Source organism: Lepidochelys olivacea, assembly GCF_965140295.1.
Source record: "Lepidochelys olivacea isolate rLepOli2 genome assembly, chromosome: 14".
In the NCBI taxonomy this organism is placed as follows: domain Eukaryota; kingdom Metazoa; phylum Chordata; order Testudines; family Cheloniidae; genus Lepidochelys; species Lepidochelys olivacea.
This window is the reverse complement of record NC_140424.1, coordinates 36,618,873-36,690,961: the sequence shown is the minus strand read 5'-3', so window position 1 is coordinate 36,690,961 and position 72,089 is coordinate 36,618,873. Positions and strand designations below refer to the sequence as shown.

Below are 72,089 nucleotides of genomic sequence, written 5' to 3'. Positions count from 1 at the left end.
GAGAGTTTAATTTAAAGAAGAGATGAACAAGGTGGGACATGCGGGATGTTAAGGACTAATGAATGGAACAGAGAAACTCCATTAGGTGCACCTCCAAATCAAGAGTCACCCAATCAACTTAACAGGCAACACCTTTAACACTCAGATACAAAACCATTTTCTTTTTACACAATGTGTATTTGTCTCCTGGAACTCACTGTCATAAGAGATCTTTTTTGTAATTCAGGAAATTGAATAATGTGGTGAGCTATAGCTATGGATAGATTTGGATAGGGGGCTAACCTGGGATGTTAGACACCTGGGTTCAATTCTCTGTTCTCCTGCAGGCTCCCTGGGGGGGCCTTTGGGGGAATTGCTTAGGGCCAGATTTTTAAAGGTGTTGAGGCACCAAACGATGTAGATGGGCACCAGGTGGAATACTGAAAAGCATCTAAGCAGGTTAGGCATCTAACTCCCTTTGGCTTCAACGAGAGTTAGGCACTGAGTCTGATTAAGGACTTTGTAAAATCTCACTGGGCACTGATTTGCATTTTTAGGCACTAAGTACTTTATCAAACTTGGCCCTCTGGGCCTCAGCTCTCCATCTGTACAATGGCCACAAAAACCTTTTCCAATCTCACTGTGGTGTTGTGAGGATAAATATATTAAGGACTGTGAGGTGCTCAAATACAACGGTTTTGCTCAGTCTGTAACCAACACACTTCCATTGTTCTCGGTGTATGGGAATTTTCACTGAGTGAAGGCTGATTAAGGACTGTAGACCATGCAGTGTACTACTAGGAAAACACTTGAAATACAAAGGCTCTATCTCTTTGTCTGTCTCTCTCTCTCTTTCTTTTGGTTTCTGAGCATTTCCCATTCTATCCTGTTCCAGACAGGGTGTTTCAGTGTTTCTTTGATTGCCTGCCTTTGAGTCCTCTCTATGAAATTTTGCTCTTGCTTTTCAGCCCACTGTTGTTTTCCAAGCCCCTTTTTATGCTGTGGATGAGATATAGTGACTGGGTGAGTAATGTGTCCCATGTAGTAAGCAAAATCAGCTGCTCCATAATTCCATAAGTAAAATCAATCCTTGTGCTCAGGTGGCTCATGGCCAGCCTGTGGCTTGATACACCTTCTCTAATTGCCTCGGGACTGTGGACACACTCCGCCGACTGCATGCACTTAGAGCATTTGTGTGGGGACACACACAGTTGCCTGTATAAAAAGGCCTTCTACAAAACCAACTTTGAGAAATTCCACCTAATTTCATAGTGTAGACAAGGCCTTGGTTAACTGATAACTTGGACACATTTTAGCTGACTTGGTGTTTCAGTGATTGTTTGAGTGAAATTGGTTACAGTGATACACTAGATCAGTAGTGTATTACTAATTTGTCTCTTTATTTCTCTAACATTGGAATGCAGAGGGTTTTTTTATATTGCCTTTTCGGATGTGTTACATTTCTTATGTTAAATAGAGCTTCTGGAAAATTTCTTCTCAAAACTGTTTTTTTTTTTTTTTTTGGTTTGGTTTTTTATGGAAAATTAGGTTTTCAAATTAAATGAGAATTTTTCATGAAAAGTGTCTGCTTTCCCTGGAAAATGGCATGTTTTCATTAAAAAAAAAAAATTGGCCAAAACCCAAAAACTTTTCAGCCAAAATCTGAAAAATATTGGGTCAAAAATCAAAAGCTTTCAGCTTCTGTTGGAAAATTTTCAGTTTTCAGCCACAACATTTTGATTGTCAATTTTTTTCAGAAAAAGTCAAACATTTCTGTGAAGGAAAAAAAATCCATCAGCTCTAATGTTAAATAGGAGTGTTTCACACATCTCCCTCTATCTGTCTGATGTCTCTCTGTGCCTGTCTGTCTCTCTCTCTTTGCCTGTATCTTTCCCTCTCTCTCTATGGCATCGGTGGTGTATTGAAAACTGCATTAAAATTATATGCTCTCACTTTAAACTCTCAAGGGTTCTCCTGGTCCTGCTTGCAGACCAGGGGCTCTGTAGGGAAGCATGAGATCAGTGTCTTTCAGCAGTCAGTCTGGAAAGAGCCAGCCTAGAGCAATGCTGGGTGAGTTGGGTCTCTCTGCCCTAGGGAGCAGCCTGCTTTTTCTCTCTCAGGTTTTGGTTCTTGTGCATTAGGGTTTTGGATTTTATGCAATAAAGTCATGTTCCATTGCAACCTTCCAGAGACAGTATTTGATGTTTTAATCTAACTTCCCTGTTTGTATGCTGTGAGCATAACAGTACCCAGGGCAATTCCCATAGCTTTTATCTCCCATCTCCCAGCCCTTTAGACAGGGCTTGCATGCCTTTCTGTCTCCCTGACAACTCGCCTCTTTCACATGGACGCTCACTCCTTTCCGCAGTTGTTTTCAAAATGTCCTTCTGTATTTTCCCATAAAGTGGAAGTTCTGTGCATGTTCCTGACCCTGTAGCTGCTAGTTGTCTTCAGCAGAGCCTTTCCTCCACTGATCGGAGTGTCAGCTGATTGCTCTCAGCAGCTGTCGGGAGGCATTGAGCACTGCATCATCTCTTTGCAGTGTTCTTCCAGATTACATGGTAGATCAACCACACCTACTCCTCTGTCTATCCCACTTCAGGAATTTGGACCCCCAATTCCCATTAAAATAATAATAACATATATTCAGTGCAGCAAGTCAGTTATTTAAAAATAAAATACATAGCATGTAGAATGTACATGTCCTCAGAATTTACAGCTCCTAGTTCTGACCTCACCTGGGCAGCTGTAAAATGGGAGGATCTCTGGCAGAAGTTAATATTGCAAAAAACAGTTTGTGAGATCAGAATTAGACCTCGTGGATTTATTCATGTGAGGAAAGGCTGCAAGATCGATATTGTTAAAGCAATTCCTTTACTATCTCTTAGCTCTGCTGACCTTTTTAGTGTGGTCTAAAACTTCCCAGTGGCTAGCATCCTTTGAGGAACAGCAGATCCTTTGAGGCTCTGCATAGCTTGAATTAAGGTCCTGATTCAGCAAAGCCCTCAGGCCCAGATTGTTGAAGCTATTTGGGGTTGCTGAGCTCAGTGTGGCAACAATGCCTGACTGATTGAGAAGCCTAAATTCCATTTTCAAAAGGGATATAGGCATGGAGGAGTCTAAATCCCATTGGCTGTCAATAGAAGGTAAACTCCTCGGTGCCTAAATCGGGGAAAAAGTGAGTTAGGCTTGGACATTGCGATGCTGAGTGCTGCAGCACCTAAATAGCTTTAAAAATCTGGCCTTAAGGCACCTATGTTGCCTAAATACTGTTGAAAATCCCATGAGGCATCTATCTGCAACTTTGGGTGCCTAAATGCCTCTGGATATTTGTCCTTCTGCCCTTTCTTAAGGTGATGGGATGTTTGTGCCTTTGAAAGTCCCACCTCTGAGTTTTAGTATTTTTATTTGTTCCTAGATGCACCTCATAGAGAAAGCAGAAGAGGACAATCGAACGGTCATCACAGAATTCATCCTCCTGGGATTTGGGAATTAGGATTTGGGAATCTCCTTCTGTTCCTGGTTTTCCTAGTGATCTACATTGTGACTACGTCTGGGAACATCCTAATCATTGCGCTAGTTGTGGCTGATCAGCACCTTCACACCCCCATGCACTTCTTCCTGGGGAACTTGTCCTGCCTGGAGACCTGCTACACCTCCGCCATCCTGCCTAGGATGCTGGCCAGTCTCCTGACTGGAGACAGAACCATTTCTGTCAGTGGCTGTTTTGCACAGTTGTATTGCTTTGATTTTTTGGCAGCTACAGAATGCTATCTCCTAGCAGCAATGTCTTATGATCAATATTTAGCAATATGCAAACCCCTGCATTATGCAGCCCTGATGAACAGCAGGTTGTGCCTCCAGCTAGCAGGGGGTCTTGGATAAGCGGATTCCTAACTTGTGTAATAATGATGTGTTTTATGTCACAATTAACATTCTGTGGCCCCAGTGAAATTGACCATTTCTTTTGTGATTTTTCTCCAATGCTAAAACTTTCCTGCAGTGACACGAGCATGATCACACTGGTTAGTTTCATACTCACCTCCCTAGACTCACCTTGCCCATTTCTATTAACTGTGACATCCTATGTTTGTATCATTGCTACTATCCTGAGAATCCCTTCCACCACCGGGAGGCAAAAGGCCTTTTCCACCTGCTCCTCTCACCTCATTGTGGTTACAGTTTTCTATGGGACCCTAATAACTGTGTATCTGCTACCAAAAACCAACAAACAGATAGCCCTGAACAAAGTGTTCTCTGTCTTCTACACAGTCCTGATTCCCCTGGTCAACCCCCTCATCTACAGCCTGCGAAACAAAGAGATGAAGGAGGCCCTGAGGAAAAGTCATCAGTTAATATATGTTGCTCAAATGAATTCAGATGGAGTCACTGATCTGTGAAGGAATCTATCTGGCTCAATGAGCAAGAAAAGTTTTCATCTAGTAGGGCCTATCATAAATATAAAGGGAAGGAAATCTGATGAGGTTCAATAAGGATAAGTGCAGGGTCCTGCACTTAGGATGGAAGAATCCAATGCACCGCTACAGACTAGGGACCGAATGGCTAGGCAGCAGTTCTGCGGAAAAGGACCTAGGGGTGACAGTGGACGAGAAGCTGGATATGAGTCAGCAGTGTGCCCTTGTTGCCAAGAAGGCCAATGGCATTTTGGGATGTATAAGTAGGGGCATAGCAAGCAGATCGAGGGACGTGATCGTTCCCCTCTATTCGACATTGGTGAGGCCTCATCTGGAGTACTGTGTCCAGTTTTGGGCCCCACACTACAAGAAGGATGTGGATAATTTGGAGAGAGTCCAGCGAAGGGCAACAAAAATTATTAGGGGTCTAGAACACATGACTTATGAGGAGAGGCTGAGGGAACTGGGATTGTTTAGCCTGCAGAAGAGAAGAATGAGGGGGGATTTGATAGCTGCTTTCAACTACCTGAAAGGGGGTTCCAAAGAGGATGGCTCTAGACTGTTCTCAGTGGTAGAAGAGGACAGAACGAGGAGTAATGGTCTCAAGTTGCAGTGAGGAAGGTTTAGATTGGATATTAGGAAAAGCTTTTTCACTAAGAGGGTGGTGAAACACTGGAATGCATTACCTAGGGAGGTGGTAGAATCTCCTTCCTTAGAGGTTTTTAAGGTCAGGCTTGACAAAGCCCTGGCTGGGATGATTTAACTGGGAATTGGTCCTGCTTCGAGCAGGGGGTTGGACTAGATGACCTTCTGGGGTCCCTTCCAACCCTGATATTCTATGATTCTATGATTCTAAGGGTAAACACCTTTAAAATCCCTCCTGGCCAGAGGAAAAATCCTTCACCTGTAAAGGATTAAGAAGCTAAAGGTAACCTCGCCGGCACCTGACCAAAATGACCAATGAGGAGACAAGATACTTTAAAAAGCTGGAGGGAGGGAGAGACAAAGAGTCTGTCTGTGTGATGCTTTTGCCAGGGACAGAACAGGAATGGAGTCTTAGAATTTAATAAGTAATCTAGCTAGATATGCGTTAGATTATGATTTCTTTAAATGGCTGAGAAATTAAGCTGTGCTGAATAGAATGAATATTTCTGTCTGTGTGTCTTTTTGTAATTTAAGGTTTTGCCTAGAGGGATTCTCTATGTTTTGAATCTAATTACCCTGTAAGGTATTTACCATCCTGATTTTACAGAGGTGATTCTTTTTTACTGTTTCTTCTATTAAAATCCTTCTTTTCAGAAATTGAATGTTTTTTCATTGTTCTTAAGATCCAAGAGTTTGGGTCTGTGGTCACCTATGCAAATTGGTGAGGATTTTTACCAAACCTTCCCCAGGAAGTGGGGTGCAAGGGTTGGGAGGATTTTTGGGGGGAAAGACGTTTCCAAACAATGCTTTCCTAATAAAATAAACCCGGATAAATGTTTGGTGGTGGCAGTAGAAGTCCAAGGGCAAAGGGTAAAATAGTTTGTACCTTGGGGAAGTTTTAACCTTAGCTGGTAAAGTAAGCTTAGGAGGTTTTCATGCAGGTCCCCACATCTGTACCCTAGAGTTCAGAGTGGGGAAGGAATCTTGACAGGGCCCTAGCTCATGCCAGTGGGAACTGCTTTGGGGAATGTGAGGACATACTACATTTTGGGATGACGACATTCCCATTCATGGCTAAAGCTGATACTTGCTACTGCCTTAATTGGAAACCTTACTGTCTTGCACTCTACACTCCACATGGTGACATTTGGGATTTCAGATACGTGTTTCATCTATTTCTCTGCTCTCTCTGAGTTGGGAAAATGCCATGTTTTACTTGGCATTGGCCTCAGATCTCTGTGGGTGGAATTAGCTGGTTCAAATATTTTCTGTCTCCTTGATGTCCTGGATTCCCAAAAGCTCCATAAGTTTATATCTGGGAAGATTGTACTGGACTTCCCACTCTTGTACTATATGCCATCTTGCAATGGGTAGAAGGGGCGTAAGGATGTGCCTATACTGCAATGTAAGCCTAGGGTCTGCGGGACTTGAACCCATTGGCTCGGTGGGTGTAAACCTGGGCTTGAGCGTCCACACTGCATATTAAGCTAAGGTTTAGAATTTCTGGACCCGGGCCTCACGCCAGTGCTCAGGCATCTGTGCTGCACTACGCAAACCTAAGTCAAACCAGCCTGTGCCAGGTTTCCTAGCACCCTCCCCAGCGGTAGCCGTTCTAGCCCTTTGTGATGCCCTGTGGGAAAACTTGACTGTCCATCCCGTGGCACTTTACCGGAAGCTGTTGCATCCTGCCAAGGCATCTGGCCGAGTTGTCTTTTGAGTCTACACGTGCCCGACGGCTGGAGCCAGCAACAGGGAGGAGTCAGCGTTTGAAGCACTTGTCTTGCTTGTGCTTTCACTTCTGTTTCAGGTAACGGGCAGAGAGTCCATGAAGTGCTGGTGGACGTTTCGGGGGCATTTTCTGACCTGCTGAAGAAGGCACCTGTCGGAGGAGGGGGGCGGGGCGTGAAACAGACCTGTCAGACTCAAACTGGCTGATGGTGCTCACGGCTCTCGGGAGAGCTGCTGATGCCCTCTGTGTAGACCAGCGCTTCTGGAGCAGGGCCACAAGCACAGACCAGTGGGACCCCATAGTCAAGCGGATCTGGGATGACTAGAATTTGCTCATGAAGAAAGCTAGATTTGTGGAGCCTTGTGAGCAGCTTGCCCGGACCCTTCAGCACCATGACATATACGCGAAGGAAGCCATTCCTGTTCAAAAGTGGATTTCTACACCCCAGAGTCCTACAGGTCTGTTGCTAACCAGTTTGGGGTTGGAAAGTTGACTGGAAGGTAAAGTGGTGGCCGAGGTTTCTGAGGTGATCAGGTGTGTGGTTTATCCAAAGGTGGGGGCATAAACAATATCCCTGAAGTAACTGCTGGCTTGGGGAGAATAGGGTTTCCCCACTGCACTGGGGCCACTGATGGGACTCATGAGCCCATTGCTTGCCCTCCTCAAGGAGCAGGAGTACATACACTGCAAAGGGTACTACTCCATGGGCATGCAGGCCCCTGGGGACCACAGAGGCCAATTTATGGACGCCAACTTGGGCTGCACGGGAAAAGTTCATGATGCCAGGGTTTTCTGCCAGCCAGGCGTCTACCTTCATGGATAGGCCAAAACACTATTCCAAATGACAATGTCATAAATGGAGTTACTGTTCCCACGGTTATTCTAGAGGATCCCATGTACCCCCTTTTGCCTGGGCTTATGAAACAGTATCCTGATCACAGAGGCCCTGGCAAAAGAAGGTTTAATTACATTCTCAGTAGGTGTAGAATGGTGGTTGAATGTGCGTTTGTCAGACTGAAATCCTCGAGCCTGAGTCTGAGTTTGGGCTTACTTTGCAGTGTAGACATTCCCTAAGACCCAGTGCATCAGACCCTAAACAGATTAATGGCTAACAAAGTAAAATAAATTATGTGAATGATTTTTGTTGACACAACCTCTTTGCTACAGCAGCAGCAACAAACAACAAAACCAATGTCAAGTAAAAAAAACCAGCAGTTAGGCATGGAGGAAATGCTAGTCATGACATATTTGACAAGTGCCAGCATCTTTCATCCTGAAGCACATGGGGTAAAATTTCCAAAAGTGCCTAGCTGACTTAGAAGCATAAATCACATTGACTTTCAATGAGACACAGATTCCCCCATCCTTAGGTCCTTCTGAAAGGAGAACGGAGGCTCTGAAGTCACTTTGGTGATTTTGAAAATTCTACCCATTGAGTAGTACTTGAATTCTTAGGACTCTGATTCAAATTAATACACAGGAACTAATTGAAGGCATGACAGTAGTTGAACCACTGAGGGTACGTCTACACGGCAGCTGAAGGTGAGCCTCCCAGCCTAGGCAGGCAGACTCGTACTAGTAGGGCTTGTGCTAGCATGCCAAAAAATAGCTGGGTGAACATTGTAGGGTGGGGCCAAGCCTGGGTGACTAGCCTGAGCCTCCGCTGAGGTGGGGGATGTTGTAATGAGCTGGAAAAACCTTGTTATGGTTGAGTTAAAAAAACGTATTCTAACTGATGTGTGAACACACCCTTCTAGTCACATACCGGTCAGAATGAGTTAAGCAGAAGCCCCTTCCCCCGGCTAAGATAAAGAGGTGTGTGAACCTGCCCAGGAATTTGGACTGAGTGGGCAGAAGGGCTTTGCTGAGAGAGAGAGAGAGAGAGAGTGTGTAAGATACTGGAAAAAGTGAGTGTTTGGATCTAATGAGGTGACGAACGAGACTTGGGGCAGTAAGCAAAGAAGCTGCTCTTTTTGTTCTTGGTTCCTCATGCATTCAGAGAAGTTGGACGTTGTACATTCCTTGTCAATAAATGAGATCAAAGAAAATACCAGACTCCATCAATTTCTACTTCCAACGGGGACATCCCCATGGCTCCAAACTTTGCCTAGCCACTCTGGTCAAAAAGGGGTAATGATACGCAGTCTTTACCTGACATGGGGATACACATTGTGTGTGGGGCGGTTTCAACCCTAATGTCCTCAGCCTCTACTCAGGGTTGTCTTATTTTTGCTGCAGAATAGCTGAGAGTCTCTGTCTGGTCCCTAGAGAAAAACAACCTGCTGCTTAGAGTAATAGGAATTATCATCATTACATATGATAACTCTGGCTATTCTTGTTAGCCATACAAATGTCCAGTCCCGCTTTCATGACTACAGTCTAATCAAATGTCGTGGGAAAAGGTATTTATTGGTTCAGAATTTGCCATCTTTTAATTTTATTGTATGTCCCTGTGACGTTTCCCGTTGGTGCCTGGGGTTGTGCCGCCCCCACTGCCACCTGCCCTTAGCGTGGGGAAACCAAGTCTGTGCCTGCCGGGGGTCAGCTCCCCAAATCCACTGGTCATGGGTGACACAAGCACTAGGCCTCTGCAGGCCCCACTGTTACTGTACAGGTTAGCGACAGGCTCACTCCAACACCTGAGCCAGGTCCACCTCAGATCATGGCTCTGCTTGACACACAGCACAAAGATATGGTTACAGTCAAAAGAAATCTAATGTTATTTACCGAACCACAGGCAGTCAAGTAGCAGCAAGTAAAAGTACTGGGAACAAATAGTTACATATAAAACAAAATCATACCCTGCGTTCTGGAGCCCAGACTTGATTAACAGGAGACTCTCACATCTTGCAGAATATTGCTCACCCCAAAATGCTTGCAGAGCATTACAGCTAGCCTTGGCCATGACGCATGTTTCCTGAAGCAAATACACTGTCAGTTGCCTCCCAATCAAAGGATTTAGTGTTTTTCTTTGCCTAGTATAGATACATAACTCCTTAAATATTATCCGTACATACATTTTGCAGTGATTATGATGACCAGTGGGCAGCTGGCTGTTCGTAATCTCACATGTCACCCTTTGGTATTATGCAGATATCCAACCCAATGGATCCCTGTAAAAACCCTATCCCCCTGACCCTTTGCTCTCTGCCACTTGGCACCAAAGGTGTTCCTAGGTTACAGTCCCCTTGTTCTTGTGTTATGAGATAGGGAGAACAGAAGGGCTTAATCTACCACCTCTAGACCATTAATTATTTTATACACTTAAGTCTCCTCTGACCCATTGCTCCTCTGACCCAGATGTTAGTGATTTGAGATTCACCACTTCTTGTGCTACATCCCCCCTCTTCTGAAGCTGGCCTGCGCCGACACCTACCTGAACAAGGTGGAGATATTTGTGGTGGTCGTGTTGGTGGTCATGGCCCCTGGCCTGCTGATCCTTGTGTCTTATGCCCACATCATCCTCAAGATGTCTTCTGCTGAGGGAAGGCGCAAAGCCTTCTCCACCTGCTCCTCACACCTCATGGTGGTGACTATTCTATGGATCAGTGAGTGTTATCAATTTCTGACCCAAGTCAAGTTATGGAGGGGGCAGAGACAGGCCATTCGGCCTGGTGTACATTGTCCTCATGCCTGTGCTGAACCCCGTTATCTACAGCCTGAGGAACAAAGAGATGCAGCTGGCCTTGAGGAGAATGTTGGGGAGAAAAAAAGTGTGCTACCGTCCAGTATCCTTGCTGATGGTACCTTGCGCTCTAGAGCGCTGAGTTCTTCTCACAACTCCCACAATTTTGGCAAGTCATTTTGGGTGAATAGAGTTTCTAGGTGCTACCATAATAAAACTGACACAACCACTTGACCCTGACTGTGCCTGCCGGGGGTCAACGCCCCATCTCCACCGACCAAGGGCAACATATGCACTCCCCCTAGGCCTATGCAGGCCCCATTGTCACTCTGCAGGTTAGTGATAGATACTCTCCAACCCCCGAGCATCTCCCTGGAGCATCCAGCCCCTTGTCCACTGGACGCTTGCAGTAGTCACAGATTGACTGTTCCCAAAGGATCAGTGCATCCCAGGTTATCAGCTCCACCTCAGAGCACCGCTCCGCTTAACACACAGCACTTAGATACGTTTATAGTTTAAACAAGTAGATGTTAATTGAACAAAGCACAGAGATCCAAATAGCAGAAAATAGAAGTAATGGAAACAAAGGGTTATATACATAACATACATTCTAGAGCCTAGACTTAATTCCCAAGATACTCTTGTGTCTTGTAGAGTATTTCTCACCCTGGATCCTTGCAGCACTTTACAGTCAGGCTCCCTGGGACCCTGCTTTCATGAAACAAATGTGTGGTTAGTTTTTCTCCCAGGTGAAGGACTCAGTGAGTTTCTTTGCACTCCCTGATACACCAGACCAATCCTTTGATCCTATTCACAAACAGGACACCCCCTCCACTCTTTGTTTCACCCTGCAGATTTACTTTGTAGATTTTGCACTCTCTCAATTTGCATCTGGCTCAGTATGCAAATAGGCCTACACTGAGTGGCATACAATACACAATGCATGCCTGTCCAGTCAGGGAGATAAGGGTCTACTCAGGGAACCCAGAACCATAAGCCACTGTGTCACCCCTCCGCTTTAGCAAGAGTGAGCTTTGCTGGAGGTTAGACTGTGTGTTGCTCCCTCCCACATCCATCTGCCTGCTTCATAGTAAACTCCTCAAGATTCTGCCAATCTTAACCTTGCCTTGCAGGTAGCCATCACTGACCTCCAGTTCCTGAGTTCCCCAAAGACATATCCCTGCAGTGTCTAGTCCCTGTCACTGCACACTCAGAAATTATTGAGTTCACTGATTCCAAAGAGGCAGCGCACACACCAGACTGTTAGTTTAGCTGAAGACTCACACTTCACTTCAATATCACAGCACTGATTTGGTTTATAGTAAAACTAAGGATAAGTTTATTAACAAAGAACAGAAATGTAAATGATACTAAGCAAGAGAAAAAGATACAGGTCTGGTTACAAACAAACCAAACCAAACCATGCTTTCTAGTGACTAAAACTTAAATCTTAGTAAGTTACAATCTTTGCCTAAGCAGTTTTCTCACTTACATCAAGTTACCAGCATCTTTAGCCCTCCAGGCCAGGGATCCAACTTCCACAGAATCAGAGGGTGCTGTTATCTTTGTCCCCAAATTGAGGGATAACTAGAATGGCTTTTTGCTCCTGCTTATATTTTCCAAAGTCCATTGTCTGTCTCACGAGTTAGAAAGATTTCCTTGAGGTGCAGATTCAGACCCCCAGTGTGCTCACTACATTGTTTCCTCCATCACTTATTAGCTTCATTGCTTTGTTTACCTTACATGGAAATGTCCTTTTATTGTCCTCTCCCTGTAATTAAGCCGATCAGACAGGTAAATGCATATTCCTTTGTCTAGGGCAGACTTGGATTATGTACGGCCTCCAAATGCCATTTTAAGAACATATTTCCCGCACATATACATAACTTGCTATACACAACCCGTACACACAAAACACAATGATTTTCGGGACCAGCGTCACCATTTTGCATACGATACCTAACGTGACACCGCTTAGATACACATGACAACAACAGTGTGTTGGGTGTAGTGAGTGTGTCAGGCCTGTTGCGAGTTACAGTCTAGAGGGCCCTTTGCTGACTCAGGGGCTCTTAAGGTCACAGTTACCCCCTGCCTGGTAGGAACCCCTCTGACCCACATGACCTGCCTTAAGGCCAAGACCTTAAAGACTTTGTTTTGAGTATGTGTAACCCTTTTGCCTGTCAGAGTTGGCAGCAACAAGGGCCTGGTTCAGTAGCTAGGGGTTCCATTCCAATAACACAATGCAAAACCGGCTCGAGCCCCCACCCAGTGACCTGGGACAAATATATACCACCCCCGCTGGGCGCCTCCAAGAGGCAATACTTCCCCTCTCGCAAGCACACAGTTTGAGTGTAACAAAAAGCCTTTTAATAACAGAGAGAAACAATGTGGCATTATGTTGGGGAAACACCACCAACAGGATTCGTAACACAACCCATGAGCAAAAAACCCACCCCAAGCAAATTGGGGCGTGTCCTTTCCCTTTAGTTCTTGAGTCCAGCAACCCAAAATCACCCAAAGTCCCAAAAGTCCAACGACCCGAAAGTCTCTGTCCCTGGTCAGGGCAGCCCCAGAGTTCAAAAGTTTATCTACAGAGTTTTACCTCCCAACCTGGGTGGAGATTGGATGGGGGCGGGGGTTAAGGGGTACCTTACGTGGTCCAAAGCTGATGGCCCCACCTCTCCATGGGGCTCCACTCCACCAGCCGCCCATGGGCTGCTCTAGGCCTCCAACAAATTGCTCTGCTCCACCAGCTGCTCCACTCTGCGCGCTGTCCCGCAAACTGCTCCACAATATATCTTCAGGCTCTCCCACTACTTAACACAACACTCAGTGATTTCAGCTCTTAGCAAGTTTAACTCTTTTGTGATTTCAGCTTGTAGTAGGGGAGCCTGAGTGCTGGTGCACCATTAGCCCAAAGTGAATTCAGCTCAGCAGCCTGTAACTAGACTCCTAATAGAATCAAAATTAGCTCAGATATTCCACAGTGGAGAGAGAAGGAAGTGCAATTAAGGCCCTCACAGGGGGTCCATGCCACCAGATATTAATACCTGTTCCCAACCTCTCCCAATTCACAGAGTTTTGGAACCCATGTCCCTTGCCTAGCGAGTGCTACTTAGTTGATGGCGAGTCCCTCCATCATAACAAAAGCTCAAGTACAGTTCCACTGTCCTTGATTCCCATAATCAGGGTAATAACAATTTATTCTTCCTGTCCCAATAATAGAGACACTGGGGATCCCACAGCAGCCAAAGTGACCATTTGGGCAGCTATGGCCTCATTCTAGGCGGGGTGGGTGTGCCTATGCAAATGAGATCAGCCCCTGAAGTTCTTTTCCACAACTTGCCACACCTCAACACCAGATGTCAGGGTGGAGCTCATCCTGACTGTGCTTACATATGGACACACGACTCCTTTAATATTATCCACACCCACATTTCACACCGATTAGGATGCCTAGTGGGCTGCTGGCTCTTGGTAGAGACCTCACATGCCACCATTGAGTGAAGAGTTATGCAGATATCCAACTAAGGGGCTTCCCGTAAAACCCTAGGCAACCCCTCTGCCGCTTGGCACCACGGGATTCCTGGGTCACACCTCCCCCACTCTCACTGAGGCAGTAGGGTTAGCCATTGGCTAATCCACATGAGTTGGCTCAGAACCCTCGTGCCTGGACAGTGCTTCTGTCACACATTTTCCTTGCCCTTCATGTGTGCAGTTTCCATACCATGAATGTCTATACTCCAGCATTGCAGTCAGAAGCTGGTACCTTCCGTTCAGTGAAGTCCTGCCAGTGGAGAATGGTCTGTTAGGACTCTGAACTTCCTGTGCCGTAGGTATAGCCTTATTTGCCCCACAACTGCATATTTCCTTTTGATGACTGAGTAATTTTGTTCAGTGATGGGTCAGTTGTTTACTTTAAAAAAAGCAATAGGACGCTTCTTATTGCCCTTGCCTGCTTGCATCAGTGCGGCTCCCAGGCCTGTACTTGATGAATCTGTGCAGAGTTCAAACATTTTATCCAAATTTGGACCGGCTAGAGCCAGTGTCACTGACAGAAGTCTTTTCACTTGAGCAAAGCCCTCCTGACAGTCTGTAGTCAAAACCACCTTGGCAGGCTGTGTCTTTTTGCAGAGGTCTGTCATTGCGTTCGCAATGTTGCTGAAACCTTCCACGGAGTCTTTGGTAATAATTTGGCAAGCCTCTAAAAGACTGAATTGGCTTTTTGGTTCAGGGTACAGGCCAGTTAACAATGGAGTCCACTTGTAAGGGTTTCTGGCAAATCTGGCTCCATCCTGCCAATGGTCTAGATAAGGGAGTCAGGCCCCCTCTGGGATTCACACAACTGCTGCTGAGCTGCCGTCAAATGCTGTCAGTGCCTAAACTCCCTGGGCTCTTGCTTTTTTGCAGTAAAAGTTCCCAAGCGCAAGTTCCCATGCGCTCTGCAGCCCAACACCAACCAGACAGACACCTGAGCCCCAGAGCGATGTATGAGCTGGGAGGAGATAACCAGTCCTCTGCCTCATTTGTCTGTGGGGCCCAATTTGGTAAACATAGTCAGAGCTCACCTACCAGATTGGGGCCTTTTAGGCGATCTTATGCAAAGCAAGGATGGCTGGAGTTGGGGCAAGAGGAGGACCTCCCTCATAACTTTTAACCCAGTGGTTAGGCTATGTAGTTGGGGTGTGGCATAACCCTGGTTCAAGTCCCCCTTCTGGCTCAGGGGGAGAAAGGATTTGAACAGAGATCTGCCAGCTCTCAGGTTTCATAGATTCCAAGGTCAGAAGGGACCATGGTGATCATCTAGTTTGACCTCCTGTATAACACAGGCCGGAGAACTTCCCCGAAAATAATTCCTAGAGCAGAACTTTTAGAAAAATATTGAATCTTGATTTATAAATTGTCAGTGAGGGAGAATTCACCATGACCCTTGGTAAATTGTTCCTATGGGTATAATCACCCTCACTGTTACAAATTTATGCCTTATTTCCAGTCTGAATTTGTCTAGCTTCAACTTCCAGCCATTGGACCATGTTGTACCTTTCTCTGCCAGATTGAAGAGCCCATTATTAAATATTGGTTCCCCATATAGGTACTCAGACTGTAATGAAGTCACCCCTTCACCTTCTCTTTGTTAAGATAAATCAATTGAGCTCCTTGAGTCTATCGCTATAAGGCACTTTTTCTAATCCTTTAATCATTCTTTTGGCTCTTCTCTGAACCTCTTCAATTTATCAACTACTTGTCCACAAAGCATAACATGTTCCACTGCTCCATGAAGCTACTGTCTGTTGTAAAGAAATATAAAAGACAAAAATAAAATCATAATAATTAAAAACATTTCCCAAAGTTCACCAACCACAGCAGCAATCCTGCTCCTAATTCCCCTGCCTTGACCTGTGATCTTGAAGTTCTGTCTAACACTTTGACTTCTTTTCTGTTTCCCATACAGAAAAAGTAAGCATATACTTTCCAGCTGAGCCTTTTAAAGCTGTCTAGGGGATTTGGACACACATTTCCCACTAGTTTTATTGTGAATTGGAAGACTGAATCCCTTTGACAGCTCTGAAAATCTCAGCCTCAATGACTTTTTATTTTATATTAAAGGCAAACAGCAACAGAAGGAATAAAAATAAAGTATCCACGACAGAGAGCACAGTGTATGTAACGCCTCAGTAATTTTGTTTTAGAAGTGAGCACAAAATGGTAGCTGCCCCCAGGAGACTGCTAGCAATTTAGACCCCAATTCCCCACAATACTTGAGCACATGCTTAACTTGCAGGGCAATCTAGGGTGGTGGAGGATGGGGATGGGGATTGGGATTGTAATGTCCCAAATTGTGCATGAAAAGATGGCGGAGAGGAGACGTTTATACTGGTTTTATTTCATGCCTAGGATTTCAATATTTCTTAGGATTTAGGCTGTAGTGCATGGTTCTGTGATTACGATTTTATCTGAAATAGAATCTAATCCACTTTCCAAAATATCAAATCCCTGAAGCCCTGGTCTGGATTCTCCAACTAGTCCTTACACTGCTGGCCAAAAGGAGGAGGAAGGTTTTAGAACAAGTCTAGAATTAAGCGGTGCCAATGTATTAACATTTAATTCTGTGTTCTCCTCATTATACGGCAGAGTTTGTTTGGTTCCACTGGATACAAGCCATGGCAGATGCAGAATAGGGAAATCAAATGTCCGTCAGAGAATTCATCCTCCTGGGATCCAGGAATACCCAAAAACTGAAGGTTCTTCTCTTCTTGCAGCTTCAAGTGATCCACATTGTGACCATGGCTGGGAACATCCTCGTTGTTGCGCTACTTGTGGGTGATCAGAACCTTCACACCCCCAGGTACTTCTTTCTGCTTGGAGATCTGCTTCACTTTGCCCATCTTGACCAGAATGCTGGCCAGTCTCCTGCCTGGGGACAGAGCCATTTCTGTTAGCAGCTGCATCATGCAATTTTATGTTTTTGATTCTCTGGCAGGTGCTGAATTCTATCTCCTAGCTACAATGTCTCATGATCGGTATTTAGTGATATGTAACCCCTTGCATTATGCAGCCCTTATGAATGGCAGATTCTGCCTCCAGCTAGCAGCTGGTCTTGGATGAGCAGATTTCTGATTACTTCCATATTAATGGGTATGATGTTACAATTGGTTTTCTGTAGACAAATTAAATTACTCTTGGTGATTGAATCCCCATGACAAACCTCTCCTGCAGTGACACCCACACACTGGTTCTTATAACTTTCACCCTAGCCTTTACATTCACCCTACCCCCATTTCTTCTGGCAGTGAGGTCCTACGTCTTCTGGGCATGTCCAATGCTCTGAATTCAGAGTCTCTTTCCATGAAACGCTGTGCAAGTTGCTTCAAGTTCACTGTTTTCCAGACACGGCTAGTGGCAAGCCCATTTGCTGGGCCATTCAAAAAAAGAAACACAAATGGGAGTGAACTCACAAGAAGGACTTTATCCTGATCCCTGCATAAGGGGCAGTGCAGACACTGCCCCAGGAGCAGACCAAGAGACGGATTTTGTCCCCGAGAGTCCCTGGCTCTTCCCTTGCCCCAGAGAAGAGGTAACATGAACCAGTTCTAGGCCCCACTGCAATTCACAATGCCCTCACTCAGCTGCCGCCGAACCCTGTAGGTGTCGCTTGGGGTTGGCACCTAAATTTGGGAAGTGACCGTTCCATGTGTACCGATGTTTGTCTCTGAGGGTCGCCCTGCTGCTCCATTCTAGGTGTCTGGATGCCTAAGCCTGAGCGCAATGCGTGAAGATGTACCACTTTGACTGTGGACTCAGTTATACTGGGATAAATGTGGAGAAGCCAATGACTGAAATTCTTGAAGCTGCCTAAGGAATTTGGAAGCCCAGTTATGAAAACTGATGGAAATTGAGGCATCCAAATTTTCTAGGGACTTCTGAAAAATCTCAGTCTTCTGTGTACAAAGGATCAGATAATAGAAATTTATTTTTTTGGAATATCATATATGAAACTTTGGAAATACAGAACAATCACCCACTATCAACCTTGCATTCCTCACTATGTCACAATGGGTTTTGACAAACAAATCATCTATCCAGCTGGTTAGAACATGTTTTTGTTTTTTCCCCCAGGGAAAATTTTGACATTTTGGACAAAAAAATAGATACCCCTCCCAAACCCATTATTTTGTTTTCAACATCCAAATTTTGAAAAATTTCTGCTGAAAACTGAACAATTTTTGGCCCCAAACTGCTGAAAACAAACATTTTCAGACAAAACTGCCACCCTCCAAAAGTTTGGGGGGTTTTGGCAGCAGGTTCAGTTTTCTGATGAAAAATCAATAATTTGCAAGGGAAGCATATACTTTCCATAAAAAAAAGATCATTTAATCACACTCCCAATTCTCTGAAAAAAAGTTGATGAAAACTTTTTGACCAGCCCTAATAATCTGGTTTGTCTGACTCAGCCATGTCTAGAATGTTCTTCATAGTCACATCTTTGCATTACGCTAAGGTGTAACAGAGATGGTTGGACAATATTAGTCAAATGAGGTTTGGATTAAAAACAGGGTGGGGTGGAAATCATGAACATTTTAGTGATTTCCCACCCTCATTTTCTGACCAGATCCATAGAATCATAGAATATTAGGGTTGGAAGAGACCTCAAGAGGTCATCTAGTCCAATCCCCTGCTCAAAGCAGGACCAACACCCACTAAGTCATCCCAGCCAGGGCTTTGTCAAGCCAAGCTTTAAAAACCCCTGAGGATGGAGATTCCACCACCTCCCTAAGTAACCCATTCCAGTGCTTCACCACCCTCCTAGTGAAAAAGTTTTTTCCAATATCCAACCTAAACTTTAGGAGTTTCAACCCTCTAATTTCTCTAGGTCTCCCGCTGTATCCTATCCCTACCCTCCAGTGTATCTACCACTCCTCCCAGTTTAGTGTCATCTGAAAATTTGCTGAGGGTGCAATCCACACCATCCTCCAGGCCATCTAGGCCATGACCATCTAGCCCATCACTACCAAGAGGAAAATTTCCATCTCTGCTAGAGCCACCAGGAAATAGAGCTGCAACATGCAGCCAGTGAAGGAAATCATGTTGCTCTCTGACAAGAGGTTTTCCAGCATCTTGGGCATTGTAGCAGTGGGGCAGCAGATGTCTAACAAGGAGAGGTTGCTGAGGGAGAAGTACATGGGGTTGTGCAGCTTAGCCTCAGTCCCTATGGCTATGAAGATGAGGCCATTGGCAGCGAGGGTTATCAAGTAGATCAACAGAAAGGCAACAAAAAGGGATAAGCGAATGGCTGGGCAATTGGAAAGTCCCGTAAGGATGAATTTAGTCACCATCATCTCATTGTCCATTTCTCTGCTTGAAGAGGAGCTCTCCTGCATGGGGTTAAATAAAAGCGATTTCATTATGTGAAATTCTATGCATGGGAATGATGGATGGTCTTAGTGTTAAGGCAAAGGAGTGGGAGACAGAAGATCTAGGTCCTCCTCCACAGGCATGTGCCTACCTGTTTTCCCCTAATAATAAACATTCTCAGATTGATACATTTTGGTTTTTTGTTTTTGTTTTTAACCAAATTGAAACATTTCATTTGGGGTAGCTTAGACGTTAAACTCTCTTCCCCTGAGCTGCTTCAGCAATCCATGGGCGTTGCAGTGTGGGTGCTTCATGGTCCTGTTTTCCTCTCTGAGCTGGACTCCCTGGCTTGATTACATCTCATCTGATGGACTGCAATAGAGGCATAAACAGGGGAATATCGACTAGGCGTAGAGAGATTGTTTTACCTCTATATTTAGAACTATCATGTGCATTCTAGAGCTCTTTGAAATAATGCTGTAAAACCAGAAATTTTGGTTTCAGGGCAGAACTTCCCGAAGGAACCTTTCAGAATGCAGGGACCTTGCCCAGGGCCCATTCTCCGAGAACTGCCAAGGACAACAACTCAAACTCAAAATCAGTGTGTGGGTGTAACTTCGGTTCAACGACCATCATGTGTCACCTTCAGCCATCGACTTCCTGGGACAGCAGTCTGCCCACAAACGTCTGGCTGTCAACAGACCCTTTGTCTTGCTGCCAATGCGTATTTCACTCTCTTGGGCCTTCTTTACTGATGCACTGACCTGGAGTTCCTAACTTAACCCTCAATAGCAGTGATGCTTCCTGGGGGTACCCAGGGCAGTGCAGCACCCCCGTCACCACCTGCCTTGAGTGTAAGGAAGTTTTGTCTGTGTCTACTGGGGGTCAGCTTCCCAACTCCGCCAGCCATGGTTAATATAAGCACTCCTTCTAGGCCTATGCAGGCCCTGCTGTCAATCTACTGGTTAGTGATAGGCACACTCCAACCCTTGAGCCCTCCAAGCGTCTCCATGGAGAGTCCAGCACCTGTTCCACTGGGCACTCAGCATTTCACAGGAAACACCCAGCACCCTGTAGGAGTGGACACTATATGCTTTCTCTGCTTTCTATAATTGAGAAATCAGACTTCAGAGTGCTGGTATTTGGAAATCTGCAAAACAAGGGTACCCCAAGCAATAAGGGACCAAAGCAGCCATTCACACAGGGGTCCCAAGAAACTCCATTGTACAGATGAGGAAACTGAGATCCAGAGAGCTGAAGTCAGCCAGAAACAAAACAGGGAATAGAAGTCCGGTGTCTCTGTGCCACTATCACAGTACTGACCTTTCTTCTTCACTGTCCCACCTCAGGGCTCCCGTTCTTACAGAGTTAATGGGCCCTGAGACGTGATTCACATCTTACATTACCATTGCACATTGAAGGAGTTAGATGTAAAGAAATATTGAGTATCTGGTGCAATCCACGATAAAGGGGCCTGGTAAAAAACACAGTGTGTGCTCACGTAATTCCAGACTATTGTAATGGAGACACAGAGAATGGCATCTCTCTGCCTTGGTGCCTCATTGATGAGGTGTTTTAGAGCAACCCACAACAGCAGTGATAAATATCAGACTAATCAAACCACAAAGACCTGCATCCCTAAGCCAAAACAGCAGAAGTATCTGTCCCAATATTGAATGCAAGCTATAGCAGCCGCTGACCTCACCTAAAAAGCCAGATGGCCAGTGAGAGAGGTGACTCAAACTCATTACAGCAAACCAGCTTATTTCCATTTCACGGGCACTGAACAAACTACGGTAAGACAGTCTGAACCCTTTTGACAGCACAGAATTTAGTGACAACTTTCCCCAGGATCTCTGTGACCTCTCTGTTCCTCAGGCTGTATATGAGGGGGTTGACCATGGGAGTCAGGACTGTGTAGAAAACGGAGAACACTTTGTTCAGGTCTCTCAGTGTATCAGTTTTTGGTAGCATGGAGACAATCATTATGGTCCCATAGAAAATTGACACCACGATAAGGTAAGAGAAGCAGGTGGAAAAGGCCTTTTGCCACCCAGTGGTGGAAGGCATTCGCAAGATGGTCGTGAGGATACAGATGTGTGTTGCCAGTGTTCATAGAAATGGCGAGAGAGTGCATATAGCAGCCAGCATGGTAGTGACAAGCTCCATCATACGTGTGTCACTGCAGGAGAGTTTTATTACTGGGATGAAGTCACAGAAGAAATGGTCAATTTCATTAGAGCCTGTCATAAATATAAAGGGAAGGGTAAACCCCATTAAAATCCCTCCTGACCAGAGGAAATATCCTCTTACCAGTAAAGGGTTAAGAAGCTAAAGGTAATCTCGCTGGCACCTGACCAAAATGACCAACGAGGAGACAAGATACTTTCAAAAGCTGGGAGGAGGGAGAAAAACAAAGGGTCTGTGTCTGTCTGTGTGATGCTTTCGCTGGAGACAGAACAGGAATGGAGTCTTAGAACTTAGTAAGTAATCTAGCTAGGTATGTGTTAGATTATGATTTGTTTAAATGGCTGAGAAAATAGCTGTGCTGAATAGAATGAATATTCCTGTCTGTGTGTCTTTTTTGTAACTTAAGGTTTTGCCTAGAGGGATTCTCTTTGTTTTGAATCTAATTACCCTGTAAGGTATCTACCATCCTGATTTTACAGAGGTGATTCCTTTTTTACTTCTATTAAAAGTCTTCTTGTAAGAAAACTGAATGTTTTTTCATTGTTCTAAGATCCAAGGGTTTGGGTCTGTGGTCACCTATGCAAATTGGTGAGGATTTTTACCAAACCTTCCCCAGGAAGTGGGGTGCAAGGGTTGGGAGGATTTTGGGGGGAAAGACATGTCCAAACTATGTTTTTTCAGGAACCCAGATAAAGTTTGGTGGTGGCAGTGGAAATCCAAGGGCAAAGGGTAAAATAATTTGTACCTTGGGGAAGTTTTCACCTAAGCTGGTAAAAGTAAGCTTAGGAGGTTTTCATGCAGGTCCTCACATCTGTACCCTAGAGTTCAGAGTGGGGAAGGAACCTTGACAGAGCCGCATAAAGTTAATGTCAGCAGCCAGAGAATGACTTACCCAAGTGCCAACTGCTAGCTGGAGGCAGGACCTGCCATTCATAAGGGCTTCATAATGCAGTGGTTTGCATATCGCTAAATACCAATCGTAGGACATCACTGCCAGAAGATAACTCTCTGCAACTGCCAGGAAACCAAAGAAATAATATTGCGTGAGGCAGCCGCTAACAGAAATGGTTCTGTCCCCAGTCAGGAGACTGGCCAGCATCTCAACCCTCGCAGGTCTCCAAGCAGGACAATTCGCCAGGAAGAAGTACATGGGGGCATGAAGTTGCTGATAAGCCACAACTAGTGCAATGATGAGGACGTTCCCAACCACGGTCTCAATGTAGATGATGAGAAGCAGGAGGAAGAGAAAAAAATGAGGAGTTCTTGTGGCACCTTAGAGACTAACACATTTATTTGGACATAAACTTTTGTGGGCTAAACCCCACTTCATCAGATGCATGGAGTGGAAAATACAGTAGGAAGAAATATATACAGAGTACATGACAAGATGGGGGTTGCGTTACAAATTCTAATGGGACAATTCAATTAAAGTGGGCTATTATCAGCAGGAGGAAAAATCACTTTTGTAGTGGTAATCAGGGTGGCCAATTTCAAACAGTTGACAAGAAGGTGTGAATAACAGTGGCGGGGGGGGACAATTTTTCTCCCTCCTTCTTGTAACAACCTTTTAAGTACTTGAAAACTGTTATACCCCTCTCAGTCTTCTCTTCTCCAGACTAAACAAACCCAATTTTTTCAATCTTCCTTCATACATCATGTTTTCTAGACCTTCCATCATTTTTGTTGCTCTACTCTGGACTTTCTCCAATTTGTCCAAATCTTTCCTGAAATGTGGCACCCAGAACTGGACATAATACTCCAGTTGAGGCCTAATCAGTGCAGAGTAGAATGGAAGAATTACTTCTCGTGTCTTGCTTACAAACACTTCTGCTAATACATCCCAGAATGATGTTTGATTTTTTTGCAAGTCTTACACTGTTGACTCATATTTAGCTTGTGATCCACTGTGACCCCCAGACCTCTTTTTGCAGTACTCCTTCCTAGGCAGTCATTTCCCATTGTGTATGTGTGCAACTGATTGTTCCTTCCTAAGTGGAGTACTTCTAACTGGAGTACTCCTTTTCTTTTTTCGAAAATGGGCAACTAAAAGGCCTGGGCTGGTGTCCTGCAGCACAGGTTAGAAGGTTTCCTTTTGCTTTTCTGTCCTTTGGATGAAATACACCCAGACATCAACACCTGCATTACAAAAATATTAGATTGCAATGTCAAAATAGAACTCCAATGGCAGAAATTGTGTAATTAACTCTTTAGTTTATCTCACCCTACAAGGGATGGATGCTCAGCATTCCATTTGCATCCATTTAGCCTGCACCCTCCCGCTGAGCCCAATCTCCATTTGTTCTCTTTATTTCAAGTAGCCACCAGTTCAAGTCTCCCACCAGCTGAGCTGTACCTCACCTGTGGTATCTAATATTGGTCCTAAAAATAACAGGTTTTTAAAAGGTCTATGCACCTCCATTTCTCCTAGGAGCATGACATGAACCCCATTGAAGAGAATGGAAATGTGACCTTTTAACTTTAGTGGTCTGATTTTAGGGGCAGAATCAAACTTATCTATTTCATTTTAACATAAGGAAACCGATCAGCTAGCATTGTCCAACCCTGCATTTCCTGAGAGCTTTCCTCAGGGCCTCCTTGACCTCTTTGTTTCTCAGGCTGTAGATCAGTGGATTGACCAGGGGAGTCAGGACAGTGTAGATGACAGAGAGAACTTTCTTGAAGTCTCTCAGGGTGTTGGTTGCTGGGAACATATAGGCAATCAGTAGAGTTCCATAATAAATGGTCACCACAATGAGGTGGGAGGAGCAGGTGGAAAAGGCCCTTTGCCTCCCGGTGGTGGAAGGGATTCTCAGGATGGTCACAATGATGCAGATGTAGGACATCAAGGTAAGTAGGAATGGGACCAGTGTGAAAATCAAGCAGAGTGTGAAAGCCAACATTTCCATCACCTGAGGGTCATTGCAGGAGAGTTTTACAAGGGGGATAAGATCACAAAAGAAATGGTCAATACCATTGGGGCCACAGAAAGTTAACTGTGACATTGACAATGTTGTTATACTATTAGCTAGGAAGCCACCTATCCAAGTGCCACCTGCAAGCTGGAGGCAAGACCTGCCTCTCATACAGGCTGCGTAGTGAAGTGGTTTGTGGATGGCTAAATACCGATCATAAGACATCACCGCTAAGAGAAGGCATTCTGTGGCAGCCATAGAACCAAAGAAATAATACTGTGAGAGACACCCACTAAATGAAATAGTCCTGTCCTCAGTCAGGAGACCGACCAGCATCCTCGGCAGGAGGGTGGAGGTGTAGCAGGTCTCCAAGCAGGACAAGTTCCCCAAGAAGAAGTACATGGGGGTGTGAAGGCTCTGATCAGCCACAACTAGCGCCACGATGAGGAGGTTAATGGCCATGGTTGCAATGTAGATCATGAGAAACACCAGGAAAAGGATCCGAAGTTCAGGGAGAGTGCTGAATCCTAGGAGGATGAATTCTGTGATGGACGTTTGATTTCCCTGTTCTGGATTCGCCATGGCACGTGTCTACGGGAAAGAAAATAACTCAGCGACATAAATGGACAACATTCACTTAATAAAATGTTAGCATTGTTTTCATTGTCTTCCTCTGCTGGCTACTGGAACAATAACAGAGTGGAGAATGAAGTCCAGGGGAGGGGAAATGCCATCTCTCTTGATCCCTGGGATAGATTTCATATCTGAGCAGACTGCAGGTTAAACAAAATGTGAATCTCTCTGAAAATCTGTGCAGTACCTTGACAGACGGCACCAAGCACTCAAATACTATTGTGATGGGGCTCAGATACAACAGTACAGACACACACAGAGGAGACAGATTAGAAAGATATTGGTTCAAATAGTCATACACACCACTTCCTGGTGTCTAAAAGCAGAACAAAATAGGCTGGAGTTCCACTGCTGAAATCGGTCAGGATTTTATGGGAAGTCACAAAAAAGAAACCAACCAAGCAAATAGGGCTGGGAATTGCAATGGGTGGGCAGCCAACTGCAAGTGAATTGTAAGGGAAATGGGTAGCCTAATTTTATTAGCGCCTTTTGAAAAATTTATCCTAAACAAACAGGACTACCTGTCCACCCCTATGATAACATTTCATAGTTCTGCAGTAGGATACTCTGCATCCAAAGACCCAGCCAGGTGACCATCTTATGCAGAAAGGAAAATCTGAAATCTCTGCAGTTAGCCCCTAGTGGTGGAAATGTTACTACTAACCACACACAGTTACCCAAACTTTATTTAAAAACAAAACAAAACAAACACAAAACAGCTAGAAACCACCAATTTAGCTAAAGATTTACACTATTTTGCATGAATGATTTCTGTTGGAAATTTAGGTTCTCCATTTCTCTAATAACATGAAAATGTTTCTTACAAATTTCAATTTCATGGGCAATTCCATGATTTCAAATGTTGGTTTTCATTCTAATTGACTTTAAAATATATATCTAGAAATAAAATACATTTTTAGATTACTTGTTTTTTATATTTGTATTGTATTTTATTTGTATATTTTAAAGTAAAATTTATTTTTTTAAAATTTTATTTCATTTTATAAAACATACAATAACTTTCTTTAGGAAACAAAGTTTCCTAGAAATAAAATATGGTCCCATGGGACCATTTCCATCTTGAGGAGTTGATATTTTTCCTGATAGAAAACTATTTCATCAGATTTTTTTTTATCAGCATTACCTTTTATTCTTTTTTTTCCCCTTTATATTTGGTTAAAAAGATATGAATTCTCCCTTTGTTTGTGGCTGTTGTATCTGCCATCACTGCCTCGTGCCATTACTAATTCAAAGAGACATGTGGATGAGGTAATATATCTTTTATTGGACCAATTTACTAATCCTTATTAACTGCTAAGTAAGGACCTGATTCTGCACAGTTATTTTTACAAACCGGGAATAATTCTGTCCAGTCTGAGCCTTCTCTTGTGGATGTCAAAGATAAAATTTCCCACTGACTTCAAGGATGGGACCCATTGATTTCAAAGGGATTTGGACAGCTAATGCCTTTAGCCTTCTTTGACACTCATAGTTTGGCTCGGCAGGATTTGATTTCCATTGACAGACGTTGGTAAACGTTGATATCAGCTGACACAGCAAAACCAAATAAAAAAATATCGGTAACAGGCATCATTAGTGCAGCCTCCCCTCTGCATCGCACCGGCAGGGATGGGAGTCACTGGCCCTGTGGCTGGGCAGGGACCCTCTGCCCCCAGCTCTCACTGCGGTGAGCGAGTGGGGCAGTGACAGCAGAGGTGCACAGAGCTCCCTGTATGGCTGCAGGGCTGGTGACACCCATCCCTGAAGGCACAAGGTGCAGGGCAGGCTGCGGTCTTGGCGAGCCAGAGTTGAGACCCTGAGCCTGGGCTGTGAGATGGAGGAGTTGTCCCTGGCTATGAGGGAGGCCACCCTGCTGCTGGATGGCTTCTGCCCATGGATGGAGCCATTCAACAGGGTGGCCTCTGCCACTGCCCGGGGCTCATCGTTCTCCCCCTCCTCACAGCCCTGGCCAAGGATCTCTGCTCCACTGGGCCAGAGCAGCCGCCTTCCCTCCCCTTTCACCTTGGTGTCTTGGACCCCTCGGCGGTGCATGAGCCACCAGCATCTCCGCTGTCACTGCTGGGAGTCCCCTGCAGCCCTGCCCTAACCGTGATCCCAACCCTGCCCCCCACTGTATTTCCTGCAACTGTAAAAAATTAATACTTAAAAGTTAGAAAAATCTTTTAAAAAATCCCAATATTAACCGTCTAAAGGGCACAAAAGGAATAAAAAGTCAAATTCTGCCCAGTCTTCTTATAGCCAATGTCGGCACCCTGAGCACTGAGCACAGCAGCAAACATCAGCTCTGCTTTACCCATCATCTCACTAATGCTCTCAATGCTGCAGGGAGGTGGGAGCTGTCATGAAGGGCACAATCCTGTATTTAGTAGGGAGGACAGTTTAAAGTGGAGTGAAGGACGCTCCAGTGTTTGAAGATCTCACTTTGGACTTGGCAGATGTTGGTTCAATTCCCTCCTTTGTCACAAACTCCTTTGGAGGATTTCCAAAGGCCGGTAGGTTCCTAAAAATGCACATTGGTGCTCGAGTAGGTGCGGTACCAAACTCCCATCGATTACAAATCCCACTAGGGGTGTCTGCTGTCTTTAGGTGCTGAAATACCTCTATAAATCTGTCCCTCTGGGCGTCCGGTCCCCATCTGTGAAGCAGGGACAATAGCACCTCACAGGGAGGTGGGAAATTAGCTACATTCAGTTCCATGAGGTGCCCAGATACCCTGGTGATGGGGGCCATACAAAGAGCTAAGACAGTAGTGACCTGAGAGGTCTTTCCTTCTTCCAAATTCTGTTGGGTTGGGAGTTTAAGAAAGATCATTGCCAAATTCCCCTTAGGTTCCAATGGAATTAGTTACCTAGCAAACTTACATGGCTTCAAGAAGCAGGGAGGAAAAGGTTGATTTACCTCCATCAGCAGCTGGAGTCTGTCACCTCCTCACTCAGAAGTTCAGACACTGTGATCCAGGTTATTCAGTCCCTCTTCTCTCCCCACTGCATTCATGTACTTCCATGTTCCCAGCCTAGATGGGCTACCATGGCTCTGTTATATCTGATAATGTGCCATGTGTTTCATACCCTCCACCAAATGGGGAGGATCTTTTCTGATTCACTAAATATCCTTCTGTGGGAAGGTGCAGTCTCTTGACGCACATCTGCTGTGGGGAACGTAACAGGCAAGGGAAAGTTAGTATTCGGACATTGTCTACAACTAAACCTTAGAGTCAAATTTCTAATCTCAAAGGGAAAGTTCTGGAGAGGGAAGAAACGTCTAATCCTAAAATCACTCTTTTTAGTGGGGGAATGTTATGTTGACAGTCAAGAAATAACATTAATTCTAGAAATAAGGTTTACAGCTGAGATTTTCAGAGCTGCCTAAGCCCTGGTCTACACTAGGACTTTAGGTCGAATTTAGCTGCATTAAATCGATGTAAACCTGCACCCGTCCACACAATGAAGCCCTTTATTTCGACTTAAAGGGCTCTTAAAATTGATTTCCGTACTCCACCCCTGACAAGTGGATTAGCGCTTAAATCGGCCTTGCCGGGTCGAATTTGGGGTACTGTGGTCACAATTTGATGGTATTGGCCTCTGGGAGCTATCCCAGAGTGCTCCATTGTGACTGCTCTGGACAGCACTCTCAACTCAGATGCACTGGCCAGGTAGACAGGAAAAGAATCACGAACTTCTGAATCTCATTTCCTGTTTGGCCAACGTGGCAAGCTGCAGGTGACCATGCAGAGCTCATCAGCAGAGGTGACCATGATGGAGTCCCAGACTCGCAAAAGAGCTCCAGCATGGACTGAATGGGAAGTCCGGGATCTGATCGCTGTATGGGGAGAGGAATCCGTGCTGTCAGAACTCCGTTCCAGTTTTTGAAATGCCAAAACCTTTGTCAAAATCTCCCAGGGCATGAAGGACAGAGGCCATAACAGGGACCCGAAGCAGTGCCGCGTGAAACTTAAGGAAACTTAAGGAGCTGAGGCAAGCCTACCAGAAAACCAGAGAGGCAAACGGCCGCTCCGGGTCAGAGCCCCAAACATGCCGCTTCTATGATGAGCTGCATGTCATTTTAGGGGGTTCAGCCACCACTACCCCAGCCGTGTTGTTTGACTCCTTCAATGGAGATGGAGGCAACATGGAAGCAGGTTTTGGGGATGAGGAAGATGATGATGATGGGGTTGTAGATAGCTCACAGCAAGCAAGCAGAGAAACCGGTTTTCCCGACAGCCAGGAACTGTTTCTCACCCTGGACCTGGCTGTCACCCCGAATCCATCCAAGGCTGCCTCCTGGACCCGGCAGGCAGAGAAGAGACCTCCAGTGAGTGTACCTTTTAAAATACTATACATGGTTTAAAAGCAAGCATGTGAAAGGATTAATTTGCCCTGGCATTCGCGGCTCTCCTGGATGTACTCCCAAAGCCTTTGCAAAAGGTTTCTGGGGAGGGCAGCCTTATTGCGTCCTCCATGGTATGACACTTTACCACTCCAGGCCAGTAACATGTACTCAGGAATCATTGTACAACAAAGCATTGCAGTGTATGTTTGCTGGCGTTCAAACAACATCCTTTCTTTATCTCTCTGTGTTATCTTCAGGAGAGTGAGATATCATTCATGGTCACCTGGTTGAAATAGGGTGCTTTTCTTCAGGGGTCACTCAGAGGTGCCCGTTCCTGCTGGGCTGTTTGCCTGTAGCTGAACAGAAATGTTCCCCGCTTTTAACCACAGAGAGCGGGGAGGGTTGAGGGGGTAGCCACGCGGTGTGGGGGAGGCAAAATGCAACCTTGTAACGAAAGCACATGTGCTATGTATGTAATGTTAACAGCAAGGTTTACCCTGAAAGAGTGTAGCCACTGTTTTATAAAATGTGTCTTTTTAAATACCGTTGTCCCTTTTTTTTTCTCCACCAGCTGCATGTGTTTCAATGATCACAGGATCTTCTCCTTCCCAGAGGCTAGAGAAGATTAGAAAGAAAAAAAATTGCACTCGTGATGAAATGTTCTCCGAGCTCATGCTGTCCTCCCACACTGACAGAGCACAGACGAATGCGTGGAGGCAAATAATGTCAGAGTGCAGGAAAGCACAAAATGACCGGGAGGAGAGGTGGGGGGCTGAAGAGTGTAAGTGGCGGGCTGAAGAGAGGGCTGAAGCTCAAATGTGGCGGCAGCATGATAAGAGGAGGCAGGATTCAATGCTGAGGCTGCTGGAGGATCAAACCAGTATGCTCCAGTGTATGGCTGAGCTGCAGCAAAGGCACCTGCAGCACAGTTTCCACTACAGCCACTGTGTAACCAACCGCCCTCCTTCCCAAGTTCCATAGCCTCCACACCCAGAAGCCCAAAAACGCGGTGGGGGGGCCTCTGGCCAACCAGCCACTCCACCACAGAGGATTGCCCAAAAACCAGAAGCATTCAATAAATTTTAAAGTTGTAAACTTTTAAAGTGCTGTGTGGCATTTTCCTTCCCTCCTCCACCATCCCTCCTGGGCTACCTTGGTAGTCATCCCCCTATTTGTGTGATGAATGAATAAAGAATGCATGAATGTGAAGCAACAATGACTTTATTGCCTCTGCAAGCAGTGATCGAAGGGAGGAGGGGACGCTGGTTAGCTTACAGGGAAGTAGAGTGAACCAAGGGGCGGGGGGTTTCATCCAGGAGAAACAAAGAGAACTTGCACACCGTAGCCTGGCCAGTCATGAAACTGGTTTTCAAAGCTTCTCTGATGCGTACTGCGCCCTCCTGTGCTCTTCTAACAGTCCTGGTGTCTGGCTGCGTGTAACCAGAAGCCAGGCGATTTGCCTCAGCCTCCCACCCCACCATAAATGTCTCTCCCTTACTCTCACAGATATTGTGGAGTGCACAGCAAGCAGTAATAACAGTGGGAATATTGGTTTCGCTGAGGTCTAAGCAAGTCAATAAACTGCGCCAGCGCACCTTTAAACATCCAAATGCACAGTCTACCACCATTCTGCACTTGCTCAGCCTGTAGTTGAATAGCTCCTGACTACCTGTCGGGCTCAACGGGTAGTGATCAATGGCTCCATGTCTAGTTGGCAGCCGGTGTCAAGTGGAGTGCCCCAGGGGTCGGTCCTGGGGCCGGTTTTGTTCAATATCTTCATAAATGATCTGGAGGATGGTGTGGATTGCACTCTCAGCAAATTTGCGGATGATACTAAACTGGGAGGAATGGTAGATACGCTGGAGGGCAGGGATGGGATACAGAGGGACCTAGACAAATTGGAGGATTGGGCCAAAAGAAATCTGATGAGGTTCAATAAGGATAAGTGCAGGGTCCTGCACTTAAGACGGAAGAACCCAATGCACAGCTACAGACTAGGGACCGAATGGCTAGGCAGCAGTTCTGCAGAAAAGGACCTAGGGGTGACAGTGGACGAGAAGCTGGATATGAGTCAGCAGTGTGCCCTTGTTGCCAAGAAGGCCAATGGCATTTTGGGATGTATAAGTAGGGGCATAGTGAGCAGATCGAGGGACGTGATCGTCCCCCTCTATTCGACATTGGTGAGGCCTCATCTGGAGTACTGTGTCCAGTTTTGGGCCCCACACTACAAGAAGGATGTGGATAAATTGGAAAGAGTCCAGGGAAGGGCAACAAAAATGATTAGGGGTCTGGAACACATGAGTTATGAGGGAGGCTGAGGGAACTGGGATTGTTTAGTCTGCAGAAGAGAAGAATGAGGGGGGATTTGATAGCTGCTTTCAACTACCTGAGAGGTGGTTCCAGAGAGGATGGTTCTAGACTATTCTCAGTGGTAGAAGAGGACAGGACAAGGAGTAATGGTCTCAAGTTGCAGTGGGGGAGGTTTAGGTTGGATATTAGGAAAAACTTTCACTAGGAGCGTGGTGAAACACTGGAATGCGTTGCCTAGGGAGGTGGTGGAATCTCCTTCCTTAGAAGTTTTTAAGGTGAGGCTTGACAAAGCCCTGGCTGGGATGATTTAATTGGGGATTGGTCCTGCTTTTGAGCAGGGGGTTGGACTAGATGACCTCCTGAGGTCCCTTCCAACCCTGATATTCTATGATTCTATAAAGATGCGAGCGTCATGTACCTTTCCCGGCCATCCCACGTTGATGTTGGTGAAACGTCCCTTGTGATCCACCGGAGCTTGCAGCACTGTTGAAAAGTACCCCTTGCAGTTTATGTACTCGGCGGCTTGGTGCTCCGGTGCCAAGATAGGGATATGGGTTCCGTCTATGGCCCCACCACAGTTAGGGAATCCCATTGCAGCAAAGCCATCCACTATGACCTGCACATTTCCCAGGGTCACTAACCTTGATATCAGCAGATCTTTGATTGCGTGGGATACTTGCATCACAGCAGCCCCCACAGTAGATTTGCCCACTCCAGATTGATTCCCAACTGACCGGTAGCTGTCTGGCGTTGCAAGCTTCCATAGGGCTATCGCCACTCACTTCTCAACTGTGAGGGCTGCTCTCATCTTGGTATTCATGCGCTTCAGGGCAGGGGAAAGCAAGTCACAAAGTTCCATGAAAGTGCCCTTATGCATGTGAAAGTTTCACAGCCACTGGGAATCGTCCCAGACCTGCAACACTATGCGGTCCCACCAGTCTGTGCTTGTTTCCCGAGCCCAGAATCGGCGTTCCACAGCATGAACCTGCCCCATTAGCACCATGATGCATGCATTGGCAGGGCCCATGCTTTCAGAGAAATCTGTGTCCATGTCCTGATCACTCATGTGACCGTGCTGACGTCGCCTCCTTGCCCAGTATCGCTCTGCCAGGTTCTGGTGCTGCATATACTGCTGGAAAATGCGTGTGGTGTTTAATGTGCTCCTAATTGCCAAAGTGAGCTGAGCGGCCTCCATGCTTGCCTTGGTATGGCGTCCGCACAGAAAAAAGGCACGGAACGATTGTCTGCCGTTGCTCTGACGGAGGGAGGGGTGACTGACGACATGGCTTATAGGGTTGGCTTACAGGGAATTAAAATCAACAAAGGGGGTGGCTTTACATCAATGAGTATTTCAGGCAGGACTTCACGGAGGGTTCCAATAAGAAGTGGTGCACCTAAGTTATCGTTCTTATTGGAACAAGAAGGTTAGCCTGGCCTCTGATTGATACATGGCTAGATTTACCTCGCTGCACCTTCTCTGTGAGTGACTGCAGTGTGACCTAGAAGAATGAGTCCCCTAGACAGGGGAGCGGGGGAAGCAAATGAGTACAAAACAAATCTGGTCTATTTCTTGTTTTGATCCACTCCATCTATCTTTTACATCTTTGGCTGGCAGCAGACAGTGCAGAAGGACTGCATGCCATCCACATCTCATGGCTGCTCGGCAGAAGATGGTACAGTACGACTGCTAGCAGTCCGTATCGCCTGCCCGCTCACCATAAGACGGTTCAATAGGACTGACTGCAGGACTAAAGAGAATGACCTGCTCAAGTCACTCCAAATTTAGTCCCTGCGCCCATGTCTGCCCAGGCGCTCCTGATCGACCTCACAGAGGCGACCAGGAGCACCTCAGACATGACGATGACGGTTACCAGTCCTACTGTACCATCTGCTGCCACAAAACAATGGGTTGCTGCTGCTGTGTAGCAATGCCGTACCACGTCTGCCAGCACCCAGGAGACATACGGTGACGGTTACCTGAGTGGGCTCCATGCTTGCCGTGGTATGGCGTCTGCACAGGTAACTCAAGAAAAAAGGCGCAAAACGATTGTCTGCTGCTGCTTTCACGGAGGGAGGGAGGGAATGGGGGCCTGACGATATGTACCAGAACCACCCATGACAATGTTTTAGCCTCATCAGGCATTGGGATCTCAACCCAGAATTCCAATGGCCAGTGGAGACTGCGGGAACTGTGCGATAGCTACCCACAGTGCAACACTCCGGAAGTCAACTCTAGCCTCGGTACTGTGGAAGCACTCCACCGAGTTAATGCACTTAATGCACTTAAAGCATTTTCTGTGAGGACACACACACTCGAATATATAAAACCGATTTCTAAAAAACCGACTTCTATAAATTCGACTTAATTTCATAGTGTAGACATACCCTCAGTGACTTTCTAAAACTTCCTCAAAGTTTGAAAAGTTGCAAAAAAGTGGCAAAGTAACAGACTTGAATTTTTCCTCTTCCCTCTCTAACTTCTTCAAAGTTGCAGAAGTTCAGAGTGGGAAAAGGAAAAAGGATAAAAAGGAAATGTGAAAAAAACAAACCCTTAGACATGATAGCTGGCATATTTTCAGAATCCTGTGAGTTTATATCCCTTCTAAATGAACGACTTTGCTCGTGTGGATATTAATGGAGATTTTATTGTTCAGTTTTCAGAATGTCACTGAACAGATTGAATCAATATCCATTAGCAGAGAAATCCAAAAGTTAGTGATGATCATATAGCAACATAAAAACTGATCTGCATGGTACAACACAAATGAAATCAAACAAATGCCTGCCTAAAAAGGCTTCAGAGGTGAGGTTTTGGACTGGCAAAGCCACATTCATGGAGCATTGGGTTCTGCTGGGGAAGAGGGGAAATTTTTGAAGGGAAGCCCATCTGCACACCTCCATTTGCCAGACTCCTCCTGGGGAGCTGACATAACCATTACAAGCCACGAGTGATGGCTCCTTGGAGCCGATTCTGGGGAGCAAGGCTAAATCTGTTTTTAACCAGATGCATCAGGATCTATACACAAATCTGAGTCTGACTTAGCAGCACATTGCTGTATCAGTTTTGCTCACACACTTTCAAATGTCATTGATAGAGCTGGGCAAATCATGGGGTTCTCAGTTCACTTGCAATTTCAGAAAAGAATATATATCCGTATAGTTTGTGGTCAAACCGAAAGTGACACGGTGAACTGAAAAGTCAAAGAAAAAAAAGTTGAGCTGAAAAAAACCAAAACGGGAACCTTTGACTGGAAACGTCTCTGAGATGTTGCAACAAGAGGAAACGCTTAATTTTGTCCCAAATTTTTTTGTTTTGCATTTCAGGAATTTTGACAAGGGCAAAGCAAGAGATTCACAAACCAGCTGGAGGAGAAGGCTGAAGTCGCTCACTTATAAGCTTTAGTCCAGTGGCTAAGGTGCTCAGCATTGTGTAGAGACCCAGGTTCCACTCCCCCTGTGGCCATACGAGAAAAGATTTGAATAGGGATCTCTAACGTTGCAGGCAAATGCCCTAGGCACTGAGCCAAGGGGTGTTCTCAATCTCTCCTCTCGGAGCCATTCCACTAAATAATTAAGTCATCATTGGGGCATGGACTTCTCACCCACACCCTAGGTGACAGCCCTAGCCACTGGGCTAGAGAGTCACTTTCACAGGCTGTCCTTGGCCCAAATGACCATCCATTGTCAGAGTCTTTCATAATGACAATGAATAGTAATGTGGCCAGAAAAGGAGAGTAAAGGCTGGTCTACACTACAAAGTTAAACTCACCTAACTACATTGCTCAGGGCTGTGAAAAATTTCATGCCCTCTCTGATTTAACTAATCCAGCCTAAACTTCGCTGTGGTCACCAGAAGAGTTCTGCAGTCGACCTGCCTACCACCTCTTCGAGAGGTGGATTTTACTACATCGACAGAAGAACCCCTTCCATCGCTGTAGTAAGTGTCTACACAACAGCAGCGCAGCTACAGCGGAGTAATTCCAGTGTAGACGTAGCCTTCGAACGATTCTGCAGCCTGGTAGTTCAGCATCAACCTCCATTGTATGAATGCCACTGCCCCAGTTTGTGTTCTCGAGCCAATGTCTGGGCTGGTAGCCAGAAGGCGATGGGGGCATTTGACTATAAATGCTTTTAAATGTATAGTTTTTAAAGTTTAACAAATGCTGTATCCTCATTATCTTGGAGAGTTTATTTTATCTCCCCCAGATACAGACCATGGCAGACACAGAAGGGTGAAATCAAACGTCCATCACAGAATTCATCCTCCTGGGATTTGGGAATCTCCCAGAGCTGCAGATCCTTCTCTTCCTGCTATTTCTAGCAATCTGCATAGTGACTGTGGCTGGAAACATCTTCATTGTTATGCTAGCTGTGACTGATCAGCATCTTCACACACCCCCATGTTCTTCTTCCTGGGGAACTTGTCCTGCTTGGAGACCTGCTACACTTCTGCCGTCCTGCCCAGGATGCTGGCCAGTCTCCTGACTGGGGACTGAACCATTTCTGTCAGAGGCTGAATGACAATTTTATTTTGTTAGTTTCTTTGAGGCTACAGAATGTTCTCTTAGCTGCTATGTCTTATGATCGGTATTTAGCAATATGCAAACCAGTGCACTATGCAGCCCTTATGAATAGCAGTTTATGCCTACAGCTAGCAAGTGGGTCTTGGATAAGTGGGCTTCTGGCTGGCACCACACCAATGTCCTTCACATCACAATTATCTTTGTGGCCCCAATGAAGTGAGCTGTAGCTCACAAAAGCTTATGCTCAAATAAATTGGTTAGTCTCTAAGGTGCCACAAGTCCTCCTTTTCTTTTTGCGAAGACAGACTAACACGGCTGCTACTCTGAAACCTGCCATTTCTTCTGTGAATCTACAAAAATAATAAATCTCTGCTGCAGTGACACCTACCAGCTAGAGCTTGTAACCACCATCCTGGCTGCTTTACTCACTCTGCCCCCATTTGCATTCGCCCTGGCATCCTACGTGGGAATCATCTCCACCATCCTGAGAATCCCTTCCACCACCGGGAGGCAAAAGGCTGCCCTATTTGCTCCGCTCACCTCAGCGTGAGACCATAATCACCGTGTCTGCTACCAAAACCCAACACGCTGAGAGACCTGAGCAAAGTGTTCTCTGTCTGCTACACAGTTCAGACTCCCATGGCCAATCCCTTCATGTACAGTCTGAGAAACGAAGATGAAGGAAACCCTGAGAAAAATGGTCAGTAAGCGTGCAGATCAGTGGTTCTCAACCTCTTTGGGCTCCGGACCCATTTGTAAATGTTTATGGCCTGTCGCGACCCAGTAAACAGGCTGCGGGGGAGGCCCTGGGGTGGTTTTGGCTGGGTCCTGCCCCCCAGGGGAGTTGGGGTGAGTACTGGGCAGGACCCAAAGTGGCGGCTTCTGCAGCTTCTGTGCTGTAGGGCTGGCTGGGCTGGGCTGGGCTCTCCGCTCTGGGCATTGCCACCTCCGGGGTTGCAGCGCTGCTCAGATTTGGCCCCGCCCCCTGACTGGACCAAATTTGTGTGACCAGAGGTGTGACCTGGCTCATGGGGGTGCAGTGCCACTCACTCAGATTTGGCCTACCCGGACTCCCGCCATCATGATGGCTGGGCCAAACCTGAGTGGTGCTGGGACCCCAGAGCAGAGCTGATACTAGGTGTAAGCAGACTAAGCAATCGCTTAGGGCCCTGAGCAGCTCAAGGGGGCCCCTATTAGTTATTAGTATGTGTGCTGTGGGGGGTCCCCCAAATATTCCTGCTTAGGGCCCCCAATGGGCTGGCACCACCTCTGTCCCGAGCTTGCAGTGCCTGGAGCAGGGGGACGAGCCCAGCCAGCCCTGTGGGACAGGAGCTGCCATGCCACCTTTGAAACATTCTGGTGACAATTTTTGGTCTCAATCCACAGGTTGAGAAACCCTGGTCTAGATTGTCTGAGAATTCAGAAAACTCACTTTAAAAAAAAAAGACGAAATGGTGACGAGCGCAGCTGCTTTGCTCTTTGATAGTCAGATGCTGTGTAGCCCTTTCTTCTCGCTCAGTCTTTGGTCACGTGCGCTTATAACATTTACGGATGTGCAAAGATTTAAACAGGTAAGAGGAGTCCGTACTGGGATCATTACAGTCAGAATCAACTTGAACTGTAGTTTACCTGCTGAATTTGGATCATGATATTTTGGTGAATTGTAGCCAGAGCTCTCCTGGTATAAGGAAACTTTGCGTTGCTGTAACTGCCAGGTATAAGGGCTTGTGCCAGTGTAATTATATTGGTTAAAAAAAAATCACACCCCCTAATAGACAAAGTTATTCTGGTATGAAATCTAGGACAAACTAGAAGAAGGTTGGTGGGCAGAGCTCTCCCTGAAAGTCTTCCTACCTCAGACATGGCTTTTATCAGCCAAAAAGTGATTTTGCTTGTAGAGCTTATACAGATGGGTTCCCTGAAAGAAATAAGCTATATTAGTAAGAGCACATTTTTTGTTGTTATACCCCGGTCTACGCTAGGGATTTTGCTGGGGTAGACATGTCATTAAAAAAACCTAACCAACATTACTATACTGGTACACATTTCTGTTTAGACCTGGCCAGAGTTACAACTGTATTATACAATGGCTACTGGGTAGCAGCAGAGGGTAATGAAAGGAGAAAGGACCATTTTATTCTGGGAATACCCCTAGATGACCGGAGATAAGGAAGAGGGAACAGGCCGTTAAACTGTGTAATGACTGCTAGAGGAGAGTGGAAGATAAGGACTATGGAAAGGGGCAGCTGCACTCTACATTTGCTGCCACTGGGTGGCAGCAGAGAATAAGGACCCCCCCGTGTTGTGTTACAGGCACCCATTGAGAGCCAAGAGAAAAGGACACCTACAGAAAAGCGTTCTCAGCCGAGGTGCTGTGGCTGCTAGATAGCCAGGCAGCACCAACGATAAAGACAATATACTGTGCACTAGGTGGCGGCACTGGGTAAGGGATACACACTGGGGGTCTATTGTGGAAAATATAGATCGCGAGCGAGACATAAGACGCCATCAGTGAGAGCCAGGAGGATTCTGTAGAGGGTAAAGAGGAGGAAAGGATGAACTATACTTCGGCTTCAAAGAATTAGATTTTTCTTGGTAAATGTTGATTTCACCCAACACAAACTGATAAAAAAAAATTTCCATGGATGACCATTGAAATTTACAGATCGGCAAATAACGAAAAATGCTGCTTGAGAACTTAGAGTTTGATTTAAGGATATTTACTTGGTATATTTTGACATGGGATGTTAAAAATTTGTGTTTTAACAGTTTAAAGCTTTAACTTTTCGAATCTCAACAAGTTCTGTAATTAAATAACTATTGACTGACCCACCCACGGTCTGATCCCCCATAATTTTCTGCAACTGAAAATGTATTTAAGTATTTTTTAATTTTTATGGATTAAATCAATATTATCCATTGAAACAAATAAAAACCGACTTCTGCCAAGTGTAGCGATAGGTGCCCTTTTCTCTTGCATTACTCTCAGCTCTCACCTTGTCCCAGTAGCAGAGATGCCCCACTCCTTTGGGACACTGCTTTGCCATCTAAGGTCCATTAGACGTTGTAGCAGCATAAATAGTATAAAAGTTGCAATGTTGCTACCTAGTGACTGTTACACATTGCAGCCACTTAGCGAAGGGATGTCAATCCAGAGCCCTCTCAAGGGGTCATTATTCAACATAACATTTTCATTGCTTTCCCAACACCATCAGCCTGTGCCATGCCATTGAAACCTGGGGCCTGAGCTATATAGCACCTGGGACAAGGAGCACCCAGCATCCTTACCCCTCTGAGCATTCCTCCACCCAGGGTCCTCGTCTCTCAAGCGGTTCCCAAGTTCACAATCTGGGAGTTCCCACAAATATCCCACTGTGTAGCACTACACTCAGCCTGTATCCAACGCAATCTACGAGAGTGGGGAGCAAATGTTCTATGCATCCCCTCTCCCACAGAGTTCAGGTAGACAATTACCCAGGTAGAGTCACTCATGGCCCACAGATAGAGCATGGAGACATTTTTTCAGTGAATGGTAAATTTGCCAAAAAAAAAAAATGCAGCGAAACTATTCAGGAATTCAGGTTGAATTTGGTGAAGAGTTTTGGGGGGAAAAAATTGGGAATGTCTTGAAATGTTTTAAATTCACATTGAAAAGGTTTCATTCAACTTGAATAAAATTTTTTCAGCCGTTCATTTCAGTGAGAGACTCATTTTGGTTAAAAACCAAAAAAAACCTTACTAATTTAATCAGTTTTGCTGTGACACTTCCTGTAATACCCAGTGCTGTGAAGCACCTCGCCACCGCCTGCCCTCAGTGTGAGGAAGACTTGTTTGCACCTACCGGGGGTCAGCTCCCCAACTCCACCAGCCCTGGGCGACAAGCACTCCTCTCTAGGCTTATGCAGGCCCTGCTGTTACTTTACAGTTAGCGTTAGGCACATACCAATGCTCAAGGCCTCAGAGCATCCCCCTGGAGTGACCAGCCCCTGATCCACTGGACACTTGCCATATTCACAGATCTGCTGCTTCCAAAGAACCAGAAAACCTTAGCTTAACCATTCTATCTCGGATCACCGCTCTGCTTAACACACAGCTCTTACATATGTTTATAGTGAAAACAAATAGAAGTTTATTTAGCAAAGCTTAGAGATTCCAGTAGTAGCAAGTACTGGAAACAAATGGTTACCTTAATAAAATAAAATCATAACATGTATTCTAGAGCCCAAACTTAGTTAACAAGATACGTGTGTCTAGTAGAGTATTGCTCCCCCAAAATCCTTGCTGTGCTTTATAGCCAGGCTAGTGGTGACCCTCCTTTCATAAGACAAACACGGTTAACTTGTCTCCTAGGTGAAGGACTCTCAACACCCCCTGCTGTTTTGTTTCTCTCTGATTTTGCAATCTCTTAACTTGCACCAGGCTCATTCTGTAAAGAGGCCTCCACGGTGAGGCGTACAATATACAAATGGCCGGACAGGGAGAAAAGCATCCTGATATCTCAGAGGTATAAAACTATAGGGTTAAAAGGGACCACAAGGGTCATCTAGTCTAACCGCCTGCCAAGATGCAGGATTTGTTTTGTCTAAACCATACAAGACAGCTGGCTCTCCAGCCTCCTTTTGAAAACCTCTAGTAAAGGAGCTTCCACAACCTCCCTAGGCGTCTGTTCCGTTGTCCCACCATTCTTACAGTTAGGAAGTATTTCTGGAGGTGTGTCACCTCCTGGTCACCTGGCTTAATCCCAAAATGGTATTTTCAGTATAGATACATAATCCTTGTGAAATGTTTGGCTCGATAATTCTTAAGGAGTTATGACAATCCATGTGATATTGGCTGTCAGTACAGACCTCACATGCCACCCTCTGGTGAGCTCTTGTGCAGATATCCAACCCAGGGGATCCCTATGAAACTATGCACACTCTGTGCCCTTGGCCAGTTGGCAGAGGTCCCGGTCTCATATGGGCCACCAAGCTGTAAACGTAATGATTACCTCCGCTCTCATCGGAGAGGTTAAAGACCAGGAGTAAAATTTTCAGAAGTGCCCAAGGGCCAGACTTTCATAGAATCATAGAATATCAGGGTTGGAAGGGACCTTAGGAGGTCATCTAGTCCAACCCCCTGCTCAAAGCAGGACCAATCCCCAATCAAATCATCCCAGTCAGGGCTTTGTCAAGCCTGACCTTAAAAACTTCTAAGGAAGGAGATTCCACCACCTCCATAGGTAACGCATTCCAGTGTTTCACCACCCTCCTAGTGAAAAAGTTTTTCCTAATATCCAACCTAAACCTTCCCCACTGCAACTTGAGACCATTACTCCTTGTTCTGTCCTCTTCTACCACTGAGAACAGTCTAGATCCATCCTCCTTGGAACCCCCTTTCAGGTAGTTGAAAGCAGCTATCAAATCCCCCCTCATTCTTCTCTTCCGTAGACTAAACAATCCCAGTTCCCTCAGCCTCTCCTCATAACTCATGTGTTCCAGTCCCCTAATCATTTTTGTTGCCCTCCGCTGGACTCTTTCCAATTTTTCCACATCCTTCTTGTAGTGTGGGGCCCAAAACTGGACACAGTACTCCAGATGAGGCCTCACCAATGTTGAATAGAGGGGAACAATCACGTCCCTCGATCTGCTGGCAATGGCCCTACTTATACATCCCAAAATGCCATTGGCCTTCTTGGCAACAAGGGCACACTGTTGACTCATATCCAGCTTCTCGTCCACTGTAACCCCTAGGTCCTTTTCTGCAGAACTGCTGCCGAGCCATTCGGTCCCTAGTCTGTAGTGGTGCATGGGATTCTTCCGTCCTAAGTGCAGGACTCTGCACTTGTCCTTGTTGAACCTCATCAGATTTCTTTTGGCTCAATCCTCCAATTTCTCTAGGTCCCTCTGGATCCTATCTCTACCCTCCTATCTCTACCCTCCAGCGTATCTACCTCTCCTCTCAATTTAGTGTCATCTGCAAACTTGCTGAGGGTGCAGTCCACACGATTCTCCAGATCATTTATGAAGATATTGAACAAAACCGGCCCCAGGACCGACCCTTGGGGCACTCCACTTGATACCAGCTGCCAAGTAGATATGGAGCCATTGATCACTACCCGTTGAGCTCGACAATCTAGCCAACTTTCTACCCACCTTATAGTCCATTCTTCCAGCCCATACTTCTTTAAATTGCTGGCAAGAATACTGTGGGAGACCGTGTCAAAAGCTTTGCTAAAATCAAGGAACATGTCCACTGCTTTCCCTTCATCCACAGAACCAGTTATCTCGTCATAGAAGGCAATTAGATTAGTCAGGCATGACTTGCCCTTGGTGAAACCATGCTGACTGTTCCTGATCACTTTCCTCTCCTTTAAGTGCTTCAGAATTGATTCCTTGGGGACCTGCTCCATGATTTTTCCAGGGACTGAGGTGAGGCTGACTGGCCTGTAGTTTCCCGGATGCTCCTTCTTCCCTTTTTTAAAGATTGGCACTACATTAGCCTTTTTCCAGTCTTCCGGGACCTCCCCCGATCGCCATGAGTTTTCAAAGATAATGGCCAATGGCTCTGCAATCACATCCGCCAATTCCTTTAGCACTTTCGGATGCAGCACATCCGGCCCCATGGACTTGTGCACGTCCAGCTTTTCTAAATAGTCCCGAACCACTTCTTTCTCCACAGAGGGCTGGTCACCTCCTCCCCATGCTGTGCTGCCTAGTGCAGTAGTCTGGGAGCTGACCTTGTTCGTGAAGACAGAGGCAAAAAAAGCATTGAGTACATTAGCTTTTTCCACATCCTCTGTCACTAGGTTGCCTCCCTCATTCAGTAAGGGCCCACACTTTCCTTGACTTTCTTCTTGTTGCTAATATACCTGAAGAAACCCTTCTTGTTACTCTTAACATCTCTTGCTAGCTGCAACTCCAGGTGTGATTGCGCCTTCCTGATTTCACTCCTACATGCCCGAGCAATATTTTTATCATCTTCCCTGGTCATTTGTCCAGTCTTCCACTTCTTGTAAGCTTCTTTTTTGTGCTTAAGATCAGCGAGGATTTCACTGATACATTTTAAAATGTATTTAGACGCCAATAGGACTTTCAGCAGCATCTTGGGGCCTAAACCCATTTTTGGCATGTTCTGCACCTGGATGCTTTTGAAAATCCCACTAGGCACCTCAATACCTTTAAGTACATCTGGCCTCAAGCAACCTGGGTGACACAGGAACACAAATCTCATTGAGAGGCCATGGGCCGAAGAGCATCTGTCACTTCGGAAGTTGGGTTTTCAGAGCTAGGTCCACAAAGGGACTCAGGTGCCTAGGGCCAGCATTTAGGCACCACTGAGAGCCTCAAAACCCCAGCTCAGCTGACACCTGATGTCATAGGTGGCTAAATCTCTGCCACTAAAGGCCTGTAGCAGCCAGTCTCTGCCAGTGAACATATGCACAGCCCCCTCAGTCTAGGCACTCATCTCAGACCTCACCCCCACAGGAGCCTCAAGCTAGACATGGCCCTGCCTGTCTCACCCGCAGGGCTCAATCCGGTAGGCATGTTCCCAGCATGCCTATCCCCAACCAAAGTGTCTGGGGGACATGAAGCCTCCATTATAACCCTGATCCCAGTGGCTAGGGCATTCAGCCAGGACGTGGGGGAGACAGGTCCAATTCCCTCCCCCCCCCCGAAGAGGAGCCATTTAAACTTGGGTTTCTCCTCTTCTTGGGTGAGTCCCCATGCACTGGCATGGAGGGCAATCAGGTCTGGGGCTCCCTCAGAGTCTCCTGAGGACATTGTTCCACTGTGTAAAACTAATTAAACATGCATTGGGCCAGAGGAGGACTCTGCCGTCCAGTGGCTAGGACATTCGCCTGGGGTGGGGGAACCCACAGTCATATCCCTGCTCTGTATTAGTCGGGGGGACTGAACCTGAGTCTCCAACAGCCTGGTGGGTTCACCCCTCCCACCTTGGGGTTCCCAGCTGAAAATCCCAAGCAGAGGCAGTGTCTAACTCCATGGGAGAGATGGGGCTTAGGCAACACTCTAACTGATTTTTCCTCTTGGCTAGGTGAGGCAGCTCCTTGCTCCGCATGCTGATCTCTGGGGATCCCTTTCTTAGCTGCCTACTTCTCCCCATGCACCGTATAGGGAGCCTGGCTGCGAACTCAGGGCTGAGGTTCCCACTGGCTGGCATGGCATTAAAACTTACTCGTTGCAACACCAAAGTCCCTTCGTAGATCTAGCCCTAAGTTATTTTAGTGTATGGAATTAATCGAGATATCTACCCACATTCAGCAAGTAAAATACAGCTCAGTTTTATTCCAACAGTCCTGGTATTGATTCCTCTTATACTTTCAAAACTTTGCACATCCTCAAAATGTTATAAGCGCATATCACCAAAAATTGATTGAGAAATAAGGTCCACATAGCATGAGTATTACACCATTTTGCCTTAAGGGATTAAAGTTTCTGAATTCTCATAAAATCTAGACACTTACTGACAGTTTTTTCAGGGCTTCCTTGACCTTGTGGTTTCTCAGGCTGTATATGAAGGGATTGGCCACAGGAATCAGAATTGTGTAGCAGACAAAGAACGCTTTGTTCAGGTCTCTCAGTGTGTTTGTTTTTGGTAGCAGATACACAGTGAATGGTCACCATGATGAGGTGAGAGGAGCAGGTAGAAAATGCCTTTTGCCTCCCAGTGGTGGAAGGGATTCACAGGGTGGTGGTGATGATGCACATGTAGGATGTCAGGGTTAATGCAAAGGGGGGCATAGTGAATAAAGCTGCCAGGATGGTAACAACAAGCTCCATCTGGTAGGTGTCATTGCAGCACGGATTTATTATTTGTGTAGATTCACAGAAAAAGTTATCAATTTCATTGGGACCACAGAAAGTAAATTCTAACTCAAGAATTACTATTATGGGAATAGTCAAAAATCCACACATCCAAGAACCAGCTGCTAGCCGGAGGCATAAACTGCCATTCATAAGGGCTGCATAATGCAGTGGTTTGCATATTACTAAATACCGGTCATAAGACATTGCAGCTAAGACAGAACATTCTGTCGCTCCAAAGAAACCAAACAAATAATATTGTGAGGCAACCACTGACAGAAATAGTTCTGTCCCCAGTCAGGAAACTGGCCAGCATCCAGGGCAGGATGGTGGAGGTGTAGCAGGTCTCCAAGCAGGACAGATTCCCCAGGAAGAAGTACATGAGGGTGTGAAGGTGCTGATCATCCACAACCAGCACAATGATGAGGATGTTCCCGGCCAGGATCACAAAGTAGATTGCTAGAAACAGCAGGAAGAGAAAAACCCGCAGTTTGGGGATATTCCCAAATCCCATGAGCATGAATTTTGTGATGGACATTTGATTTCCCTGTTCTGTGTCTGCCATAGGATGTATCTGGGGGAAGCGATAAACTCTACAGTACAATGAGAATGACGTTTGTTAAACTTTAATCTATTGATTCAAATGCTTCCTCTCCTTGAGGTCACAGCCCAAATGCTGGGTTGAGGACCCAAGCTGAGGTGGTGGGATTCATACAATGTAGGCTAATGATGAAGTAGGAGGCCATAGAGTTATTCACCCAGTTTTCCTAGCCCGATGAGTATTCATTGTCATCATTATGAATGGCAACAGATAGTCATTGCGCCGGGAATGGAGTATGAACGTGACTCTATAGCCTCCCTAGGATGTGGGAGAGCCAAGCTGAAGTCAGACTCCAAGGCCAGAAGGGACAAACAGCTGAACATTGGTTTGTTTTGGACTCGTCCCCAGCAGAAACCAGCCTCCTTGACTGTTTTTTCCAGTCCAAAACTGGAACGCCAAAGCCTTTTTAGGCAGGCATTTGTTCGATTTCATTTGTGCTGTACCATGCAGATCAGTTTTTATGCTGTTATGTGAGCATCATGGTGACACTTTGGGGATCACGCAGACCAGTCAGGGGTTCTGTCCCTGCCTGCCCTGCAACCTTGGGTGCCTTAATGCTTTGCCAGCTCTGGCAGAGCCCTGACCCCAGTAGCCAGCCCATAAGAATAAAGCTCTCGTCCTGGCTACCATCAGCCTTGCAGGGTAAGCCCCCTTAAATGACACCCGCAAACCCAGAGATTAAGGGGCACCTTTCCCCCTTCTTAATAGCTAAGCTTTCCTCAATTTGCACAACAGAGACCCCTGCTGGGGTAAAAATAAACATGAGATTTATTTAATAGAAAAATTGTGGATTCATATGTAACCCTTCTGCCCGTCAGAGTTGGCAGCAACAAGGGCCGGGTTCAATATCTAGGGGATCCATTCCAATAACTCAATGCAAAACCGGCTCGAGCCCCCACCCAGTGACCTGAGACAAATGTATACCACCCCCGCTGGGCGCCTCCAAGAGGCAATACTTCCCCTCTCGCAAACACAGAGTCTGAGTGTAGCAAAAGCCTTTTAATAAAGGAGGGAAACAATGTGGCATTAAGTTGGGGAAACACCACAAACAGGATTCATAACACAACCCATGAGCAAAAAACCCACCCCAAGCAAATTGGGGCGTGTCCTTTCCCTTTCCCAAGCAACCCAAAAATCACCCAAAGTCCAAAAAGTCCATCGACCCAGAAGTCTCTGTCCCTGATCAGGGCAGCCCCAGAGTTCGAAAGTTTATCTGCAGAATTTTACATCCCAACCTGGGTGGAGTTGGGGGCGGGGGCAGGGGAAGAGGTAAGGGGCACCTTACATGATCTGAAGCTGACTGCCCCGCAGCTCCATATGGCTTAACTCTGCTCCGCTCCACAAGCCGCTCCACTCCACCAGCCGCCCCACGAACTGCTCCACTCCGCTTCCCTCAAGCGGCTCCTGCCGTCCCATGAACTGCTCCACCAGCCGGTCCACAAGCCACTCCAGCCATCCCACAAACTGCTCTACAATGTATCTTCAGGCTCCCCCGCACTTAACACAACGCTCAGTGATTTCAGCTCTTAGTCAGTTTAGCTCTTTTGTGATTTCAGCTTGTAGTAGGGGAGCCTCAGGGCTGGTGCACCATTAGCCCAAAGTGAATTCAGTTCATCAGCTTGGAAGTAGACTCCTAATGGAATCAACATTAGCTCTGATATTCCACACTGGAGAGAGGAAGAAGTGCAATTAGCATGTAAGGCCCTCACCAGGGGGCCCATACTACTAAATATTAATACCTGACCCCAGCCTCTTGCTATTCACTGGGTTTTGGAACCCATGATCCTTGCCTAGCGAGTGCTGCTTAGTGGATGGTGAGTCCCTCCACCATAACAAAAGGCCAAGTACTGTTCCACTGTCCTTGATTCCCATAATCAGGGTAACAACAATTTATTCTTCCTGCCCCAATAACAGAGAAACTGGGGATCCCACAGCAGCCAAAGTGACCATTTGGGCAGCTATGGCCTCATTTTAGGCAGGGTGGGTGTGCCTACGCAAAGGAGATCAGCCCCTGAAGTTCTTCTCCACAACTTGCCACATCTCACCACCAGATGTCAGGGTGGAGCTCATCCTGACTCTGCTTACACATAGATGAAATAACAAGGGAAACAAACCTATACAAGCCATGCAGAAAAAACAGAGATGCAACATCAACCTTTAAAATGTCAAATTAGATAAAAAATCCCTTTTCTAATAAAAGACTTTCCCAGCATATTCCATAACTTTAGGGGGATTCAGCATGTCACAGACAGCACCCACCAAGTGACTGTCCCTCAGTTACTGGAGAGATTTCACTTGAAACCCCTTCAACAAGATTTTCAGATTGTTCTCCCCACGGCTTGGTCTCAGACTAGGGTGGTTCATGGTTAGTCAGAGCAGGGAAAATGCCCTCTACTTGATCACCAGGATGTCTCAGTGTTTTCCCCTTAAGTGTAAGGGTCCACCATTTGTCTTTTCCTGGGTTGTACAATGCCAGGTGCTTTGAGCTAGTCTCATCTGGGGAGGGGTGGGCAGCCCCTCTCTACCAGAATGGCCACTGCAAGGTGGAGCTGAAATTGTAATAACCTGTGCTCAGAACCTATATGCATACTCATAACCACAGTCTGTATACATATCTCAGTGATTACGTTTAGAGCATTACAAGATTTTATCAACAACCTTACTCAACATATTTTTATGTACAACACCACAATATGCAATCAGTTGGTTTAACTGCTTGTTTTTAAAGTTTCTATTCTCTCCTTGAGGTGTCTGAACCCTGGTTGCCACAATCAGGGATTAACTTTTCAAATTCTCTACCAATAGATATTGTTGATTCAAACTGCTTAGTGAGATTCTGAAACAGCATGATAAAAATATCCATTAAAATCTCCACTAGCAAAGTTATACATTTACAAGGGATAGAAGCTTACAGGATTCAGAAAACATGCCAACTATCATGTCTAAAGTTTGTTCACAATTCCTAGTTCTTCCCCCCACAATTTTGAAAGAGTTACAGAGAGATAAAAGGAAAAATGAAAGCCTGTTACTTTACCACATGATAATTTTTCAAAGTTTGAGGAAGTTTTGGAAAGTGTCATAAATATAAAGGGAAGGGTAAACACCTTTATAATCCCTCCTGGCCAGAGGAAAAACCCTTTCACCTGTAAAGGGTTAAGAAGCTAGGATAACCTCGCTGGCACCTGACCAAAATGATCAATGAGGAGACAAGATACTTTCAAAAGCTGGAAGGAGGGAGAGACAGAGTTTGTCTGTGTGATGCTTTTGCCGGGGACAGAACAGGAATGGAGTCTTAGAATTTAATAAGTAATCTAGCTAGATATGCGTTAGATTATGATTTCTTTAAATGGCTGAGAAATTAAGCTGTGCTGAATAGAATGAATATTTCTGTCTGTGTGTCTTTTTGTAATTTAAGGTTTTGCCTAGAGGGATTCTCTATGTTTTGAATCTAATTACCCTGTAAGGTATTTACCATCCTGATTTTACAGAGGTGATTCTTTTTATTGTTACTTTTATTAAAATTCTTCTTTTCAAGAACTGAATGCTTTTTTTTTCATTGTTCTTAAGATCCAAGGGTTTGGGTCTGTGGTCACCTATGCAAATTGGTGAGGATTTTTACCAAATCTTCCCCAGGAAGTGGAGTGCAAAGGTTGGGAGGCTTTTTTGGGGGGGAAGATGTTTCCAAACAACGCTTTCCTAGTAAAATAAACCCAGATAAACGTTTGGTGGTGGCTATGGAAGTCCAAGGGCAAAGGGTAAAATAGTTTGTACCTTGGGGAAGTTTTAACCTAAGCTGGTAAAAGTAAGCTTAGGAGGTTTTCATGCAGGTCCCCACATCTGTAGCCTAGAGTTCAGAGTGGGGGAGGAACCTTGACAGAAAGTTACCAAGTGACAAAAAGAAAAAGGAATAAAGGATGGAAAAGAGCAAGGGGAAGTGACGCTATATATTTTCTAGCACACCACAGTTTAAAAACAAAATCACCAAAAGATTTTAAAAAATGCAAACTTCTTCCTGATTAATGGAAGTAACTTTCAAATGTCAACATTTTTAATGAAACTGGTTTTCCATTTTCCAATCAATTCTAGTGATCATTTAGCAGAGCGAGAGAGAGAGAGAGAGAGAGCAACCCGATTGCCTAGGTAGCTTCTTACCAATCTGTTGCTGAAGCAAAAGGGACTCCTCTCAGCAGTCCTTCAGTCTCTCTAGCAGCTAACTTACCTATTGGCTGAGCAGCCCTTTTATCTCTGCAGCTGTTGGGGGGGCCACTGTTCAGTCCCAGCTGAGCAGGCAGGCAGTATCCCTATTAACCCTTTAGTGGTATCCCCTGACAGACAGGTTCAGTCTCGGTGCCTGGCAGCAGCAGCAGGATATTCAGCCTCCAGTAGGTGAGCTTGGATCTCTCAGTGTTGATGACCAGGAGTCAGGTTCTTCTCTCTCACTTCTCTCCAGAAATTGGGTTCTCTCAGTAAAGAGACTCACGTGGCCCTGAAGAGACAAGCAGTTGCTGAGATCTCCCTTGGAGAATGGTCTCCTCTCTCTATTGACAGAGCACACTCGCCTCCTCAGATTTGTATCCTCTGAGGGAGAAGGTTGTGTCTCCCCTGATGCTACTTTTGAGGGGCATTTCCCACCACCGAGTGCAGGGAGCTGCCGCTGGGTTTGCGACACAGACGGCACAAACACCAGGGCTGGTGAAATCAGCCTGCTTGGCCCAAAGTTCTCTCCTCCCGGGGAGAGTCTTCTAGCCCAAACGGTAATCGCAGCCTGGGCCTCCCGGTGCATTCACTCCCAGGGCAGCCCAGTCATATAGTCCACCAGCGATTTACTGGGACAAGACCAGGTGCACGGAGCAAGGATCTTCCACCATAAGCCAGCTTCAGCTGGGGACCCTACAGGCTCGTCTACATGGGGGATAATGCCAGTACAAATACACCACTGTCACAATACTGGCAAAACTCCCCATGTGGAAACCCTTATTCTGGACTCCGAGCCCCATTTTCTGGTTCAGCTCATTTTGCTTTGAAAGCGACGCCAGCTACACTGGGGAAAAGCCAGCTTCATCCAGAATAAGGGTGTCCCGATGGGGCGTTACACTGGTGTAACTGTCCCTGTATAAGTATGCTGGTCACACTCCTCATATAGACAAGCCCGACAGCATCAACTTAAGTCGCAAAAGATCTGCGTTTAGGTCAGGCTCAGCTAAATCTGATCACTTTCCCCACCTCTGCCATCAATGCTGAGTGAGACCTGAGCAGGCAGGGTCCAGCTCTCATTAGTCCTTGCGAGACGGCCCCTCCCTGAGTGTCTCTCTTCATCTCCATCACTGCGGCATTCCATCCCTCTCCTTTCTGCTCCACTTCCACCTAGTGGTCAGTTCAGTAATAGCCTATTTAGAGGCATGAGTCCAGTATCAGAGACTAGCTATGTGGGTGAGTAATCTCAGCTCCTCTTGGTGTGTTCAGGATCCTGGTCATGAGACAGCCCTGCCTCTCCCAAAGATACTTATCTGACCCCCTTTGCCATAGTAGCTGGGTGACCCACAGTCTATAATGTATAGATCCTCACAACACGCCTGTGAGGTACGGAATGCCTGTTTTCTCCATTGTACAGCTGGGAAACTGAAGCATAGAAATGTCCATGGTCAAACAGGGGATCTCTGATGGAGGCGGGACTGGAACACAGGTACCCCAAGTAGAACTGAACAAACAGCTGATTTTTGGATTCTGTGGCAGTTCCAAAAAATCAGAAAAGACAATTGCTGCAGGTTGAACCAAATCTGGAATTTTCAACAAACCAAAATGCAACAGAAAATCCACTTTGGGTTAAAAATACCACGTCACTCAACTGGAAACATTTGACTTCCAGGCATTTTTAAAAGGGTCGATTCACAAGGATCTTTAGGTTCCATTCAGAAAATGGGCAGTGGAGAATGGGGCCCAGCTTGCCTTTATGACCTTTGGCCCAGTGGTTTGAGTTCTAGCCTGGGATGTGCGAGACCCAGATACTAATCCCAGTCCTGGTGAGTGCCCTAACCCTAGCGACAGGCTGCTCGGGGGGGTGTCTCTCAGACTCTTCTGTTGAAGCTGTCCCACTTTGTATCAACAATGACATGTTCATTGTTGCAGGGACTTGAGTCAAGGTCTTCTATCTCCCAGCTGCATGCTCCGACCACTGGGCTGTACAGTCATTCTCATGTTTGCTCCCTGAGTTAATGCCTATTGAGGTATTTTATGCAAAGTGGAACAGCTTCAACAGCAAGGCTGAAAGAGATCCACCACTGAACACTCTATGGCCCGGGGTTTAGGGCACTCCCCTCAGAGGCGGGAGGCTTGCATTTAAATTCCTGCTCCAGCACAGGAACTTGAAGCTGGGTCTCCAGCATTGCAGGTGAGTGTTGCAACCGTTGTCTAAAACACAGACCTCTGCTGCTTTCTTCTCCTCCAGCCATTTTGTGAACAAGCCCTAAGTCTCTTTGTGAATCCAGCCCTCTCACTCCCGAAAGTATTAGGCAAGTTCATGTCAGATAGTTTCAGTCAACAAAAACTGTATTTTTAGGTGAATAAACTGTTTAAAATGAAACATTTTATCCAGTTCTAATCCCAAATGCTAGACTGATGCCCTAACCAGTAGAACATCCTTCATATCTTCCTTCTTCACGGCTTCCACCTCTTGCCCTTCTCTGTGCCCCCAATCCTCTCTCCTCAGCATATCTGCCCTCACTTCTTTTCATTTAGCCAAATCCTTCCTAACTAAACCCCACCCCAAAGCAGTAATCAGAATTAAAAACAAAAAGGCCTGGCTCTTCTGTGACATTGTGAGGCTTTGACTCTCTTTCTTCTGTTTCTGTGTTGTCTCTAGGCTTGGTAGAACTGGATAATATTGATGTTTATTTTTAAACGTTTTTTATTATTTGTATTGATTTAAATTTTCACAGTTGTGGGAAATTATGAGGAGGGTCAGAGAGTTTTTTAATGACAGTAGCTGCTGAGATTCAAACTGTTAAAGCTTTGTAACCACGAAAACTCAAAGTCAGCATCACATCACAATGTACAGAGTAAATAGCCCTAAATCAAACTCTAATTAGTTCTCAAACAGCATTTTTCTTACTTAGCCCAACTGTAAATTTTTCACACCCCTGACTGACAAAAGTTTTACCAACAAAAGTGCTAGTGTAGACAAAGCCTAAGACTCTCTGACTCTGCGTCTGTACATTGCACAGCACAATGGGGCCAGGGCCAGGTTTCTGGATGGTCCTGTTACAGCCTGGCCATAATACAAAGGAATAATGACAATAATATTGCTTTGTCAATATTCATAAAAGCTGCAATTTTAGAGAATTACTGCTGCCCCGTAGTGCCCATAGGACAGGATACCTGCCACTTTCCCATCCCTCACCCTCTACCGGGGTAGCCATTAAACAGTACAGCATCCCCTTTGTCATCAGTTGCCTTGTTTGCCATCCAATGGCTCTTACAGTGAATAAATGCCTGTTTCTCAATCCTCACCCTCTGCTTGTGAGGTCAGTAGTTCATGGCCTGTAGAAAGCACAGGAGGTTAACTAATGAGAACGGGGAGGTGTTACCCTGATGGTGTAGTGATAGAACCTGGAGCATGATGCGGGACATCTGCATTCAATTCCCTGCTCAACCACAGACTTTCTGTGTGGATTTGGGCATGCCCCGTAATCTACCCTGTGCCTCTGTTATACGGAGATGTGAATTTCCTACCTTCCGGCAGTGATTGTGAGGTGTCCTGTCATTTTATTTTTGTGATTCATTTTTTTAAAATTTTCATGAAGAAACAAACAATTGTTACAGCTCATACATGTTGCCCGACACCGCACATTTTACAGGCTAGCTAAAAAAAATATGCAATTATGCAACTTTGCAACTTGTCAAAACTACAAGACTAGGCAATAGAAAATCAGACGAACCTTGCCTGCAAGGGAGGGGGTAACAACAATTTTTTAAAAAGACACAAACTGGCAAAAAAAAATGAAGTTGGGGAACGGGGGCAGGAAGTGGGAGGGAGAAAGCAGAGAGGTCCAGAGGAATGGAAGTCAGGCATTACTTCAGCATTTTTTATCCAAAAGTATCTGGAAACAGGGCCCACATTTCTTCAAATTCAGATAATTTCTTTCCATATCGACAAGCTCTTCTTTCTTGAGGTGTCCCATTGTTAATGTTGGTGAGGGCCACCTCACATACCTAGATAGAATGACTTGAACGGATCATTTCCCACCCCCCACCCCATTTGAACACACAACAGGTTATGAAAATTCTGTGCGCTCTGAAAAATCTTGGTGTCTCAAGTGGGGGTCCCCAGTGGCTGAGGCACCCAAAATCAATGTATCCTTTCAAATATTTTGTCATTCAGCCGGGATTGTCAAGGGACCTAGTGGAGTTAGGTAACACAACCCCACTGAAATTTAGATCCCTAACCCCCTTAGGATCCTTTGATAATCCCAGTGTAAATTGTTCTTTTATTTTATATTCTTACTTGAGCTTAGTGTATGGAATTGCCTAACTCGAACCAAGTGTAATACAGTTCAATTTTATTTTGAATATAAAGATCCTGGTATTGACTGATCTCACATTTCATATATTTGCACATCCTCAAATATTATAGCAGCACATTCCCAAAGGCCTAGCCAGAACTAGGGACCACCCAGAATCTGGTTCTATAAAACAATAAGCCAGCTCTGCATCTCACCATTTCCCCTTAATACAGTAAGAAATAAAAACCTTGTGATTTCTAATTTCTTGTAAAATCTACACATTTACTGACAATTTTTCTCAGGGCCTCTTTCACCTCTTTGTTTCTCAGGCTGTATATGAAGGGATTGGCCATAGGTGTCAGAATTGTGTAGCAGACAGAGAACACTTTGTTTAGGTCTCTTAGTGTGTTGGTTTTTGGTAGCAGATACACAATGATCAGGGTCCCATAGAAAATGGTCACCACGATGAGGTGAGAGGAGCAGGTAGAAAATGCCTTTTGCCTCCCGGTGGTGGAAGGGATTCTCAGGATGGTGAAGATGATACACACGTAGGACATCATGGTTAATACAAATGGAGGCAGAGTGAATATAGCAGCCAGGATGGTAATGACAAGCTCTATCTGGTTGGTGCCATTGCAGTAGAGATTTAACATTTCTGTGGATTCACAGTAGAAATGATCAATTTCATTGGGGCCACAGAAAGTTAATTGTAACATAAGAAATATTACTATGATAACAGCCAGAAATCCATTTATCCAAGATCCAGCTGCTAACTGCAGGCAGAACCTGGTATTCATGAGGGCTGCATAATGGAGCGGTTTGCATATCGCCAAGTACCGATCATATGACATCACTGCTAGCAGATAGCATTCTGCAGCAGCAAAGAAACTAACAAAATAAAATTGTGTCATACAACCACTAACAGAAATGGTATTGTCCCCTGTCAGGAAACTGGCCAGAACCCTGGGCAGGAGGGTGGAGGTGTAGCAGGTCTCCAAGCAGGACAAGTTCCCCAGGAAGAAGTACATGGGGATGTGAAAGTGCCGATCAGCCACAACTAGCACAACAATGAGGATGTTCCCAGCCAAGGTCACAATGTAGATCGCTAGAAACAGCAGGAAGAGTAGGGCCAGCAGTTCAGGAAGATCCCTGAATCCCAGGAGGACGAATTCTGTGATGGATGTTTGATTCTTCCCTTCTGTGTTTGCCATGGGGTGTATCTAGGAAGGATAAAAAGTGAGGAAGAGAAAAATACGTCTTGGAGATTATTGGCAAAAACATACTTAAGCTTTACCCCAGCAAAGAAGAAGTTGGGGGGAAGGAAGCCCCCTGGTTTGATAATGGAGTTGCAGGAACAGAGCTGGCTGGCATGTTGACTCTTTGGATATATTATCGTAAGTTTTATGCAGCAGATTTAACAAAATATCAACATCTCTCAAATCGGACCAGGAACCCAGTTGCTATGTTGAAGGGTCTGAGAGCCCACCATAATGGGCAGCCATTTAGACACACATAGTTTGATTCACATCATCTCATATCTCTTCTCATAACAAAGTTTGTCCAAATGTGGGATACCATTACTGAGAAAGTCTTCATATTTTTGTATAAGCCCAATCAATCAATCAATAAATCTAGTGTTGGACATCAGACTAGAGGATCTAATGGTCTTTTGTGGCTTTCCAATCTATACATCTATGATTGTACCTCTGTGATTCTTTCACACTGTTACACAGTTCCAAAATATCAAAAATTCCCAACAGGTAGAGCCAGATTTACCACCTTTAGCAAATATTAATAAGAGTTGAACATACTTTCCATTATATAAGTTGTGGAACCTGAAAATGTTGTTAAATTGTGCTGGGAATTCTTTCCCTGTAACATGAATTCTTGGACTATTAAGGCTGAGACTTCAATAGTACTCTATAGGAGTTAGGCACCCGCTCCTCTTGATGAGTTGGGCACCTAAATCCATTAAAGCACTTAGAAAATTCCAACCAATATTGGTAGGAAAGTTAAAACTTTTATTTCACTGATTTTTCTATTCTCTCTCTCTCTCTCTCTCTCTCTCTCTCTCTCTCTCTCTTCTTAAGTAATCAGCTGTATGTCCATCTTAAGTAATCAGCTGTATATCCATCTCTCTATCTCCCATGTATATAGAATGGGCGCTGTGTGTCTGCAGGCTACAGCGTCCCTGTTTCACCATCTGTATTTATCTCCAGCAGCTACAACTGGCTTTGTCCCCTGCTCTGGGACCTTGTGACCAGTGTGAACCTCTAGTGACTCAGGATGGCCTCTTCAAAACAGGTGGGATCGATTGGTTCACAGAAACATAACTAGCAGAGGGAAACAGGGTAAAAACAATAAAATCCTATGCACATATTGTCTGATTTCACACACCATTTCAGTCTCTTGCTGAAGTTCTCATAATCATCATCACAGCCATCCAGGAGGCTCCAGTCTTCCCTGGAAATGTTTTCCTTCAGGGTTGCCTCGTCGAAAGCTACCGGTTGGTGCCTTCTGTTCGCCGTACACAGTGCCTTTTTCTCCACCTTCACAGTGAACGTGAGTCTGGCTCTCAGCAGGCGATGGCCGCTTCCGGTGTTGAACGATGGCACTACTGAAATATCCTGCACGAAGCGTCGTCTATCTATCAGGAAGTAATCGATTTCATTCTTTGTCTTCGCATTTGGTGCGATCCGGGTCCATCTTCTGTTGGCCTTCTTTCGGAACCAGGTGTTACCAATGAACATTCTTCTCGTCTCTGCCAATATATCTAGTCATTCTCGCACGTTTCATTCTCCAGTACCTATGAACTTTTCGCCCTCTCTCCCTCTTCTAACCCTTGGCGTTAAAATCTCCCATCGCAATCCTTTATATGGAACTCTGAGCGAGGGTTTCCTCCAGCTCCTGATAGAATCCTTCCATATCATCATCTTCACATGCACTTGTGGGAGCATAGATCTGGATGATTTTGAGGGTACTGTTTTGGTTCAGTAGGAGGTAAAACACCCCGATACATGATGACTTCAAATGGCATGAGATGATTTGTCTATCTAAATCATAGATAGACAAAGACTGCCTTTCCTTGCCAGTTTAAGAAGGTTCCACTTAACCCAGGTACCCCCAAAAAACAACGAGGCAGGTTGCCCCCTGGCCTCTCGGATAGTCTGACACCCCAGTCAGAATCTCTCCCCACTTATTCATAGATTCCAAGGCCAGAAGGGTCCCTGGGATCATCTAGACTGAATCGCTGTGAAACACAGGCTGTAAGACATCCCTGAATTAATTCCTGTTTGAACTAGAGCAGATCCTTCAGAAAAAACATCCAATCCTGATTTTAAAATTTCCACTGATGGGAAATCCACCATGACTCTTTGGTAAATTGTTCCAGTGGTTAATTACCCACACTGATAAAAACTGTGCCTTATTTCTCGTATGAATTTGTCTAGCTTCAACTTCCAGCTCTTAACCCTTGTTATAACTTTCTCTGCTAGATTGATGAGCCCACCCTTATCACATTTCTGATCCCCACATGGTTACTTATGTCAAAGTCAGATTCAGGACTCACATAATTTGTCAGACCACTCTGTTAATTAGCAAAGCGCTTTGCCAGTGCACCCAGATATGTGAGTCCCTGCAAAAGCTCAAGCTAACTTATTTATACAGACAAGCCAAAGTCAATTTAACATAAGAGACAAAAGGAAGCAGAAATATACATACATATATATGACAAATATACATACATATCTTATTTGGATACTAACGTTTACCAATCTTCTAGCTCAGTTGGAGCTCTAAGTTAATTAGTTTGAGGACCCATTGCCTCACACTCCTTAATGTTTCTCTTCATGACAACTATATTTCAACAAACTCTTCAAGTAGCATTTTTTAATGAATTATAATTTCAATATAATTCATTCTACTTTCACAATCCCTCCTTTTGGTCAAGCTACGCAATGACCAACAATGACTGGGTTCCACATATCAATCGTTCTTTACCTCTTTTTTCATCAGTGATATTTAAAATCATCAAATTAGCACTCTGGTTTGGGGCAGCTATCTGTGTAGCATGCCTGACACAATTTTGGATACAACAGGAAAGTAACTGAAAACATACAAAAATTATTAGGATTCCAAACAGGAGAGTTAGGGCTCCCTGAAACAACCAGTTTCCTATGGCAGAGAAATTGAAAAGGTTACTTAGCCACTTCCATAAAGAACTTGGCTCTTCGTGGGGAAGATATGCGATTTGTTCTAAGTGGCTAGCACGATCTATTACCTCATTGGTGCTGGTATATACACACAGCAGTCTTTTCCAATGCCGCCAGCACTATGTCCAATGCCTGATGGTTTTGGAGAACCATCTGTCGGATTGCCTCTGTTTCTTTGGCCAGGGCTTTTAAACTTCCTCCAGTTTCATTTGCCATTATTTCAACTACTGCTTGTAACCTTAGGAGCCTTTTTGCATGGTGTATTACTCCCCCTAATGGTATTAAGGAACCGCCAATGGCCTCTTCTCAGGTTAAGGGGCTTATGTTATTTACATACCATTGGGCATCTGTTAAGTCCCTTCTTTTTCACCTGAAATTGCGGAGGCGTTCTCGAGGGAAGGTTCCTAGCACTCAGAATTGTGGGAAGAGTCGGGCGGGATAACAGATTCCTGACCAATTAGCTGGTAGTGCGGTATAAGCTCTGGTCTCACACACCCAGTGATGGCTTTTTAAGGCCAGGAAGGGTCGGCTGCACCCATTTGTCATATTGGTGTTTGCAAAGGAGGAGGAGTATCCCCCAAAGGGTACAGGTTAATTCTCCTTACGAGGAGTGGTGTTATTTGCATGACATTGAAAGATTGTATTGTTTTCACTAAGGTTACTGTAGGGGATTGATTTCTCTGTTTGATCCCAGGTTGAGAAAAAATTCATATCTCCATACCTGGCCCGCCACTTTTTAGTTTTGTTTGAATAATCCCATACACCATTGGCCACAATATGCTGAAGGCAACAGCTTTTCCCCAGATCCAGCCCTGTCCCATTACACACCCAACACGAGTGACCTTTTCCCTCCACCACACTTATCCATTTAGATGCATTTATTCCCACCGCTTCCCAAGTGTCATTGCTGTTCCATATTTTGTTAAACGGATGAGGCCCTCCAGTGAAGTCTGGGGACTTGAGTGGGATAGCCAGGACAGGAACACCAGTTTGAGAGTGGGCTGGGATGTGGCTGCAGACCCAGCAATTAGAAATATTAAGGTTCTGAACTATCCACACCTGCTGCTGGATAAAAGAATTGTCATCGTGGTCTCCCCAGATCGTAAGATACCAGCAGCCGAGGAACAGGCAGAGGCGTGTGTTGGAGGCAAGGCTCTTCTGGGTCTGACAACCTCAACTGAGGGAACCGCAGTCACGGTTTTACGCCCACCAGGCAGTCGCTACTGCTTATTTTTTTTTTTTTTTTTTGTCGTCTGCTTCTGGCAACCCTTACGAGAGCGTAGATTGTAAGGTATTGCAGACTGTTCCTCTACGTCTTCTTCTGGAGTCAAAATTGACTCTGCGTTGTCCTGAGGTGATGATTGGTTCTCTGGGGATGGTGCTTTCTTACACTGTGAAGCATGTATCCATGCTGCGATGCCAGATAGTTTAACAGCCGTCTGTGTTGTAAGCAGTACCTGATGAGGACCCTTCCACCGGGGCTCCAAGGCGTGCTTTCAATGATGGCGCCGTACGTAGACCCAATCACCTGGCTCGAGGTTGTGGCAAGTGTCAGAGGTGGGTTCTGTGGGCCAGGGGGGCTCAAACCTGTGAATGGAAGTGACTTACAGCTTGCATTAGTCCCTTGCAATACTGAAGGAGCGCACTGTGAGTCAAGTTCAAATCTGGAATGGGAGTAATGGTAGTCATAGCTCGCATAGGGCGTCCCATAACAATTTCAAAGGGACTTAATTTATGCCTTTGGGATGGAGTGGATCTCATGTCCATAAGGGCTAATGGTAAGGCTACTGGCCAGCTTAATCCTGGAGAGTCACAAATTTTAGCAAGCTTATTCTTAAGTACACCATTTCGTCTTTCAACTGCACCTGCACTCTGTGGGTGGTAGGGACAGTGCAACAGGTGTTTGATATGCAATATATGGTCCAGGTGTTGAACAAGTTGTCCAGTAAAATGTGTACCCCAATCACTGGACAGAGTAGCAGGAATTCCCTTGGCAGGCACAATATGATTTAACAAACATTTGGCAACAGACAGTGAGTCAGCCTTGCGACAAGGAAAGGCTTCAATCCAACCAGAGAATAAACATACCATAACAATATGAATTCATATTGTTGACACTTAGGCATTTGTACAAAATCAAGTTGCCAATACAAGAACGGTGCTTCAGGCAGACCCCAGAACCCCTGGGCCACTTTTACAGGTTTACCAATATTATGGCTTTGGCAAATGGTACAGGATGCACAGTGGCGGGCTGCAAAAGAGCTAAAATGGGAGGCCCACCATCCTGTCTTAGTTACAGCAGAGACCATCCCCTCGTCTCTGACATGTGAAACACCATGTAGCAGGGTGGCCAGAGATGGGTAGAGTGAAAAGGGGGCTACAAGGGCACCAATAGGCGAGCTCCAAAAAGAATCGGGATGTAGAGAGCAACCTTGGGCAACCCAGGATTCTTTCTCGGTTTCTGGGGCAGAGTCTTGGAGCAGGGTGAGGTCAGTGAGGGACCAGGAGGGTAAGAGGAGAGCGGAGAACAAGGGAATCAGACATTTCGACTAGGCGCACTGCAGCAGCCACAGCACGCAGGCAGGGGGGTAAGCCTTGGGCAACAGGGTCTAAAGTGGCAGAGAAATAAGCCACTGGGCGGTTCTTTTCTCCGTGCATCTGAGTGAGAACTCCAAGTGCACACCTAGATTGTTCGTGGCAGAAAAGGGTAAAAGGCTTAGAATAGTCAGGCAGCCCTAAGGCAGGGGCAGAAGCCAAACCCTGTTTGAGGGAAACAAAGGCAGAATTGGCCTCAGGGGGCCATGGCATGGGGTCAGGCACAGAGAATCAAGTGAGTTCCTGGAGAGGTTTTGCAAGGGAGGCATATTGGGGAATTCATTGTCTGCAAAATCCAGCCATGCCTAAAAACTTCTGGACCTGGCGTGGGGAGCGGGGTCGGGGAAAACTAAGGATAGCTTGGACGCGGGTGGGAGAAAGTGCACGGGAACACCGGGAGAGGAGAAAGCCAAGGTATGTGACAGAAGCTTGACAGAGTTGTAGTTTAGAGCGAGAAGCTTTATGACCCTTATTTGCTAGGGCAGTAAGGAGCACTAAAGAGTCAGTTTCAGAGGCAAACAATGAAGGGGAACAGAAGAGTAGATTATCTACATATTGGACTAGTGTGGACCTGGACGGGAAAACAATGTCAGCAAGGTCTCGGGCTAATGCTTGGGAAAAATATGACCAGCTTTCAGTATACCCCTGGGGCAGTGTGGTCCATGTGTACTGTTGCCCCTTGTAAGAAAAGGCAAACAGGAACTGGGAGTCAGGGTGAACCGGGACAGAAAAGAAAGCAGAGCACAAATCAACAACAGTAAAATGAGTTGCATCTGGTAGGATAGAAGCCAGAATCTTTGAGAGAGGCAAGTTTTGATTCTATCCACCTATGATTTGCCTCTTCCCACCACTGCATGAAACAATCAACCTCTCCTTTGCCAATTTAGTTTTAGGTTGGCCGAGTTTGTCTTTTAAGACGTCTAATCGGTCTTTGTCTTAACAGTGGCCACTGAATTTTGGGATTCTCCTGAGTTAGCCTAGACCATTTTTCCAGAAATTTACAGGAGTCTGGACCCTTCCTAAAATACATAAATTGAGCCAGCATTCCTTTAGGGAACTGTCCCGACTTAGACGTCTGGTTACCCATACAGGAGGACTTTACACACCAATCACACAAGAAGGAAAGTCAGGTTCGTCAGAGCAATGCCTGATGCAACACACAAAAGGAGCCCATAGGCCTCAATCGCCTTTGCTTTCACACCAAGGGTTTTACCCAAGGTGCGGTGCAGCTGCAATTGTGCAGATTTCACTCACAGACCATGGGGACAGGAACCCTTTGGTCAGCCAATCCCCGGACGGAGATGGCGCCCAGACTCAAACACACCACAGGGAGGACGGATAGACACAGAGACAAGACAGTCCTCAGTCCGGACAAAACACAGAAATAATTACCTGACCAGATTCCTGATGTCAGAGCCCGGGATTCCTACCAGAACAGAGTGGGAACCAACGGGTTTGATGGTGTAGACTTCACTGTGGTCATGCACTCTTCCGTTCTGGCGGAGGACTGCTCGGGCCAAATGCCCAGCTGCCAGCTTGCCACGGCCATCCTAAGAACAGTCAGGAGTCACACAGCCCCAGTGAAGACAGTTGCCATCTCAGTGGAACCTCCAAATTGTCAAAGTCAGATTCAGGACTCACATAATTTGTCAGACCACTCTGTTTATTAGCAAAGCGCTTTGCCAATGCACCCAGATATGTGAGTCCCTGCAAAAGCTCAAGCTAACTTATTTATACAGCTAAGCCAAAGCCAATTTAACATAAGAGACAAAAGGAATCAGAAACTGACAAATATACATACATATCTTATTTGCACACTGTTTACCAATCTCCTAGCTCCTTAATGTTTCTCTTACCGACAACTATATTTCAACAAACCCTTCAAGTAGCATTTCTTTAATGAATTATAATTTCAATATAATTAATTCTGCTTTCAACATGGTTACTTACAGACTGTGATCAGTTTGCCCCTTAACCTGCTCCTTGTTAAACTGAACTGATTGAACTCCTTGAGTCTTCCAATCCTTTAATTGTCCTCATGGCTATTCGCTGAACCCTTCTTGAATTGTGAATTGTGGGCACCACAACTGGACACAGGATTCCAGCAGTGGTCGTACCAGTGCCAAATACAGAGGAAAAATAGCCTCTTTACTCTAGATTACCCTGTTTATATATCCAAGCATCACATTAACCCTTTGAGCCACAGGCTGGTTTTTTATCCACTCCAAAGTCCCTTAGTTCAGGGTTCCTGCCCAAAGGTCCCCTGGGGGTTCGAGAAGGGCGTCTGAACCTGACTACACTGGTTCATGCAGTGTCATAGCTGAAAGCTTGTCTCTCTCACCAATGAAAGTTGGTCCAATAAGAGATATGACCTCACCCACCCTGTAACTCTCATACACTGCTTCATGCATTTCTCCCACGGGGCTTTTCCTTTTGAGCATTAGACCACTGAGGTCAGTCTACGGCTACCATGAGGGAGTGCTTGCAGAATTTAACCCTTATCTACCCATACCACAGCCACCCAAAGTAACTGTGCGTATCAGCAGGACTTGGACCTGGGCCTGTAAGGTTAACGGGTAAGTAATATCCCCACACTGCAACCTGGCAGTGCCTGTAGCTAACTCATTCCCTGTGGCCCATAATCTGCAGTGGTTGTACGCCACGGTAAATTCCATCCTGTGTGATCGGACTGAAAGTACTCTTGGCTCCTTGACCCTATATTCACCTATGGGGTTCACCAAGAAGTGTCCAGGCAACAGTGTGGATCCCAGCCAGCTGCCATGACGGCCCTGCTTCTCTGTGTCTGAAGTCCTGGTACTGACCTCGACTCTGACTTTGATTCTGACTCCTGATCGACCCCTGGAAACACAACTGGGATGCTGATACCTGGTTTTGACCCTCGTCCCAATTCCTGATTCTGTCTCCAGCTCTGATCCTCAGCTTGACTCTTGACCCTAATACTGACTCTGACCCCTGGCTTCAGTTCCGGGATCTCCAGCTCCTAACACTTGTCCTACCTATCTTTGCCCAGCATCCTGACACAGACAATGTATCATAAAAATGAATACAGATACTTCCCACGTTCTTCACAGAAGGCAAATCTTAAATTACTAATGCTTAATTACTCAAGCACTTTAATATCCTGGTTTAGAAGGTGATATATAAATGCAAAGCAGCAGCAGTTTGGAATTGGGTGCTCACCTCTATTCATAGGACAGCTTACACTTGAGTTGATGAACTCATTTCTCAGGGTTTGAGTTTGACAAGGTGGGTGAGGTAATACCTTTTATTGGACCAACTTCTGCTGGCGAGAGACATGTTTTCGACTACACAGAGCTCTTCAGGGTTTGGCAGACAGGACTCCGGTCCCACTGAGGTTCTTGTCTTTCATCATTCTGCAGAAATGGGACTTTCTCAGTAAAGAGACCTGCAGTTATCTGAAGGGATGAGCTGGTGCCTGTGATCTACCTTTGGAAAATGGGCTTCTCCTTTGATTTTATAAGTGTAAATGCTCTCTCATATTTGTATTCTTTCTTCATGCTTTTCAATACAGTCCCACTTCAACCTTTCTCCCACTTGGTTCATTTTGTGTCTCCAAAGCTTTGTAGCTAACAATGCCCACTGTGAGTTGCAATTATACAAGTCCCACTGTACATCATGTTTTAGTCTAATGATCCTTTGTGGAAAATATTTTAGTTCATGGACAAACACCAGCTTACATTTTTGGGAGATGCCTGTCCAAGGTGATGGCCAGTTATGATGTACTTGCACCGCCCGGAATTAGTATTCAAGAGATGCTGCCATCTAATGGGCATTTTTGAAAATAGCTGCCCATGTCTCACTCTTACAACATGCTGCCACCTAGTGGCCATTTTACCGTATAACTTTCCCATTATTGACAGGTTTCAGAGTAACAGCCCTGTTAGTCTGTATTCGCAAAAAGAAAAGGAGTACTTGTGGCACCTTAGAGACTAACCAATTTATTTGAGCATAAGCTTTCGTGAGCTACAGCTCACTTCATCCGATGCATTCAGTGGAAAACACAGTGGGGAGATTTATATACATCTTCTACACTTTCCACAGTATGCATCCGATGAAGTGAGCTGTAGCTCACGAAAGCTTATGCTCAAATAAATTGGTTAGTCTCTAAGGTGCCACAAGTACTCCTTTTCTTTTTGCGAATACAGACTAACATGGCTGCTACTCTGAAACCTGTCATTATGTGGACAGAGTTGGCATTGGGCTTTGTTGCAAAGATAGGTTCCTGGGTTAGTGTTTTTAGTGTGTGGTGTGTGGTTGCTGGTGAGTATTTGCTTCAGGTTGCGGGGCTGTCTGTAAGCGAGGACTGGTCTGTCTCCCAAGATCTGTGAGAGTGAGGGATCATTTTTCAGGATAGGTTATAAATCTTTGACGATGCACTGGAGAGATTTTAGTTGGGGGCTGAAAGTGACAGCTAGTGGCGTTCTGTTATTTTCTTTGTTGGGCCTGTCCTGTAGTAGGTGACTTCTGGGTACTCTTCTGGCTCTGTCAATCTGTTTTTTCACTTCAGCAGGTGGGTATTGTAGTTTTAAGAATGCTTGATGGAGATCTTGTAGGTGTTTGTCTCTGTCTGAGGGATTGGAGCAAATGCAGTTGTATCTTAGAGCTTGGCTGTAGACAATGGATCATGTGGTGAGCCATCAGGGGCTCATTCACCTGCACATCTACCAATGTGATATATGCCATCATGTGCCAGCAATGCCCCTCTCCCATGTACATTGGCCAAACCGGACAGTCTCTACTCAAAAGAATAAATGGACAGAAATCTGACATCAGGAATCATAACATTCAAAAACCAGTAGGAGAACACTTCAACCTCTGTGGCCACTCAGTAAAAGATCTAAGGGTGGCAATTTTGCAACAGAAAAGCTTCAAAAACAGACTCCAGCGAGAAACTGCTGAGCTTGAATTAATATGCAAACTAGATACCATTAACTTGGGTTTGAATAGAGACTGGGAGTGGCTGGATCATTGCACATATTGAATCTATTTCCCCATGTTAAGTAGCCTCATACCTTCTTGTCAACTGTCTGAATGGGCCATCTTGATGATCACTACAGAAGTTTTATTCTCCTGCTAATAATAGCTCATCTTAACTAATTAGCCTCTCATAGTTTGTATGGTAACTTCCAATTTATATATATATATATATACACACATACATACAGATATCTTACTATATGTTCCATTCTATGCATCCAATGAAGTGAGCTGTAGCTCACGAAAGCTTATGCTCTAATAAATTATTTAGTCTCTAAGGTGCCACCAGTACTCCAGTTCTTTTTCCCATTATTGTATTGGCTACTGAACTCTATTGGTCACTAGACAGTATTTCTGATACCCCCACCAGCCCCATTTCCTCTACTCTGCTGCCATCTAGTGTTGATTTCCCAGCATGACAGCCTGTTGCTCTTTCCTCTAGTGGATTCTTCTCTTTATAGCTCCTCTTTCCCGTTCTTGACTCTCATGTCACGTGGTGGCCGTTATTTAATATAACAGCCCATAACTCACTCAATAACATCTGCTACTATCCACTTTCACTATGCAGCACAGAGGTCCTCTTCTATTCAGTGCTCTCTACTCGACACTTACACACCGTTATACAGCTTCACCTCCCTTTCCATTGGTCATTTGGCAACATAACTTCTCCTTTCTTGCCCTTCCACTTTGGCTGCTGTTCATTGGGCAGCACAGCTGCACCTGTCCTCTCTGTCCTCTTGTGGCCCAAGACAGCATAACTGCATCTCTCCTCTTTTCTTACCTACTGCTAGGTGGGTGCTGTTTCAAACTATAGCCACTGGGAACAAAATCATACAAAAAATGATTGCAACATTAGTGGCTACAAGAGCACATACAGTGGCAGCAGCTCTCTAAGGCTTAGCAGGGGTTTCCCATCCATCCAATGCCTTTCTGTTGATGTGGGTTCTGTTTCCAATGGAAATGCATAGATTGAAGCTACCATGACAGAATCCCAGTGGCTCTCCAGGCTGAGATTCTCAGAGACGTTTAAGGGAGATAAGCATCCATCTCCCATTTAAAAGAGATTTGGGTGACTAACTCTGTTATGTCCCTTGTGAAATCCCTTCCACAGAGTCGGAGCCCTACAATTCTCACTGGTGCCCAGCTCCCCTACCTCTGGCCAAGCCCTGACGTGATCCCAGTGACTGAGCCAGCACTGCCATGTTTGGCATCACAGAAGTTCTGCCCGTTGGTAGGTGGTCGCCGCTTCCTCTCACCATAAGTTGCCTCACCCCCTGAGGAAAGGGCCCTGCGTGGAGCACAGCTGTCTGTGGTACCTGGGGCTGACTAGACACTGTGCCCTCAGAACTAGCCCTCTCGGACATTGTGGTTTTTGCAGTTAGTTTTGGGGATGTTCATTGTAACAAGTCCCCTCCCTTTGAACTGCTCTGTGCAGCTGGTGGAAGCAGAGCAGCTGGTGCCCTGCAGGGCCATGAGCAGAGTCCCTCGTCAGTGACCGTTTGACAGACCCAACCCCAGGAACGGCCTCAGTTCTACGGGTGCCCTGGCAAACCCCCATCTGGGCGTGGACAGTACCAGTGCACCTGGCATGTGAGTCTACCTCTTTGTTTGCCCAACTTCCCTGCCTCCAAGGGCCCAGTGAGCCTGGAGCTGTTGCTTTCCCGGAGCTGGTCACAGCCGGGTGTAGCCCAGATAAGAGCTATAACGCTGTTCCTGGTGAAGTGTCCAGAGGTCACTGCTGGGGCCTGGTTGTTTGCCTCTGGCCTCTGTGAGTTCAGTGAAGATGGTTGGTTTGCAGAGGGTTATGATGGTAATAAGCACAATTTCAGGGGTGGCAGCTTTCGCAGGTTTACGTTCCCATCTCTGCTGCACAAGGAGTTACTATTTTCATTGTCCAAACATTTATTTTGATCAAGAATGGCTTTTTTAAACATCTAAACAATTGGTTAAAATTTTGTCTCCATTCTGCCTAGTGCCCATAACTCCATGATGGAAACATGGTTATGGCCACCTCCCTTCCTGGTCCTTCCACTGAGATGGACAACACTGAGTGCTGAGATTTTCACTAGGACTTTTCAACTTAATTTTAATGGGGCATGATTGCTGAAATCACCCAGACAGCCTGATGTTTTCAAAGCTAAATTATTATCTCAGAGTCTCTGCACGTTTTTGCGAAAGCTGCATTTACTGAATGCTCTCCTCAAAGCTTCCTTGACCTCTCTGTTTCTCAGGCTGTAGACGAGGGGGTTTACCAGGGGAGGCAGGACCGTGTAGCAAAGAGAGAGCACTTTGTTTAGGTCTCTCAGTGTATCATGTTTCGGTAGCATGTACACAATCATTAGGGTTCCATAGAAAATTGTCACCACAATGAGGTGAGAGGAGCAGGTGGAAAAGGCCTTTTGCCTCCCGGTGGTGGAAGGGATTCTCAGGATGCTGGCAATGATACACATGTAGGATGTCAGGGTTAGTAGGAATGGAGGCAGGGTGAATACACAGGATAGTATGAAATCCCCCAATATGACCAGGTGTGTGTCACTGCATGAGAGTTCCATAAATGGGATGACATCACAATAGAAATGGTCCATTTCATTCGGGCCACAGAATATTAACTGTGATAGGAATAAGACAAAGATGGTAAGAGCCATAAAACCATTTAACCAGGAGCCAGCAGCCAATTTGAAGGAAAACCTAATATTCATAAGAGTTGAATAGTGCAGGGGTTTACATATCGCTAAATACCGATCATAAGACATCACTGCTAGGAGATAGCATTCTGTAGCCACCAGAGAACCAAAGAAATACAGTTGTAAGATGCAGCCACTGACTGAGATGGTTTTGTCCCCAGTCAGGAGACTGGCCAGCATCCGGGGCATGATGGCTGAAGTGTAGCAGGTCTCTACACAGGACAAATTCCCCAGGAAGAAGTACATGGGGCTGTGAAGATGCTGGTCAGCCACAACGAGCACCACAATGAGGGTGTTCCCAACCACGGTTCCCATGTAGATCACTAGGAAAATTAGGAAGAGAAGAATTTGCAGGTCAGGGAGATCCCCGAATCCCAGGAGGAAGAATTCTGTGATGGCTGTTTGGTTTCTGCAGTCTGCCATTGGTTGAGTCTAGGAACAATAAATCTGTGTGACTGAATTGGAAGGACACAGAGTTAAAAGTTAATCATATCTCGTGAATTAATTCCATAAATATTCAGAAACTCCGTCCCTCTCCTGGTTACAGGCTGAAATTTTAAGACTAAATTTAGATTTCAAAGTGCCAGGAAACTGAGTCCGAGGACAGAAAATTGCTCTCATGGGAAAGAGGGTGTTCGACATGTATACCAGTGATTACTATAACAGCCCATTTATCTGGTAGCCACATACTGATATGACAGATCAGATCATTTCTCTGTCTACCATATCCTATCTATGACATACCAGAGCTTAACAATGATGCTTAAATGCTGTATTTCACTTCTGGCAATGGCCAGAATCATGCCACGTTTTATGAGTCAAAATCAAACATCAACTAAAATCTTGGACTGAGATTTTTCAATGTGGTCTAGAGTTCTTAGGCACCGTCCTGCTGTTAGATTTCTTTCTATTAATTCTAACAATATATCCTGGTACATTCAGCATTTCAATGCCCTGTAGGAGAAGGAATAATTTTCACCCCCTCACAAGAGATCAGTTCATGCCATAAATTATGAAGTGGAGTAAATTCTCCCCTAGTGCCTGTGGTGGTGATGGTAACGTGGTGAGGGACTGGCAGTGCCTTTTCTGTTTCCCAATGTTAGCTATGTAGCAGTAATAAAATACAGCTCTTTGGAGGGTGGATCTTAGGAAGGTGCAAAACCAGGCTGATGTGCAACCCTAACTTGGGAATGACCCTCCCCACTCCATAATGAGTGTGGGATGATAATACGGAACAGGAAAGGCACTGGGTGAAAAAAGATGCTTTCCCTAAACTCAGAGTCTAGAAACAATCTGGCATGTGTGATCCGGGCTAGTAAGACTCTATCATCACTCGCCACCCCATTGAAAAGTCATGGAAGACGGGAGACATTCCAGAAGACTGGAAAAGGGCAAATATAGTACCCATCTTTAAAAAGGGAAATAAGGACAACCCAGGGAATTACAGACCAGTCAGCTTAACTTCTGTAACTGGAAACATAATGGAGCAAATAATTAAGCAATCAGTTTGCAAACACCTAGAAGATAATGAGGTGATAAGTAACAGTCAGCATGGATTTGTCAAAAACAAATCATGTCAAACCAACCTGATAGTTTTCTTTGACAGGGTAACAAGCCTTGTGGATGGCGGGAAGCAGTAGATGTGGTATATCTTGACTTTAGTAAGACTTTTGATACTGTCTCTCATGACCTTCTCATGAACAAACTAGGCAAATACAACCTAGATGGAGCTACTATAAGGTGGGTGCATAACTGGTTGGAAAACCATTCCCAGAGAGTAGTTATCAGTGGTTCACAGTCATGCTGGAAGGGCATCATGAGTGGGGTCCCACAGGGATCGGTTTTGGGTCGGGTTCTGTTCAATATCTTCATCAATTATTTAGATAATGGAATAGAGACTAGACTTATAAAGTTTGCAGACAATACCAAGCTGGGAAGGGTTGTGAGTGTTTTGGAGGATAGGATTAAAATTCAAAATAATCTGGACAAACTGGAGACATGGTCTGAAGTAAATAGGATGAAATTCAATAAGGACAAATGCAAAGTACTCCACTTGGGAAGGAACAATCAGTTGTACACATACAAAATGGAAAATGACAGCAGAAGGAAGGAGTACTGCAGAAAGGGATCTGGGGGTCATAGTGGATCACAAGCTAAATATGAGTCAACAGTGTAACACTGTTGCAAAAAAAGCAAATATAATTATGGGATGTATTAGCAGCTGTGTTGTAGGCAAGACATGAGAAGTAATTCTTCCACTCCTGGGCACCACATTTCAGGAAAGATGTGGACAAATTGGAGAAAGTCCAGAGAAGAGTAACAAATATGATTAAAGGTCAAAACCTGGGTTTGACCCACATCCCAATCCTGACTCTGTCTTTGGCTCTGACCCTTGGCTTAACTCTGACTCTGACTTTTGCTTGATTCTCAGCTTGACCCTGATACTGGCTCTGACTCCTGGCTTCAGTTCTGGGATCCCAAGCTCCTGCCACTAGTCCTGCCTACCTTTGCCAAGGATTCTGGAAGTTTTCCTGGACCACCCCTTACACTTGTAGAAGGCCAGCCCTGTGGGACATGGAGGCAGTGGGTCACCCCCTACCCAGCATGTTCCAAGGGGCACTAAACACACCTGAACAGGTTGGCAGCCCTCAGACAGAACTTCCCATGGTGTGAACACAGGTGGGGCAGCTTTGACCAACACTCTGTGGAGTAGTTAGGTTACATCCTGTCTCCAAGGGCCTCAAAATGGACCCCAGGAAGGTGAATGTTGTTCGGACCTGGGCAGCACCCCTGGAACATCAAGGAGCTGCAGTGCTTCCTTGGGTTTGCTAATTTTTATAGGCACTTCATGCCTGGGTTTTCGGACCAGATAGCCCCATTGACAGTGCTCCTCCGCAAACACACCTCCTTCACCTACTCTCCGGAGGCTCAACAGGTGTTCGACCAGCTCAAGATGGCCTTCACCAGTGCTCCAGTCTTGATCCATCCTGACCCAATGCAGGCCTTTGTCAGTGAGACTGATGCATCTAATGTTTCAATTGGGACCATACTTCCCCCAGAATCAGGCCCCCAATAGCACCTGCTCCCTTGTGCTTATTATTCTCGGAAACTCGCACCCAGCAGAACAAAATTATGAGATTTTAGATACAGAGCTTCTAGCAATCAAAGCCACCTTCGGGGAATGGCACCACCACCTTGAAGGTGCCCAACACCCAATACAGGTATACACAGATCATAAAATCTTGGACTATCTCCATAGGGCAAAGGCGCTGAACCAAAGACAGCTTCAATGGGCCCTGTTGTTCACACACTTTTATTTTACCATCACCTGTCACCAGAACAAGGCAGCCAATGCTGTCCTGAAGAGGGGAATACCTCCCTGACCATAGCCAGCTGAAGTGCACCCTCAAGCCCTATAATTTCCTGGATGCTTTATTCCCAAGACCACTTCCTCCTTTAGTTAGTAAGATGGCACCCCTCAGCACCTTCAGACACCCTATCTAGACT

General features: G+C 45.5%; 4 protein-coding genes across 4 annotated transcripts; 1 reads left to right on the top strand and 3 right to left on the bottom strand.

Annotated features, from left to right (window-relative positions):
* Positions 1-3,397: 3,397 nt before the first annotated feature.
* On the top strand, positions 3,398-4,379 carry LOC311530287 (olfactory receptor 6N1-like; the record flags this gene model as incomplete). The annotated part of the gene is given in 3 exon segments (XM_084646739.1): positions 3,398-3,470; positions 3,473-3,847; positions 3,850-4,379. Coding segments are annotated over 3 exon segments (978 nt in total).
* A 19,606-nt stretch (positions 4,380-23,985) lies between these two features.
* LOC311530645 (olfactory receptor 11A1-like) lies at positions 23,986-24,936 on the bottom strand (the record flags this gene model as incomplete). The annotated part of the gene is made up of 1 exon (XM_084647469.1): positions 23,986-24,936. The coding sequence occupies exon 1, from the start codon at positions 24,931-24,933 to the stop codon at positions 23,986-23,988; it is 948 nt and encodes a 315-aa protein (XP_084503595.1). The 5' UTR covers positions 24,934-24,936.
* A 29,394-nt stretch (positions 24,937-54,330) lies between these two features.
* Positions 54,331-55,284, bottom strand: LOC311530286 (olfactory receptor 10A7-like; the record flags this gene model as incomplete). Its single annotated transcript, XM_084646738.1, has 1 exon — positions 54,331-55,284. One exon carries the CDS (start codon positions 55,282-55,284, stop codon positions 54,331-54,333), a length of 954 nt encoding a protein of 317 aa, XP_084502864.1.
* A 12,764-nt stretch (positions 55,285-68,048) lies between these two features.
* Positions 68,049-69,005, bottom strand: LOC311530606 (olfactory receptor 11A1-like; the record flags this gene model as incomplete). Its single annotated transcript, XM_084647423.1, has 1 exon — positions 68,049-69,005. One exon carries the CDS (start codon positions 69,003-69,005, stop codon positions 68,049-68,051), a length of 957 nt encoding a protein of 318 aa, XP_084503549.1.
* Positions 69,006-72,089: the final 3,084 nt, after the last annotated feature.